The sequence below is a fragment of the Dendrobium catenatum genome, unplaced genomic scaffold (genome assembly GCF_001605985.2).
Source record: "Dendrobium catenatum unplaced genomic scaffold, ASM160598v2 original_scaffold_260866, whole genome shotgun sequence".
Taxonomy (NCBI): Eukaryota; Viridiplantae; Streptophyta; class Magnoliopsida; order Asparagales; family Orchidaceae; genus Dendrobium; species Dendrobium catenatum.
In genome coordinates, this window is record NW_021579265.1 from 152,855 (window position 1) to 209,349 (window position 56,495).

At 36.9% G+C, this 56,495-nt stretch overlaps 1 protein-coding gene and 1 long non-coding RNA gene across 2 annotated transcripts; both read right to left on the reverse strand.

Moving 5' to 3' along the window:
* Positions 1 to 3,148: 3,148 nt before the first annotated feature.
* Positions 3,149 to 9,588, reverse strand: LOC114579045. The gene is made up of 3 exons (XR_003699917.1): positions 9,290 to 9,588; positions 3,474 to 3,825; positions 3,149 to 3,383 (listed from the first exon to the last, which is right to left on the reverse strand). It is a non-coding gene; the product is annotated as an uncharacterized LOC114579045 (long non-coding RNA).
* Positions 9,589 to 12,229: 2,641 nt separating this feature from the next.
* Positions 12,230 to 43,689, reverse strand: LOC110102042 (squamosa promoter-binding-like protein 1). Its single transcript, XM_020830189.2, has 10 exons — positions 42,366 to 43,689; positions 20,101 to 20,285; positions 18,272 to 18,933; positions 14,739 to 14,813; positions 14,519 to 14,626; positions 14,321 to 14,438; positions 14,106 to 14,247; positions 13,823 to 13,982; positions 13,159 to 13,746; positions 12,230 to 12,929 (listed from the first exon to the last, which is right to left on the reverse strand). Exons 1-10 carry the CDS (start codon positions 42,938 to 42,940, stop codon positions 12,465 to 12,467), a joined length of 3,078 nt encoding a protein of 1,025 aa, XP_020685848.1. The 5' UTR covers positions 42,941 to 43,689; the 3' UTR covers positions 12,230 to 12,464.
* Positions 43,690 to 56,495: the final 12,806 nt, after the last annotated feature.

The window sequence follows — 56,495 nt, forward strand, 5'->3', positions numbered from 1 at the left end:
AAATTTGAAATCTAACTATCAAACACTTAAAGCAAACTTCATCCACCCTCCGCAACAGTTTGTCGGGGCGGACAAATTGAAATTTACTTCAGCTCACATAGAGATAATGCTGGTCGAGAATATCACTATGATCCATTCTCAAACAATCTCTTGCCAGTAAAAGACGTGGGTACGTGTCCTCTAACCGGCAGTTTCGCCGCCAAATTGCACTGCATGTAAATGGTTATGACCCGGGGCCCTTTGAACCGAGTGGTTTTGCCTCCAAATGGCACCACAGATAGCGGTTATGGCCAGAGCCAATACGCTCCTTTTAGTGGCGTTAAATCCTTGAGATATGATCAATAGGATATGATCGATAGGGCACAAAGCCCTCTGTTAGCTAAGGTGGATTTAAATTTGTCCCCTTAGATAAACATTCATCCCAAGTGTCTACAAGGTACCCTTTGACGAAGCAACCCATGGCTACCGACAAGGATCCTCTGTCAGGTTGGGTCGACTACCTCCTCCTGACTAAGTAGAACCAGGGACCACGATGGCCCGGGACGACGGAACCATGGGATCTTGATCGGGTCTACCATCCATTCCCCCACCATCCGCTTTAAGTGCTAGGTGGTGAAATTTCCTATTTTAAATATCACTTTTCAAATCTTTCCAAATTCCCAAATCCAAACCCAATTCCCAAATCCAATTTCTACAAATATCCTAAGTCCATTGCTGCTACTAGATACCAGATAATATGTATATTCTACGTATCTGATCGACGACTAGCCTTAATCGAAAGTTCTCTCTCGTTATCGGGAGGGGTAATTAACTATAGGGGCTTGTGCCTATAGGAAACCAGAACTCAGATCATAAAGTCCTCAACAAATGAGGGCGAAATCTCTGGGTAGTGTCTTATCTACAAACCCATCTGTCTTCCAAAATTTACCCCGGAACCTATCAGTTAAAACTCTCTCGCCGAATAAAAAGAAAAAGCGGGCGGAGGCCGGGGCCGAATTTTCGAAGCCCACAAGAACAACATTCAATTGGCTCGATTTCCAAAATTTACCCCGGAACCTATCAGTTAAAACTCTCTCGCCGAATAAAAAGAAAAAGCGGGCGGAGGCCGGGGCCGAATTTTCGAAGCCCACAAGAACAACATTCAATTGGCTCGATGGCTCGGGGATCTACCAAGAATGAGATTTAAAGGCTCGGGGATAAACTGAATTAGCAACCTTGAAAGAATACATGAAAGCTACCCTCTCAACTCATAAGAATCTTAAAGTTCATATTGATGAGAAAATAGATACCATGGGAAGACGCAAAACTCATAGCTTTAGAGACTCGAAAGCAACTAGAAATGGCCAATGGCATTTAGAGACTATTGTAAGGGGTGTAATCTACAAGAATATTTGAACCCTACAACATCCAAGGAAGGAGAATCTAGAGTTAGAGTTAGTGCACAAGAAAGAATTCTAGACTTCTGTGGAAGATGGAGCAGAAAGAAAGAAGCCTCCACTTGAAGTTAAATATGTTGCATCATATAGCCTGAATTGGAGCAATTGAGAGCTGCACTTGAAACAATTGAGACAAGCCCCTAGAAAGAACAAATTCTAACCATTATGCAAATTCAATCAGCATTTGAGATGCCTGAGTATGTGAAGGTTGATGTAGGGCTCATGAAATTGGAACTCGGGCCAACCTTATAGAAAACAAAGGCAGAACTTTTGGAATTGAAAGCACACAGTCTTAGTACATGAAAGGGGGATTCATAGGAATATCGCTAGTACATGAAAAGGGAATTCATAGGAATATGGCAAGTACAAAGGAGCTGAAAAATGAAATGGATAAGGCAAATGTGAGCCAATTTGACTCTGAGATGAGGCTGACAATACTATAGATGTTACACTAAAACCAAACCTCTTGGATAAAGAGACAAAAGCTGTAAAGCAATGTAAGGGAATGAACAGCTGAAATCAGACAACATTTTCGAAAGTTGACCTCCACAAATTTGAACTCGCTGTGAACTTCCCCGCGCAGTGCCACACTGTGCCACACCACATAAGTACCCATACGTATCTATTTTGATGTGGCTGGAAATTTTTCATTTGCAAATTTCTTGTGCATGTGATCACCCATACCCGCCTTTTCCCTGGTGCAAGAAGAGAAGACCCATATGCATCTTTCTTGGCACGATCGGGAAACATGATTCAAGTTGCTTAAATAAATAAAATAACAACAACAATAAGCCTTTATCCCATTATATGGTGTCAGCCACTTAAATAAATAAATAAATATAATAAATAAGTACTAATACGTGTCTTTCTTGGAGTGATGGGGAAATTTCGTATTAAACATTTTTTATGCGAGCAGAAAGACTTATATGGGCCTTTCTTGGTGCGATGGGAGCAGTAGTCCCAATCATGGTGTTTACACCACCCATACATGTCTTTTTTGACATGGTGAGCAGGCCCAACATTCCAAAATTACCCCTACACAACAGGTGACGTCGGAATGCTAACAAAATTTGAATTGATAAAACCTGGAGAGAACCATTAGAATGGGCATCTTAAATCATAAACTTGAAATAAAAGGAACAAATGCAAAAATACAAAACCATCAAATGAAAATAAAATTGCTAAACAAAATTGAAGCTGCAAGCATAAAACAAAAAGAAAAAAAATCGAACTCGAACAACACTAATAGGGGATCTGCAATGAACACAATAGCTCGTATGTAAGCAAGAACCGTCATCCTTGCACACTCAGAACACTCTTGAGCTCTCCTAAGAGAATGAGAAAACACAAGGACATGATGAAATGAATACAACACACCTGACCTATTTATGAGACAGATAAGTTATATGAGGCCCACAAAACTAAAAAACCAACTATGTAAAGCAAGGTTTTTAAAACCGGACTGGTCCATAAACCGGAAGAACAAGAGGTTAGTGGTTCGATGGTTCGACCGGGATCGAACTGGATGACGTAATAAATATTTATTATATTTAAATATTATAATAATGACACAACTATTTATAAATATATAACAAAAATTGAACATAATTATAATATGAAGTATAAAAAATAAAACAATATATATAGTAAATAAAAAAAAACATAATAGTATATTTTATTTGAAGACAACCAATCATAGAAAGATGCGAAAATACTTTATACCAACTGATAACAAAAAGAAAACATATTCACTTTCTCATTTCAATAGTTTCAAATTTTCAATAATTTCACAAGAGCAAAATCAAAGATCTTCTAAATTAGCATCATCAAATCTATCCAAATAAGTTGAGTCTCCAGGTCTGGCTTCAAAAAAATGTTCAAACCCAAATGCATCTGATTGATCAAGCCCGATTATGTCGCATACATCTCCTTCATTCTCTAAGGCACCTTCACCAACAAATAAGAAATATAAAATAAGATATTATCAACTTTTTGCTTTCATTTAAATGATATACTCAAATTTTATTATCAACTTACAATGTCCTGAATGATTAAATGATATATTTTGTTCTTCAACAACTGGCATTGCATCCTCTTTGTATATTAACTAGTAGTTGAAGTATGATTAGTAGGAGCTTCCATTCTAATTTGGTTAACTAAATAAAATCACACATAAATTAAAACCCAAGGTAGAAAACTACAACGTAGAAAACTATAAGATAGAAAAATATGCAAGGTAAAAAACTATGCAATGTAGAAAACTGTGCAATAGAATTGCAATGTCTGAAACGATACACAATGCATACATCAATCCGTCGTAGAGAAGAATTTCACCACTGCCTAAAGTCTCCAACCTTTCAGTACTAGAGATGAGTTCCCTAAAGAAAACCTGTAATATAATTGACATGATTTCAAATGTTGAAGGGAAGCATTTACACGCCATGTGAAAGAGAAAAGCTACAAGCTAAGCTATCTTTTTAGTAGCTATTAAATTCGGATAAATATTTTACATCTGAATTTAAGCAGTAAGTGATGGTAGACAAGGCAATGCAAGAATGTAGAACTATCCAAAAGCTACAACAACTTTATAAGAAATCTATAAAGATTAAAGACTTCAGATTCTGAAACAAACCAGGACAAGGCAACGTTCGGCCTTGACTCGTGGCTTCATGAATGACTAAGCCTATAGGAGGAGATCGGGTTGGCTTCTTGCTTCGCGAACGAGAAGAACAAAGACGGTAAGTCGATAGCTTCGAATGAGATTTTTTTTTCCTCTGTTGAAGCTCGAAGCCAAAGAGTCGAGAGCGAACGTCCGATGCGAATGAGAGGTTTTTTTCCCTATTATAAGCATTCCCTCCCGAAATCTCTGCCATTGGATCTAGCTAATCAACAAGGTATCCGAACCGACTGGTTATCGGAAACCAGAACCGGGTTGGCGGTTCAACAGTCGAACCGCCGGTTCGAGCGGGTTTATCCCGATTTTCTGCAAAACAGGTTCTCATTTGAACCGTAACCGGCCGGCCGGCCGGTTCGCGGTTCAACTGATTGAACCGACCGATTCGGTCCAATTTTAAAAGCCTTGATGTAAAGACAATAAAAAGGACATCATGAGATTTCAATTCATCTCTATGTTGCAAAATTCATAAAATAAAACAAGCAAGCAGACATAAGACGAATTTTTAAAATTCAAAATGAAACATTACATGCCTTCGAATGACCAAACATTCGTGCAAATTACAAAGTATGGATATTTGCAAATCATAATCATGCATTACATGATAATTTTTAACTTAATTGTAATGCATTGAAAAGCATACAAGTACACCATATAAATGTATTAAAAAACATGCAAGTGTACAACAAAAAGGAACAAAAAAATATGCAACTACCCTGAGAAATGTGCAATTGCTCAAAGAAACATGCAATTGCCCCGAGAAATGTGCAAGTACACTGCAAATGGAATAAAAAGGATGTAAGTATACCATACAAATGCACTAAAAAGCATACAACTGCATAAAAGAGCATGCATATATATTGTATACATGCACAAAAAATCATGCAGGTGCATTATAAAGCCCACCAAAAATTATGTGCAACAAACATAAAATTATCTGCATATGCCCCTACAAATGTAATAAATGCTTGAACTAAAAGTCTACAAAAAAGTTGCATATATTAAAAATGAAAAAAAAAAAGATCCCCCATTTTGAGAATCGTGCAACCATTTTTGAAATTTATAAGATCGTTTTTCTATTTTAATCATATTTCACGTAGACCATCGAGCGAGCAACCTTGCCTATACAATATAATCATAAGTCTCACGTTTCAAGCATGATCCACCTCGCACTAAGATTTGTACCCTGTGAAGGATGTTCGAATAACAAACTGCAAATAGCTCATGATAAAAGAATCATTTTTAAATCCTATTAGAATAATAAACTGCTCATTATAGATGTAAGGTAGATGTTTATTCAAAGGGGATTTGACAACTTTTAGTTTCCAACAAGGATCCTTCGTTTAGGTTAGGATGATTACTTCCACTGACTGAGCAGACAAGGGTTCATGAAAATCAAGAATAATGAAATCATGGGATCTTGAACGAGTTCATCATGATCTCCCACACCACCCGCTTTCAGCTAAAGATGATAAATGTTCTCTATCATAAATCCAAAAATCATTGATACTATACGATAAACATTTAATGTCTGTCTAATAACTAGTCTTAATCAAAAGTTCTCTCTTGTCACTAGAATGACCAATATCAAAGGTGTTTGCTCCTATGAAAAATCTAAAACTAGCTAAAAAAAATCTAGCAAAATCAAAGCGAAATCTCCATATAATATCCTATATACAATCAAATCCGTCACAAAAGAGCTAGTCACAATTTTTCGGAGCCCACATTTTTTCAGGAAAGTCATAACAAAAATTATGCTTTATTATTTTAATTGAGGGGAAAAGAGGGAGAGTGTGAGATAAAAAGAGAGGGCAAAATGTTCGAAGAAAACCAAAATTAGCTCCTAGCATATAGCTTAGGAAGAGATGGAGGATTTAAAAAGTAAAAGGATACTTAAAAGCAATATGTTCAGAGTCAGCCACATCAACACCTAGCATATAATTAAAAGGGGGGTGCTAACTAAGATGTGCATGGATGCTCAAATGCAAAATGTTTGTGTAATAATTTTCTAAATTCCTCGTAATACTACTAATGTAGGAACATTGATGTTCACATATGGCACACTTACCGACCTTATTGACTACTCATGTTAGCCAAGTGAACCAATCCATGCATACACTAAATTTGGGTTTAAAAAACAATTGTTCGTCATTGTTTGCCCAGATAATCATAAAAATAACAAGCTTTTATCTCACTATGTGGGGTTCGGCTACATAAATCTTTTTTATCCATTGTGTACTATTAAGAGTCAAATTTTCATTTAAATCTAATAAAGAAATATCATTTCCTATGTTGCACCGATATGGATACGGCGACACGGATACGACACAACACGGATACGGGACAAGTCAATTCTTAAAAATACAGGATATGAGTACAGCATGGACAGTGGACATGACATTTATAATTTATGTCATACATAAAAATTAAGAAAACAATAAAATCATAGCATTTGAAATGACAAAAAAAATTAAAACAACATCATTTGTAGTCTTGTAGCTTATAATATCAAAATAAAAGTAAGTATTAACTGTCTAGTATAACAACAAAAATATAAATATAAATTGTCTAGCACATGAAGTTTCAACTATTCAATAGAAGGAATGATAGGATTAGCTTGTTCAATGGTTTGTCTTTAAACTTCTATTGAACATAAACCCAAGATGCACACTCACGCTCACGGGTTCGGAAGTGAGAGAAACTTGCTCGCAACCATGGAAGAAAATGTGAAATACGCATCATTTTTTCCAATTTTTTTTGTTTTTCAAGGTACACGCGTATCCGATACGTGTGTCCTTTTGAAATTAAACATTATTTTAATTGGATACGGCTTTGGCATATCGGTGCCGTATCGAATGAGTATCCATGTCGGACACGTATCCGATACAGCACACCTTCATAAATAGGTGTATAGGTGCAACATAGATCATTTCTAAAACATTGTAACCAAGTCTTCTTAGTTTTACCTCTACATTTCTTAGCAAAGATCAAATCTAATACATCTACTCTCCTAATCAAGATATCAGAAGGCTGACGTTTTACGTGACCATATCATCTAAGGCGACGCTCTCCAATCTTATATGCCATTGAATCCACTCCAACCTTTTCATGCATACACTCGTTTCGTATTTTGTTTCTAAAAGTGAAGCCACTCAAACATCTGAGCATTCTCATCCCTACAATACTTAACTTAATTTTAGTCTTCTCTTTTAATGGCCAAAATTCTGCGCCATAAAGCATTGTAAGTTTCACTACCATGTTATAGAATTTTTCCTTAAGTTTAAAAAGTACTTTTCAATCACACAACAGGCTCAATGTATTCCTCCACTTCAACCATCCAACTTGAAATATACTAATAATATCCCCATCTATTTCACCATCACTTTGAACAATAGACCCAAGATATCTAAAACATGTACTCTTTTTAATGACTTGATCACCCAAAGTCACAATCCCCTCACTAGATATATTACTACTAAAATTACACTCTAACTATTCGATTATAGATCTACTCAAACAAAAAACCTTTAGACTTTAAGGTTCACCTCCATAATTCAAGTTTTCCTTCAACTCCCTCACTAGTCTTATAAAAAAAAAATCATCTGTAAAAAGCATGCACCTTCGTTCATCCTCTTGCAGATGTTCAGTAAGAGCATCCATGACTAAAGAAAAAAGATATGGGTTTAAAGTTGATCCTTGATATAACTCTTACTTTCATAACTACCTCGATGGGAGCAGTATCATCTTTGAACATATTCTCAATAACTACCTCTCATAATTTTTATGTATGACACATTAACATAATTCCTCTATAATTTACACTCTTATGCATCACCTTTTTTCTTAAAAATATGAACTAACACACTCTTCCACTTATCTGGCATATTTTTATTCTTCGAAATAGTATTAAATTTTTCGTAAGCCAAGAAATTCTTTTATCTCCTAAGCATTTACACACCTGTATTGGAATATCATTAGGTCCAACAATTTTTTCATATTTTATTTTCTTTAAAGTCTCTCTAACTTCAGTTTTATTGATACAACGATAAAAACAAATAACTTTATTGTAATTTAGGGTACTAAAGTCACTAAAGTCGATCATATTCTCGCAATCAACAACAAAAATTTATCGAAATATCTCATCCACCTATGTTGAATATCCTCTTCTAACAAAAAAATTTTTTATTTTCATCCTTAATGCACTTCACTTAAACTTAAACTAAATTCTTACTTTCATATCTCTTTGTTTGACTAATTTATACATATATTTTACGTCCTCATTAGCATATAATCTATTATACAAATTACTAAAAGTTAATTACTTGCATGACATATTGCTTTGTTAAACTCCTTCCAATTCGGCCCATTTATAAATTTCTCAATTTTTCAAGCTTTACATTTAATCCAATATTAACAACAAATTTTATTATTTTTATCTTTTCTTGCACATTTTGATTGTATCACCAACTATTTTAATATTAAGAGATTTTTCTTTAGATACCAAACACAAACTTTGCAATATTTTTAATATCACTAGTTTTTATTTCCCACATAACAATACAACATCAAAATTTTAAGATTTTAAATCTTACTCTAAAAAATATTTTTGTTTGTGTTTTTTAAATACCCTCATCTAATCCTAGAACAATATTTTACTCCATTTTTTAAATTTTGCACATTTATCTGAAAGTCTTAAACTAATAAGCGATACTAAGTACATAAACTTTAACTTGAACTCTCTACGCCCTCGCATAATTGAGAGTTCAGTTCCATTATCTCTATTAAATTATCTCTCCTAAAATATGTCACAAACAAAAGAAGCAATCTAACAAAATTCAAAAGAAGGAAGAACATTACTCACATCCATCAGATTACACCAATTTGGCCTCAAAGCTGAAATCCATAAGGTTTCCCAATTCATTATATCTTCCTCATAATATCCCCACCCACTTATCCGAGCAAAATCAATCCAACCACTTCCCCAATACCAATCATCCAATGCCAAAACAACCCCTCCCCCTTCCACAATCCCAACAAAAAAATAAAAAACCCTAAAAATTGAGCCCTGCTCCCAAAACTGTAATATCCCCGATGGGGGTCCCGTCGCGTGAAGAAGTCGAAGGTGGCGAGGAATACGGAGAAGGTAAATCGGACGGAAGAGCTTGTTTTGGTCACTTACAGCCGTGAAGTCGAAGAGGACGAAGCAAAAGAAGTAATTGGAAAGCCGCTTGCTTCATTCGCGCCGGTTCTGTTACCTAAAATCGTGAAAGCCAACGAACTCGAAGTCCGAATCAGGTGAGGTGGAAGAAGACGAAGAGCTCGACGTCGGTTGACGAATTGAATATTTAGGGGAGGCGTCGTTTCGCTCCCTATACAACGAGAGTGAGAGGGTAAAGCATCAGCTTGTGGCGAATCGAGAGGGAAAGAGAGAGCCGAGGGAGACCGAGAGAGTGAGAACGGAAGCGAGGGAAATATCGAGCAAGCTTGCTGGGGCATTAACAATTTTTATTTGAGTTTGCAGGTACATTTTTTATTTTTGTTAAATTTTATTTAGAAAATGATGGGAATGTATAAGTGAGAAATTTTAGATTAAAATGATTTGAGTTAATAAATTTTATTTAAAAAAATTATGAGCATATTTTTTATATGCTCATAATTTTTTCAAATGAAATTAATTTTAATTGAGTATAATATATTTTTTATTATTTTGATAAAATGTATCCTAGAGAGAAAAAGAGTGCGTAAATATTATGAGAGATTTTATTTAATTAAATTAAAAATTTTTTTAGTAAAAAATTATAATTTTAAAAATAATTTAATATGTACTAGAAATTTTAGAAAAATATAATCAAAATTAGAAAGATTATTGAATATGAGAAAATAAACTTTATAAAAAAGAGATCTTTACAATAGTAGATTAATTGGCTAGAGATAAAGTGAGCAATTTATAATTAATTAAATGAATAAAATGATTATATAAAAATGCTTGAATGTGCATGTTGACTGATGGATCACATATCTTTATGATATTGATTCGTGATGCAATATATTCATGCACGTAAATGAAAAATGTTATGAAAAAAGAAAATGAAATTAAAAATTTATACCTTCATTGGTACTATTGTAGACGGTGGCTCCTATGACGGTCATATTATTTATAAGAAAGCATAATGATATAGATAAATATATGACATGTATAACATTGATGATCATGTTCGAAATGAATTTAAATGAAATTATTTTATATTTTGAAATGATCATGCATATTATTGTTAATGCCTTGAGTTACTGTAATTTAGAGATATGAATTACTCACTGAGTTATGTTATGACTCGCTCTTCCTATTGAAAAATATTTCAGGAATAATTTAGTAAATTAAAATGAGCATAAGAGAAGAAAATATGTATCGTAGGTGTTACGCTTTAAAAGAAAAATATTTATAAATATTTTTAAGATTTTAGTGGCTCTTTATGCTTATTAGAAATAGTTAATTATTAAATGAAAATTTAATCAACAGTCCGTCCGTCTATTTCCACATCATTAATTTGAGTCTCTGGGTTGGGTCATGACAAGAACCCTGTCCTAAATTCTATAAGGCTTGATTCAAGTTGGGAGATTAAGAGCATGTGTGAAGATCATACGAGTCCAGTGGAGAGAAAGGCAACATGATGCAACTAATATAACGGTCCATATTATTCAAGCAAGAGAAAGGGAAAATTGAGGCTTCAAGACAACAAGTCGTTATTTTTTTAAACTTTCTATAATTTAAAGAGCAACAGTAGAGATTAAAGCCAGGTGGTAATGAAATAATTAAATCTTAGGAAGAATATTACATGTGTAATCGCCTTTTAGAAATGAGATAGCATACTTTTAGTATCTTTCTTGAATCTGAAAAGACCCTTAAACAATATTCCATCAACTACTTGACCAATCCTTATAAACCAACGCAAAAAATTAAGCATAATACCCAAGTCTAAAACTAATTAATCAATAATCAAATACACCCATTATTTTTAATCAACTATCCATCTTTGTTGCAAGCATTATATATCATGAACCTATCTTAACATATGATTCCATCAATCCTTAAACTCACAAACTCAATATTAAACAAGTCTCCATCAACCTTATTTTCCCATTTCCTATAAGGCAGCTAGAATGATAATTTGGTGAGCAACGATTCCCATAACGATATAAAATTCTATTACAATAATCAGTGTAAGAAGGGATTATTAACGTATGCATTGGGCAGATAATTCAATGAGTGCTAAAAGAATATATGTAAAAAACTCAAGGCTATAACAATAGTAATGATGAATATATGAGTAGATAGTAATAACTGTAATAAAGAATATACTAGGCATGGTAACATATAAACTACAACATGATAGAACTATGTTCAGTTGAATCTCTCATATATTCAACTTCATGTTATATAATTATGGATAAGATCACTATGCGCCAAATTCGATTGTGTAGGATATGTAAATTGCACCATCATTTTAATTTTTGAGTTTTATAAATAAATTAATTTTATAATAAAACTTCTTCATTTTAATTTCATGACCAACATATTTTCATGGCCAACTATGTTTACCAGTAAAAACTTTTCTTTTTGATATTCCGAGCACATACTATTTTCCCTGGTTACTTTGTTTTCCTCACACTTGAAAATCGTTATAGCTGATATTAAGTTTTGGTTATGATTGATGAAGAGCTTATGTTGAGTTGATTTTGGCTTCATTTGAGACGGCTTTCTTATTGCTTCTTAAAACAGCTTTTTTAGTACAAAATTTTTAATATTTAAACTAAAAAGTCGCTTTAAGAAGCAGTAAAAAAACCGCCCCAAACGAAGCCGTTGTCCCTGACTCGGGATCAGCTCAAAACAATTGTGGTAGATCTTAGCCGAACAAATCTAGTTGCAATTTGGTTTGATACGATGACAATTACAGTAAATTTAAGCCAAAAAACCGCTTGTACGTTTAATCAATTTTCAATCCTCCAAGACAGCTTTATCCAGCCAAGAATCAATTCATGCGCATCAAAATAAGTCTAACATTTTTTTTCTTAAATTCACCATGATGATTTTTTTTCTCCATAAAATGATAGCATTCTCGACTAAAACAACATTACCATCTCCAATATTGACAGCAGCAATACAAAGACACTGGAACTGCACTTGAGAAGCAAAAGTGCTTATTCTCTAACTTAATACAAGGAAGAATTCCAATGTTTAAATAGTAAAATAATGTACAGTCATTAAATAGATATAGTCACATAAGGCATTCAATTGATGAACTTAAAGCATCCTTCCAACAAACCGTTAACGGTTAGTGTTAAAAACCACACTAAGCTCATATATATCCAGTCTCTAATAATTCCCACCTGAAGGGAGGATATACAAACATAACTTCCGGCGGGCCTTTGAAGAGTAATCCTACACAAACGCAAACTGCAGCAATGCCTACCATAGATAACAACATTGGACGATACAGCAGAGACCTTCCCACCGAGCTTCGGCAAGCCAAATGCTGCTCGCATAGCTTGCAGAACCGAGGCTGTGATTGTTCTGATTTTGTCTTATCAATTTCAAGGCTATATAGTTTGCCGGATTTCAATCCTTGTGTTTGTGTATAGATTGCATCTGCTGGCAATGATAATTTACAAGGCATGTTAACAACCACATCGCATTTTTCGGCGATTTTCTTCATCTTCTTCTGCATCAGAAGTATGTAGGATTCATGGCCTCGAGCTCGCGCATAGTCTTCAGGAGTGAAACCAGTGGCGTCGCGGGCGTTAGTCCATGCTTTCACTCCAAACTACCATTTGTAAAAACAATTAAGATTCCAAGATAAATAATAGGTTTTAATTTTAAAAGAGAAGTAAAATATATCTATCTTTCACAATTGATTTGTTTAGATTGTCAATTTTTTATAATATTTATTTAAAATTTATTATTTTAAAGATGAGACTGAAGCGGAATTTCATTTCCATAAGCATAGTTAATCGAGTAGTAAAATAATGATGGAAAAAAATTGAAAAACATACCTGTCCTGGATCTTCAGTCAATATATTCAACATGTTCTCAGCAAAACTACTAGTTGCTGCAACATGAAGAGGAGTAATACCAGAAGGTCCAGGCATGTCTGGTCTAAACAAATTATATAAGCCTCCATCTGAATTTTTGTCTGGTTTGTATCTTAAGAGGAGCTTAACGGTTGAGTTGGAATTCCTCTGTACAGCATAGTGGAGCAGATCTTCTGACAAGGCAACCTCATTAGGAGAACGCCCATCTGTTTCAATATTTCCCTCAAAAAAAATGTCTAGGAACTTTTTGACAACAGCAGACCAATCACGATCAATGGCGAATCTCAAAATCCATCGAAAACGTAAAAGAGAAAAAGTTTCCAAACAGCTATTCTCTGATTCTGAACTAAATCTTAACTGACTCCTACGGAGAAGCCATCCCATTTCATGTAAGAAATTCATGGTTAGGGTTCTTGCAGTCTCCACTTTTTCCTCTGAAAGGTCCTCATATGAGGCTATTGAACTCTCCAGCATTTTTATCTCAGCACATATGTCTTCTTCTGCCACTATGAAGGGAAAGAAACCACTGCTAAGACCATTATCTTCAATCTGAAAAAAGATCAGAAATTGAAGTAAGATTTAATGAAAAAGAAGCAGTGAGCTTTCATCATTGCAAGAACAGGACCTCGATGAAACCTCGACCAATTCCATCAGGAACGTGGCAGGAGACGCTGATAGACTGGAGCTGTTCATTCCTGTTTCCATTGCTTCTGTTGTCAGAACATTGGACTTTGGGTTGGTTTACTTCTTGAATTAGATATTTCCCTTCATATGCACAGAGTAACCTGACATTGCAATGGACAATAAGAAAGCATAGGTGGTGGAAAAAAGATAACAAAACTAAGCTGTCAAGGACCAATGAAGATTCTATGCTAGAAGACTTCTAAACGAAAAATGGGATTATAAACCTTGTACTCGATCGAACAAGATTGGAACCTTTCACTTTAAAGGTAACCCTTGAAGAAGGAGGAACAGCAACTGGTGCGATGCTAACAATCTTACTGCAAGTAGGTCTCTCCATGATCAAGGATTTGTTCAAAACAACCTGACCTGCAGAATTGCAAGAAAATGAGAACCATTTGCATCAACATGAGCTTTTCTAGTATTCAAGAAAACAACGCACCATTGTAAATAAAGGCTATGTGATGTTGCACTCTAGCAAAAATCCATCCCATTTTCCAAAAGTCATCATCAGCTACGAGGAGTAGCCTTTTCAGGCTAGAGCCTAGATCATGGCACAGCTGCAAATGAGGATGTATTAGAAACATTGAGCAACATGTTATTAATGATAGAGTATTACCATTCAAAAGAAACTGCAGACCTCATCCCACATAGATGCCTCAAGACGAAGATAAACTGTAAGAATGATACAACCAGGTCTGATATAGCTCTCCATGTCCGTCGGGCTATTAGATAACCAGTCAAAGATCTGTAATTCGAGTACAAGGAATAATTTGAACATTTTGGGATTATCATTATATGGCCTTATTTTCTAAAATCCACTCTTATAAAAATAAGACAGCTTCAAAATTAGCAATTACCTGTGCCCTTAAAACAAGAGGAAAATCATTAGGGTCCTTTCCAAATAGTTTGAATACTATTCTATCTGTACGACTCTGGAAGGAGGAAAAACAGTTTATCAACCAATAGATCTTGATCAATACAGTTTTTCTATAATAGAAAATTGATCCAACAAGCAACAAACTTATTTCCTGCTCAAATATCTACCTTGATTTTTTTCTAGCATCTTCATAAGACAAAACAAACATTAAACAAACAAAAGATAATAAAAAATAAAAAATAAAAACAAACAAAAGATAAACATCTACATTTTGTTGAGAAAGGTGTTTTAAGGTATGAGAGAGAAAATAATCATAGGAAAAATCTTCATTAGTACATTATGCCCTACAACTTTAGATTGCTAAACTTCTAAAAAGCTTGTGCTCGTCACAACATGGATTTGGAAATAATTCTACCTTATTGAATTATTTTTTAACTTCAAATCACATTAACTTGAAAGATTTCTTTGAAGGTTACATTCTAATTCCTAATCAGTTCAATTTGGTAAAATAAGATAGGGCATGTTCAATATTGCTGAAGCTGCTACAAAATTTATATTAACTGAAATGAACCATAAACTTAAAAAGAAAATTAATCACTAGATGAATATAGAGAACAATTGTATGATCAATCCAAGAATTACAAACAAGATGACTAGACATGTTTGAATATTACAAAACGTTTAAAAATCTTCTAACCAAATATTTTTGTATCTCTAGACTATTGTGTATTATTATCTGTTTCCAAGGATGAATGAAGCTACAATTTACGAAAAAAAATAGAATGAAGCTTTATTCAAATTGCGCATATTCTCTTGTTAGTACTACATCACCTACAATTAACATTTAGAAATAAAATCACCAGCATCTCCTTTTCAGCCATCAAACCCATACCAATGCAAGAAATATAAATACTTAAGTTTTAAAATACTGAAGAAACTGTAGTCCAAGAATATACTTTTAACAATGAATAATACCGAAGAAGATTTACAATTACAATATAAATCTCTACTTGATTTTGTTGAATCCAAATCTAAACCATATATATATATATATATATATATATATATATATGTGTGTGTGTGTGTGTGTGTGTGTGAGATTTTAAGTACCACAGACTTTTGCGTTTACTTTTGGTGTAAATTGAATTCCTACTTCTTCTAGTGTAGCCCATTGTTGCAGTATTTTCCATGGCTTGTGGCTTTTCTGTAGGGATTTGTGATTATAAAAAGAGATGTATGAGTTAAGTTTAATAAAACCCTTTAATATTTCACATTAAGAATATTTTTCTCTTTCCATGAATATTGATTGGATGTAATTCTTTCTATCATCGTGAAACTGGAAATTAGATTGTACCGTGAAACCTGAATTTAGTTAGATTGCATCAATATTTCAAAAGAAATTGTTAATAAAAATGTTTCAAGTGAAACATGAATTTTAAAATTCCATCCATCTAGTCCAAATTAGAGATACATGGTTCATCAAAACTCATATTTAAGCCATTTAAGTTGGTCATCTTTGAAGAGGTTGTTTATCCGTATAAAGAAATCATAATTAATCAACTTTTAGGTTATTCATCATACCACTTTTTAAGAATAATTTATAGAACATTATTAGTAATCCTTATAACACATAAATTTAGTAACATTTTCATTATTTCTCTCACATTAGTTGCATTATTTATCTAAATTGCATAGGTATATTTATAGAATATTAAGTGTTAATTATAGAAATTATATATATGAACAAGTATATTGAGTTTAAATACTACAACAAAAACACCAAGCCTTTATCCCACTACATGGGGTAGGCTATGTGAATCCTTTTTCTCTATTGTGTCATATTAAGAGTCAAAATTTTATTTAAATTTAATTAAAAAAGGATCATTTCTAATATTTTCTAGCCAAGCCTTTTTAGGTCTATCTCAACCTTTCTTAATATAGGTCAAATCCAATACATCTACTCTCCTAACCAGGTCATCGAAAGGAGAAATTATTACGTCCGGTCAAAAACCGAACGGTCCGAATGTATACCGAGTAATACCGAGTTTTTGGTGACGTGGCGCGTGGGTATTGGCCTCTGAACGCGTTCGGTTTACTGGATGTAATAATTGCTCCATCGAAAGGCTGACGTTTTATTTGACCAAACCAAGTATATTGAGTTTAAATCTACTGATAAAATAAATTTGTTTTGAATATAAAAACGCTTTTACAAAAATATTTAAGTAATTATATGTGTGAAAGACAAAGCCAATTAAATCTTGTTGCCTATTAGAACTAGAGATAAATTAGATATTCCAAGAAATAATGGCATTAATCTATTTTTAAAGTGTTTGATTTGATCTTATTCCATGATTCTGCTGTCAATTGCTTAGATTCTTCTCCTTTCTCCTATACTTGTGAATTTTTATTCAATACTCTAGCAGACAAATGAGTACAACCGGTTCCTGGAAGTATTCTGGATGATAAATTGGGTCCACTATTGATCCTGGATTATAGAGATATCTAAAGCATCCTGACAAACCTATTTGTGATGATCATTTGATTATATAATTAGAAGAGCAAATTTGTTATTGGATTTGTTTGATTACTCTTAAAAGCTTTATTTGTCCAAGTCTAATTTTTTAGAGCCGTGTAAATTTATATTAGATTGTATCAGACATCTTACGGGTATCATTTAGTACAGTTTCTCATATGTCAGATCAAGTTCCTAAGTCATATCTGATTCTTATGCTACGCAAGTTCCAAAAAATCTATGAGCAGCTTCCTTAGTGCCTAGTATTATCTCGCAATATAGTAGCCCATCTCTTACTCCTCCTTTGACTTTGTGTTGCAATTGCTTATTTGATTCATGTTTCCGCCAACTTATTTGAATTGTTGTCTCATCCAATTTTTTAAAATTTTTGGGTTTATACCCATGATCGAAATAATGTACAGCCATCTGAAATTTTTATCAATAGATAGTCCAAGTGATGTGATAGATAGCTTTTTATTCAATGAAACTGACTCCAATTTCAATCTTGCATTTATATTGGATGTATGATTCTTTTGAGGGTAGTACAAGTGAGATTACTTAATTCCAAAGAAAATCAAGGTGGGCTTGAATTTCCTCCACTAATAATTTCATATATATATTTTCTGCTAAATAATTGTGTTATAGATTGCTGAAGTTATTTTGATGATAGCATACTCACCTTTTTTGGGTTTCAATATAGTGTAGATAGTATAATGTTAAAATCATGTCTAAGTACTAATGCTATTGTTGGTGTGTTGTTGGAAATTAAAGAAGATGGCACAAATTTAATTCCCTATAAGCCTGCTAAATGGCGCAGATTATAACATCATCATGAAAAAGGATTCTTTTAAGTTAACCACAAAGCTCCCATTGCACAAAATATGTTTAAACACTTCAGATAATGATACCAGATGCCATGCGATACATTCATGCACGTCATATGGTGCGACTAAGAAAACTTAAATGTACCATGGAAGCATAGAAGAATAATTTTTGACTACCTGAGCATCCCCATTGGAACTTGAAGGTGATCGGTTTGATGTTGAATCCGTATTACCACTTGTCTGAGGTGGACTTGACTGGTGAGAATCTTGTAATATCCATGAAGGACAATTATTAGAACCAATATCCAGCGTTGCTTGGTTTGCTGGTTGCCCACATCCTAGTGCACTATCTTCTCCTTCATAATACACAGTATTCAAGTCAAATTCCTTTTTCCTCACACCGGCAACTGTACAAGCAGTAGGAAGCATGTGCTGCGATGAGCATAAAGTCAGTGATTTATCTGGCAAGAAATTTTTCTCTGCCACTAATCTTTCAGAACATGTTGCTTGCACAGTCGTGCCAAAAGAGGATACACTAAGATTTTGATGACCATGCATCTCTCTTAGAGCAACCCCAGGAGATGCACAATGATTAGTAGCAGCAGGATGATCACAGACTGTTTTAGGAGGAGAAGATAATGACTTGTTCTCTTTTGGCAGAACAGCACCTAAAATTAGAGCATTTGCAGCTTCGACTGATGTCCCAGCCTTCTGAAGATCTTGAGATGCTTGGAGGAGACCAGCACTATTGTTACCATCAGATGAACCAGCGAGAGAGGCAACATTTCGCAAAAGGTTTGACAAAAACTCCTGATCTTTTGACTGTTCAGATCTATCAGCTGTAATTAGATTAACCATTAAACTTTGAAAAATAAAAAATTTCAGTATAGCATGTTAATCTCAAAGATTTTTCTAGTTGATGAAGAAATCAGATCATATCATCACGCAAATAACAAATAAATGCAGAGGACACCACATACAAGGCATCCGACTATGATTTACACAAGATTTAAACTACCTAAATCAAATTTATGATCAACTACAAATGCCTAAAAACATCCTTGACAGTTGCTATGGGAGATGAAAAGACATTGATAGGGTGAATTTCTTCATTACAAATATAAATAACAGCAACAATAACATGAAGACAACAAGACTTACACCACATGAAAGAAGATTATGCATGGACTACAATTTGTGAAGTTTATAAGAACAAAAGAAAGTTTGACATCTAATCAAGCTCAAGTTGTACGTTTAGTGTTCTAGTATGCCGTATCCATGCCCAAACCATGACTAAAAGCATGCAAAATATTGCAAGAGTAAGGCAAGATTCTTATCTTTTCCAAATGAGGCATCGATGTTTCTCTCCTTTCCTCGTCACTTAGGCCATTTTATCTTTTCATCTCCTAATTATATTTTGTCCCTATTATTACTTGCCTAGAGTAAAGTAGCTTATAGTCAGAGGGGAGAAAAGGTGCAGAGAAAAAAGGGGAACGAAGAAAATAAATGTAGGACAGAAAGAGGAATAAACAAATGTTTAAAAAAGGGAAAGTAGCTATCGCACCATAATTCAAAAGGCAGACATTAAAAAAAATATAGCCCACAGAAGCAGAAAAAATAAATCTAATGCATCCATGACAACAGACTTTGTTCATTTTAATCGTTAGATTCCTACACTTGGACCTGGCCAGCTCCGAAACAGCTAGATGTATATCCTCCTCTCTTATTTCAACTTTCCCGCTCAATCAGCATCCATCCTAAGCTTTCTTCGTATTTGTTGGGTGAAGCAAGCCATGTATTATCATAATTGTCCCTGTTATAAATAAAAATAAATACATCTCACATGCCTCTACACTTGTAATTTTGTCTGTACACTGCGTTTGGTCAAGTTATAACCCATTTTATAATGAAGGTCAAGTTCATCAAGTTTGAAATATTCAGATTGTAAAATCTAATGGCCAAGTACCGTAACAGATATTATATAAAGTTGATGAAAAGGAAATTACAGTTCAAATTGGCAAGAATTCTCAGTAAACTTATCAATAGATAGCCCGCTGACTGATCACCAGCTGCAGAACTCTCACTGGGGGTAGTAGCACCAGAAAATGTTTTCCTTCTCCTTTTATTATGTCCTGCCAAACGGCGGCGACAGCTTCTCTTCCCCTCATCGAACTCTTGAAGGAGGTGAAATCTATAATGGAAAACGAAAGCATCAAGATATAAGCAACTAGTGATGTTTTTACAAAGATAAATTTCTTACTGGCAGCATAAATGAGGATTATCCTAGTATCTATATATATATATATATATATATATATAGTGTGTATGCACCAAGTAGCACATGCTTGTGACCAACCTGGACATTAACTAAAGAAACCTTCATTACATATATCAATCTGCAGATTTATTAAAATGAAGCAACATGAAAAATAAGAGCTTTTCAGTGGGGCATGTAAAAGTTTCACCAATTAATATAGCCTACATGTTTCAAAACCAACAAAAAACGATGTTTCATCATTGAACTTGCATTAAATTGCATAAATTTCCCCCGTTCCTCTGACTCCAAACCTTTCATTATGGCATGGAATAGAAAAAACAGAAAAAAAAAATCCCAGAATTGTGCATTTAGGGGCTTAATGGCTCCCCTTTCTGCACAGACACAAAGAAAGCCACACCATAAGCTGACGCACTAACTCCTAGGATCTAGGTTTGACTAATGTAAATATAGGATGTGATGCATAAATAATCACATAAAAATTGCAGCCGCGAACTCTGAGTTTAGGTAAAGTTTAGTATATTTTGATGAAAAGCAGAAAATAAGTGAAACATTAGCCCCACCTGATAATTTAAAGATCATTTAAAATCTAAACTTTTGGAAACAAATCTGAGAGCGATATAAAACCATACATTCACATTACACAAAAAAACAAAAAAAAAATTAAATTGTAGCGAGCTTAACAAAATCTCAATCGCATGCAAAAGCTAATAACTAAACATAGAGATGAGAAAAGATACAAAACTATACACGTTGTCATCAAGATTTACACCACACTCGAATAATTGGCATCCAATAAGGCATACAAGTTTTAAGAGGAAATCTAGAATTATATTAAAACAAGCATCAATTTTACAGACTTAAAGGCCTCCTTGTAATTTTTAACAGTAGCGGGGTTGGGAACCAAAAGGGAAGGCAAATCTGGTAATTTTTACGACATGATTTACAGGAGATATACAGGGAAAGTGATGAAACTAAATAGGAAATCTTAGGAGATTACTTCCACCTAAAAAGACAAACAGAGAAGCCGATAGAGAATCACCAAACACTATAACTCGGAGCCAACATCACCAAACAACAAACTAGCGGTTGAGCCAGCAACTCAAAGCACCACAATGGATCAAATGAATGCAACACAGATTTTAGAGAACAGTACCCATTCTAAATAGAATTATTACCTCAGACACATTTTATTGAAATAAACTAGAAAGCATAAACAACAATATAGAGACAACTAAATCAATTTCAAAATACACGATTTGTATAAAAGATGAGTATAAACTTTCAAATTTGCTAAATAAAGTAAAGCCAATTCAAAAGAAATTACTAAATAAAGTTAGCAGCATGTGAATGACCTATTTGATGTGACATCCAAGAAAATAAGCATAAGCTTTATTTGAACTATTTAGGGTTTGAACTCGCCACCAATGAAAACATGCATCTTCTGTCATGGCCATAGTTGTTGCATCAAGGCGTATGTGTTTTATTTAGAGTGGTCATGATTTAGTTATCATACGTTCTAATTATGCCATGCCCATTGTCATCTTTATGTCTATTAAAAATGTTCAAATTAATTTTATTTTATTAGGACTAAGATATGTTGTTTCATTAAAGCCTTAGGATTTATCTTATTTTCCTCTTTTTTTCAAACAATAACAACAACAAGCCTTTATCCCACTAAGTGGGTCAACTACATTGAATCCTTTTTTCCAGTTCAACTAATTGAAATAAGATAGTTTTAATTAATACGAGAAATACACATTTAAAAAAATTTAACATTTTGCACATGCCTTTCATAGACTGAGTGACGACACAATTATGAGACAATATGATGATTGTGTACAACAAAAGGACATCATAAATAAAAGTGTACCAAATGGAGCCTTGTTGTAATTATTACCTAAATTATCTTAATATAAGTAGGGTTGTATATTAGATGGGTAAATAAAATGGAAAAATGAGATGATTCTCTATCATGCTTCTCTCATTGTACCCACAATAATCCCCTTGATTTCGGGATCTTAATATGGGCCTAAAATAATAAGTTTAGATATGGTTTTCATATAAAACAACAAGAAAGTCAAAATTAGAGTTTATTTCAAGTTTAGGATAATCAAAACAAATTACACCATTGAAGTCATACAAATAGGACTTCCAACCACAAATTACGCTAAAATAAGGCAAAATTCAAGCCAAATCTGATGAGGACATCGTCAGAGATTTCGACACATGTACCATCAGGAGATGCCAGAGAGCGACGGCCACGATCATGAGTTGTATTTTATCATTTTTTGTAGTAGTTTATTTTATTTTATGTTTTTCCGCTTTTGCCCTTGTGGGTATTTAGTCGCTATTGTAGCCCAAGGGGCATTTTAGTCTTTTGTTTTCTTTGTCATTTGGTGGCCTATATATATGGTCATTTTCTCATGTAATAGTAGTTTTGATGAAATGAAAATTTTATTTTGAGTTTTCTTTGTGAGTTCACCCTCCTCGATCTCTTAATGAGTTCGTAGGAGAAGCTATATCTGTTTGTGAGTTCTAGGTTTCCTTTTCTATTATTTTCCTTTTAGTTCTCTTTTTTTATCCCTTCATTGGCTCGGAAATTTGGGTTGAAGTATTTGTAGAAGATTGGATTTCATTCCTCGGATCCTTAAAATTTTCTCTACCCGTGCCCTTCACCTGCTCTCTGCCGCGGCCCCCTGCTGGCTTGCCCAGGTCGCCGGTCCGAAGCCCAAGCCGCCGACCAGCCCCAACCCGCCGGCCATGATTCCCTCATGCCGCCGCCTCCTTTCCCCCCCCCCCCCCTTTGAATTTCAAATCTGAAATTCTGGGGCTTCTTGAGCCATTAATTACTTCCTAAATGGTTTCCCTAAATCATGCCCTCAATTTAATTGGATTTTAAATTTCGAATTTGAAATTTGAAATCAATCTAATTGAATGTGTTTAATTTAGGAATCTCTTCCCAAATAAAAACTGAAGTTTTAATTTCAGATTTTATTAAAAATCCTGAAATTAAGACTAGTGGTCCCCACCTACTTAAAACCTCAACGCCACCCCACCTCCTACATGGCCAGCCCCTTAATGGCCGCCTCTCTCTCCTAATCACCTTAATAGCTCCACAAATTCAGCCCAAACCTTCTCCCCATTGCCGCCCCTCTCTCCCTCCTTGGATTAATTTGAAATTCAAATTAAATCCCTCTCCAAAACCATTAAAATCTGAATTTTATTCAGATTTCCTGCATTTGCCTCTTAGCCCCCACCATAGCCGACTTCCACCCTCCTCTTTTGCTTCAACAAGTGGTCGGCTCAAGGGCTCAAGAAGAGAGTTCACCACATCCATGGACGGCCGATCCCGACATCAACCACGGCTCCGTCTTTGATGATCAAGGAAGAAAGGATAAGACGTTGGATGCTCTTTAATCATCCCATGGACTACCCGCCACCGGCTACCACTCCACGGACTACACTTTGTGCGCCATTTGTCTCCTAGTGGCATCGCTCGGTTGCTCTCAATCTTCCTCCATTAAAAGTGCCACCAACAAGAGAGTGAGTGAGAGACCCAAGGTGAAAAGTTCTATTTGTTAATTGTGGAATATTGTTTCTCTCCATAACATTACTATCTAATTCTATGTTGTCAATTTGATATTGTCCCATTAATCTAGTTGTAACCACATGCCTTACTTAATTTCGACTTGATAATTCTGAGAACTTAATTTGGGTAAGCATTAATTCTATAACTAGCAAAGCTTTAACAATCTTATATTAAAATCCCCAAGCAGTTCTTGTTTCCATGCATTACGTTTCACATCAAAATCTCTTAAAGAAAAAGGCGACCAATGAAGGAGGAGTTTAAGGGGATCAACATAACTCTCCACATTTCACTCCACAATAAATTTCACCTCCTGGCTGCCCAAATGACTCAACAAAATATTAACTTAAATATTTTCAAATAATGTGGCTTTCCATGTATGAACTATCTTATAGTTCTTAGTTTTATGAAAATATTTTGATTATGTAGTATCTTGATTTCTTTATTAAAGAAATGGATGGCCAAAAATATAGCTTAAAATTATGATTAATTCAATTGAATACAAATTCAATTTATTTAACATTAGTTCCTCTATTTTATCATACCTATCTCCTTTGAATCCTGCCAGCTGCAAGTCCAATGAGTAAAAGTCGTATGCTTCTTATCCCCTCCCTAATTTTTGCATATAGGTATTCAGCCAAGAGCAAGAATTCAATAGACCTAAAATCATAGCTATTGATTGCACCCATTTAGAGAAGGAAGCTGATACTTATATTGGTGTTTGTTGTCTTTTTGCATTCAAAGGATCAAATTCTTCATCATAAAAAGGCTAAAACCAAAGAATATTAAACCTTGAGAGCGCTGAAAGAAATCCAAGAACAAGATAGATCAGCAAGATAAAGACCTAAGAGAATTCTAAGGTGACTCATCATTTAGCCTTATTATCATCTATCTTGGAAAGCTGATGTGATGTGAAACGTAATGCATGGAAACAAGAACTGCTTGGGGATTTTAATATAAGAGTATTAAAGCTTTGCTAGTTATAGAATTAATGCTTACCCAAGTTAGGTTTTCGGAATTATCAAGTCGAAATTAAGTAAGGCATATGGTTACAACTAGATTAATGGGACAATATCAAATTGACAACATAGAATTAGATAGTAATGTTATGGAGAGAAACAATAATCCACAATTAACAAATAGAACTTTTCACCTTGGGTCTCTCACTCGCTCTCTTGTTGGTGGCACTTTTAATGGAGGAAGATTGAGAGCAACCGAGCGATGCCACTAGGAGACAAATGGCGCACAAAGTGTAGTCCGTTGGAGTGGTAGCAGGTGGCGGGTAGTCCATGGGATGACTAGAGAGCATCCAACGTCTTATCCTTTCTTCATTAATCATCAAAGACGAAGCCATGGTCGATGTCGGGATCGGCCGTCCATGGATGTGGAGAACTCTCTTCTTGAGCCCTTGAGCCTACCACTTGTTGAAGCAAAAGAGGAGAAGAGGGGGGAAGTCCGCTATGGTGGGGGCTAAGAGGCAAATGCAGGAAATCTGAAATAAAATTCAGATTTTAGTGGTTTATGAGAGGGATTTAATTTGAATTTCAAATTAATCCAGGGGGAGGGAGGGGCGGCCATGGGGAGAAGATTTGGGCTGAATTTGTGGAGCTATTAAGGTGATTAGGAGAGAGAGAGAGGAGGCCATTAAGGGGTCGGCCACATGAGGAGGAAAGCACTAGTGGCTTCAAGCCAAATCTCCACAACACGAAGTGATCAAGAGAACTAAAGAAAAATAAAGGACAAGAAAACCTAGAACTCACAAAGAGATCTAGTTCTCCTACGAACTCACTAAGAGATCGAGGAGGGTGAACTCACAAAGAAAACTCAAAATAAAATTTTCATTTCATCAAAACTACTATTACATGAGAAAAGGGCCATATATATAGGCCACCAAATGACAAAGAAAACAAAAGACTAAAATGGCCCTTGGGCTACAATAGCGACCAAATACCCATAAGGGCAAAAACGGAAGAACTGAAAAATAAAATAAACTACTAAATAAAATGACTCAAAATAAAACTCATGATCGTGGCCGTCGATCTCCGGCGTCTCCTGATGGTACATGTGTCGAAATTGCTGACGATGTTCTCATCATTCTCCCCAAGCTGCGGCGAGTGGACCCCGACTTACTAGAGTAGTACGAGAGCTCTATAGATGATTACTCGACGGGTGGCACGATCAACCCATGTGTTCTCCGTCTCTGGTTTCCCTGCCCACTGAACTAGATACCTTTGTTGACCATCATCTCTAGCGGAAATTTGAGTTCATCACTATGTATTGTCTCAATCTTCTCTGTATTGGGTAAATTAGGCAATTTTGGGAGTGGAGTTAGGCTGGGGTTCTCACCAGGTGGGTTCACACAAGGCTCATTATTTCGTGGAATAGGAGGGTTACACTCTGGACCTTCGAAGGTTCACACAAGGTCTTCGATGTTAACATAGGATTAATGTTAAAACCTTCAAGAAGGTCTGCCACGTAAGCATTACTACTTAATTTTGCTGTTATTTGAAAGGTCTAATGCTTCTAGCATATAACTTTTATAACGGTCCCTTGTGGGAACCGCTCCGGACAAATCCGAACCATTACAAAATCTCTAATATCAAATTCTTTGAACCATCTCTTGAGATCGGTAGTAAGTTTATAACTATCATTGCTTTGGTTATTCTTTTTATTAATATCCTTACGCAATTCTTGAAGATGATATGCCAATGTGGATGCAAGAGAACCGGTGTGTATGATGAATGACAAGAATCATGAGCTTACAAACTAAAGTTTTAAACATAGACAAATTAGGAAGACAACAGACTACAACACACACACATGACATACTAACTCGCACGAACACGTAGCTATAACAGGTGGATGAGTCACAAAAAGAGGGGGTCTAAAGTGCTCGGTCTAATGGAACGGGTATAGGGGGAGCAATGAAGACATCCTTAGCTAAAAGGGCATCTCCATAGGGCGTCTCAGCTCGGGTCACAGACAGTCTCCTAGCGACGGTAGGGTAAAACTGATGTAGAACGGGTAGGAGGCTCTTGCAATTGGGGGAAGAACTCGTCTCCAAAATCTGAGAGCAAGTTCTTTAACACTCAGTAGACCTCTTGAGTGGTGGTAAAGAGAAAAAAGTTCTCTTGCCCTTGACGAGGAGACAACTCCAAACCTTGTTTTCTCCAAAATTTGAAAATTGTTCCAGATTTATGACTAAAATCTGAGACAAATTCTCAGCTTTTAGAAGACTCGGATGTGGAGAAAATTGAGAAAATTGAAGGAAAAGTCAGCAAAACAAAATCCTGAAGGGTGGAGGGAAAATCCAGTAATGTAGCTGGGTTTGGAAATGGTGTTTAACGGGAAAGGGTGGGAACGGGTAACAGGAAAGAATTTCTCCTAAATTCCTTTTCAAAATTCTGAAGATAACTTCAAATTTTGGAGCCAAAATAGAGAAAGCAATCCGAAACCAGATTTTTGGAATTATTGCTGGCGGGATTGAGGGGCTGAGATGGGATTTAATTCCTAATTCCCTTTATTGATTTAGGAATTAATTTAGGAAGTAAAGTTCTGGAGGAATTCGGCTAAGAGGGGGTGAGGTTTCAAATTGTTTCCAAAAGGGTGGGGTGGGGGTTTTAGGAATTAATTCCTTCAAGAATTATTTCCTAGGCCGGCAGCTAATGAAGCCAAGGAGGGATTTAATGCATTTAATTGGGGATGCTTGATTTGGGTTTAGAATTTAGGAAAGAAATAAATTGAATCCTTTTTGAATTTGAAATTCAAATTGGATTTAAAATGGAAACTTTCCAAAAATAGCTTTCATAAATTAGGAAAGATTTCAAATTTCAAAATACATGATTTTGAGTTTGAAAACTTTCCTTAATTGGATTTTACAAATAAGGAAAGTTTTTGAATTTCAAAATTTGAATTTCAAAATTTCCTAACTCCTTTCTTTAATGCAAGAGCCAATTTAGGGAGTCATTATGACGATTAAAATCATCATAATGATTTGAGGTGTGGGTGGGGCCGGCGGTCAAGAGGGAAGAGGCGGGTTTGGCTTTGGGTGGAGGTGGCTAGGAGTTTGTGGAGGGATTGGATGGTGGAGGCTAAGCACTTGGTGGTGGATGAAGAGGGGAAGAAAGGAGATGAAAGAAAAAACAAATAAGATAAAAGTAAAATAACGAACTCACAAAGAGATCGTAAGAACCGCGAATCTTGGACTCTTCCAAAGATTGACGGGTATTGCAAATCACCCTCCTCGGACTTCTCCCTCATGAACTCACTAAGAGATCACATAAACTCACTAAGAGATCAACAAGAACATAAAATTTTTCATTATGAATAATCATCCATTACAATAGCTTAAGACCCTTATTTATAGGCCCCAATATGAGAAAATTCGAAATTACAAAATTGCCCCTTAGGCCATAACACTCAAACAAACTATCCTAGGGGTAAAATAGGAAATACATTAATTTAGAACTAAAATTCAGAAAAATAAATCATAATAGAAGGTTTAAATGATAGCCGTCGATTTGCGACGCCTCCTGTGATAGATGCATCAAATCATCGTACCGATGTCCGCATCATGATGTATTTGATCTTAAAGGAAAAATCTAGATCTTTGCAAACGTATTAAAAGAACTCAAGAAAACGCTGCCAATTTCATGGCATTCCAGAACATTAGTTTTGAATCAATCTGATATCCCAATATGATTGTGCTGTGGTGTTGATTGTTTGCTTATCAGGTTGATATCAAATCACATTTGCTCTAATTGTAGGATTATTATGCCTATGATGTGTAATAAGTGAAGATGAAGATTAACTAAGATAGAGATGAGCTTGCTCAATTAGCCTTGGAAGAAAATTCTAGTAACTCCACCAAAGAAAAAAAATCTCCGAGTCATACAAGAGTCCAAAAAGGATATGTTGAGCACTCAGGAGGACCACAATGCAAGAACTCAAGAGGACCACAAACATAAGACCCAATGAGTACCCAACGATCTACTGGTGGCAATGGAAACTAATCAACCATAGAATAGAGAGGAGATGAAAATCCAATAAGAAACTAAAATAGATACAATTGAACAACAAAAATGAGATAATTGCTTAGGAGCAAAACAAAACGATATTATTTCTAGTCCACTTTTATAGGGATGAAAAACCTTGCAATAGGGAGATGAAGTTCACGAGGATTGTGACCAAAAAGCTCACGGAGAACTAAGGAGTGCCTAATGGCTACAAAATGAGAGGTAGAACTTCGCCATAATGGGTCATTCATACTAGTGGAGGATTACTAATTTACTATATACTGCTAGGCTGATATGTATCACCAGGCTATAATTTGAGCTGACCAAGTCTTCTTGGTTGACTTTTATGGGTCAGCCCCACCATAAGAGAGGCTATTCAAGAAATTTGAGCCAACATTTTTTAACAAGGGTGGCTATCACAACCAAAATATCATTTACAATACTAGAGATGCCTGCCACAAATTTGGTTAAACATACCAAATGGTATAACTACATTCTATGGGTCGATTACACCACTAGTAGAGCGATGTACAACATCCTTAAAGGTTTATTTAAAAATTTTATTTGCTCATTGAATAACGGTCATTTGTAGGTAAAAATGAACAATAAGGGAAGAACAATTACCAGGCAGGCTCTCAAAATCCTGATGTAGCCAGATTGGGGCTAAATAAAGTAAAAAAATAAATAAAATGGAGTTTAGCCATATCAAAGTCAAGGCTCAACACAAGCTTAAAACAAAGAAGGGGAACACTGAAAAATATCCATTGTTGTGTTTCTTTCCTGTGAACAGAACCACAATTTCTCTGTGCATGTACAACAATAATAATATCCACATATATTTGGTTTCAAATTTTCTTGGAATTAAACTGTTAATGATGAGGACATCCGCTCTACTTTGTTTTATGTTCATTTTATTATTTGATGTACTAGTTTATTTATGAATTTTATTTGTCTTTTCCACTTTTGCCCTTACTTAAGGGTTTAGACATGTGTAAACCCTATGGGCATTTTAATTTGTCACATTGTATTGGCTATTTAAAACCCTCCCAAACTTTGAGGGTTAATGATGATTAAGATGAAAAAAATTTCAGCTTGTGCTTATGGATCTCTTTGTGAGTTCTAAGTTTTCTCTCTTTGGGTGATCTATTAGTGAGTTCGTGGGAGGAGAGGCCCAAGTGGGGCAATCGCAATACCCGTCAACCTTTGGAAGAGTCCAAGGTTCGCGGTTCTACGATCTCTTTGTAAGTTCTTGGTTCTTTATTTTAGTCATCGTCTTCCTCTTCCCTCTTCCCCTATACCGACGGAAATCCCCTCCCTTTCTCCCCAAACCGACGGCCTTAACCCCTCCCCGTGATTCCCCATTACCCGCCGCCCCTCCACCTCTTTGTTGCTGGCCACCTTGGCTCCACCACCAACTCCACACTAATTCTCTCCAAGCTCCACCGCCGGACCCCATGTTCTCCCCCTCCTTGAATGATGAATTAACTCATCATAACTACTTACCTAAATAGCCTACATTATTTAGGAAATTAATCTAAACTATTTTGAAATTCAAATTTTGAATTTCAAATAGTTTCCTAAATTAGAAAGTTATTTTAGGAAAGTCTTGAATCTAATCCCAATTTAATTTTAAATTGGGTTGAAATGATTTATCTCATCCCAAACTCCACTTCCCTCCAGAACTCATTCCTTCCTAATTTGGATTGTTTTTAATTTAGAAAGAAATTTGAATTCAAATTAATTAAGTTTGAATTTCAAATCTCTCATAATTAATTACACCATATTTGAAAACTCCCCTTCATTCAATCAATTAATCAATTCTGAAATTAATTGATTAATTGCTCCATAACTCACATACATTGAACCTAGACACATACCCCCTCCCTCTCTTTGGCCGAACCTTCCCTATGCTTACCTCATTATTTCTTTCCCCCCTTTGGAAATAATTCTAAACCCAGCCCTTGCCTACCCGCCTCCTCCCTCATCCCATAACCTGCTTTAATTTATTTCCAAATCAAGAAATTTCAATTTGGAAATTGCTCTCTATTTGTTGGTCCGTGATTCCATAAAGAGTAACTTGCTTCCAGGTGATTCCATAGAACCGTTTATGATTGCCCAAGGCATCCTGCAGTGCCTAGCTGCGGCCCAACCTTCCCAGGACTCCGTTAAACTGCCGCCCAGCAGATTTCTATACTTCCACACCTGCTGTCCCACCCTGGAACTCACCCTATTGCTGTCCAGACTTTTCTTGGTTGCTGTTTGGAGTTTCCAGCACCTGAAACCTGCTACCCAGATTTTCAAAAGTTGTTTGGGTTGCGGTCCAGAAGTATTTCAAGTGCCGAATTGTTGTCCCAACCCTCATTGCTATTGTCTCGGCGTCCCTAGCCGCTGTCCAGTCATTTTTGGTGACCTCCTATGGAGGTCTCGCTGTCCGGAAGGTTCCCCATCGCCATCCGGAAGGCTCCCAAACCTGAAGTTGTTTACCCTTCCTCAAACGCATAAGTGACTACGCCGGAGCGTCGTTTTCGTCGTTCCCTTGGTAACTTTTCTTCTTAATCTCATATATTCTTAATTCACCTTCTAATTGTGGTTATAGTTTGATTCACAACGAGTCTTGTTGATCCCTCCGCTAAAGCATAGTAATTTATGGAGTTGACTAGTTGAGTGAGTAATGGATTCATCATAGTACTAGTCTTATTGTTAACATTGAGATTTATTGTTGAAAACCATTCATGTATGCAACGTTAAATTAAGTTGATTGTTTTACGATCTTAACTCCTACGCATGTGATTTAGCCTAAGCTTGTTTTATCTCGTCGTTAAAATCGTTATAAAGATATAATTATTGTGGTCTCTAAAATTAAGCGTGCAAATTCATTAAAGTAATTCATATTTGCATGTATTGTTTTACATCATCTTGGTATCAGAGCATGGCTAGCATGCATTACATGTGCTAGAAGTTCCTAGAAGTCTAGATTAACCTTTTCTTAAGCTTGTCTGTATGCATACCATCGCATAGTAATTTTTATTCACTGTTTTTCTTGTTGCCCTCTAAATTTCTGCATCGTTGTCATCACTTTAAGCAAGTCTTCTTCATTGTCTAAGTTTTGTCATATCACAACAACATCCCTAATTGCCTAGGTTGCTTAGACAAACATTTTAGCTTGTTGTCCCAGTTTTTCCAGCACCAATTAGTGGCATTTAGGTGAGTCTAAGCTTGTGTTTAAGTGCTGTCCACACTCTAGAAGCCCTCCAAAACACTTAGACAACTTAGATCTTTGTTGTAGTTTGCTGTCTTGTTCATTTCAGCATCATTTAGAAGCTTTAGGAGCATATTTCCTTAGCATTTAGGTGCTGCCCTTGACCCGGTACCCTTCCTAGTCACCTAGACTATTTTATCCACTAATGGGGTTTGCTGTCCACATCTTAAGTGCACCTTCTAGTGACAATTTGGAGAGTCTAGCTTCGCTTTAGGAGTTGTCCCCTATCTAGATTCATCCCTACGTGTTTCCAAGCGCTTTCCCAATGGACCCGATAAGATTTCAAAAGAAGTTAGATGACCTAGTTAGTCTTATAGGCTCTCTAACTAAAACCACAAAGGAGAAACATGTTGACTCTCCCCACTCTAAGTACGTGCCTCATTTGGTCAATCATGCTAGTCGGAAGATACCCCACTCTGCTTATCAACCTAGACCTGAGCCTAAGCCTCAACGACCTCATTTAGAGTCACCTTACCTTTTACCCACCTTTGATGGTTCCTCGGATCCATACTACTTTAGGGAATGGGTTAGGCAATTAGATGACTATTTTGAATCGCGTCATATCCCTGAGTCCCACAAATGTCCGACTCTTCAATTTTGGATGAGATTGGAAGATCATAAAGAGTCTCGCGGTGAGTACCCTACTTGGAAAGATATGAGGCGAGAACTTAATTTAAAATACCGACCCTCTACCAGTGAGCACCACCCTACATTTTTTGTTGGAACAAACCGTAGACATTACTGTGGTCGAGACCACCCATCTTTTAGTAACATCCGGGTTGCTGCCCCACCCGGTAGGTCTTCACCCAACCTTGATGGCCGACCCTTTATTGGGTCTTCTGTTGGATCGGTCCCTTATGACTCCCCACTTGGGCCGACTCCTAGCCATCCCAGTCAACCTTTAGCATCCCCAGTCCTTGACCCTACCAGTGTCATTTTAACCAAAAAATGCATTTCAATGAAAAAGTCTCCTGAACCCGAAACTGAGTACATCCATTTCGTGGATACTAAGGATATTATTGAGAACGAGGATTTCTTTGAGGATGAAACTGAACTGAGTGATTTAGACTCCATGTATGACTTAAACCCTGAGCTAGGAAAGTTGGAACCTTTAAACGTCAACACCTTAGCCCACCCTAATTCTAGTCTCCTCGAGGATAACTCTTTGGATAAGATTTACCTGGATGATATTAACTTGATCTCAAAAGGAGCTGATCTGGCTGTGAACACCACGAAATTAAATTCGAAAGTTTATGACTTAATCATACCTCCTACTGAGAAGATTCTGAGTAATTTTGATTCAATCTTGGATAATTCTGATGGCAACGTGGATAGTCTCGAGTTGGAAGTGAGTCAATTGAATTTACCACCTGAGTTAAACCCTGATCTAATTGAACCAGAACCCATTGATCTTAGGGTTATGACCATACCTGATCCTATTGAGAATATTAGTATGAATTTGGAAGATAGTGATCTGAGTATGAAAGTTTCTGAGCCTAATTTGAATAATGAGTCTCCTCTTACCTTATTAGAGTCTATTTTAGGAGTTGCTCGTCTAGATTTACATTTTAACAAGTGTGTCTTTCTTGATTGGACTTACCTCTCCATTCTTCGTACCGACATTAATGCTAGAGAGAGTGTTAGCCCATACTCTCATGACAGCTCTCTAACAGTTGTGCCCATATCTATTTTGGACACTCTACCCCTCCCTTTAAGTCCCATACCTGCTGGTGACTCGTTGGGCTATCCCCTTATGGTTGTGAGTCAGGACCCATCATCTTATCTTGTTCCTGATTCATTCCTTTTGCCCATTATGTTCTTGTCCTTCCCTATTAAGGACTATCTCTCTCCTAGTTGGATGAATTTGCTAGATTACCCTGTTGCCCCTAAGAGACTAACTACGACCCTAACTGAAACTTCCTATAGAAATGCCCTGGTAGCTAAGGATGTGTTCATTGCTCCCCTTACACCAGTTCCCTTAAACCCGAACACTTTAGATCCCCTCATTTCGTGATTCTTCCACCTTTACTCTAGCTATGTGTTCTTGTGAATTAATATGTTGTGTGTGTTTTTATAATCCGTTGTCTTCCAAAATTTTTCTATTTAAAATTTGTCTCAGAGTCTTCAATTCATTCATCATGCATATCAAGTCTCTTGCATCATTTTTCCCATATTATTTATCTTATCGAGTCTTGAATTTTAGACATATGAATTCGCATAACTCATGTCGCATTTACATCGCATCTGCATGACCTAGTTAAGGAAATTGCACGCCTAATTGAATAGAACGATAATAATTATAGACTTCATGCTGTATTTAAACGACAAGTTAAAACTTTTGAGGTGAGTGATTCATTGATGGTGCGGATTCGTCCGGCGCGGTTCTCACAAGAAACTGTAAAGAAATTACATGCTAGAAGTGCAGGATTAGTTAAAGTAGTCAATAAAATCAATGACAACGCTTACGTGGTGGATCTGCTTGCAGAGTTCAACATTCATTCATTTTTCTAACATAAAAGGTTTAGTAGCCTATGAAGGTCCAGAGTTTAAACCCCAATTCCACCTCAAATTAAGCCTTGTGTGACCCCACCTTGTGAGAACCCCAAAGCCTACCTCCACTCCCAAAATTATTCCCAAAATTCCTATAGCGGAGAAGGTTGGCATGATTCCTAGTGATGATATTATTTCCACAAAAGAGGGTGGACAAAGAAGATATATAATAAGGTGGAGAGGTAAATCAGGTCAGAGCATACATGGTTAAAGCGTGATGAGCAATGGCAGATCGACCCAGATGCACTAGAGTTCTACGAGGGCACCTATAGCGTTTACTCGACGGAGTCGAGTTTTTCTCCCACCCCGGGAGAATGATGAGGACATTCGCTCTACTTTGTTTTATGTTCATTTTATTATTTGATGTATAAGTTTATTTATGAATTTTATTTGTCTTTTCCACTTTTGCCCTTACTTAAGGGTTTAGACATGTGTAAACCCTATGGGCATTTTAGTACTTTTTTTATTTGTCATATTCTATTGGCTATTTAAAGCCCTCCCCTCCTTCTTTGAGGGTTAATGATGATTAAGATGAAAAAAATTTCAGCTTGTGCTTATGGATCTCTTTGTGAGTTCTAAGTTTTCTCACTTTGGGTGATCTCTTAGTGAGTTCGTGGGAGGAGAGGCCCAAGTGGGACAATCGCAATACCCGTCAACCTTTGCAAGAGTCCAAGGTTCGCGGTTCTACGATCTCTTTGTGAGTTCTTGGTTCTTTATTTTAGTCTTCGTCTTCCTCTTCCCTCTTCCCCTATACCGACGGAAATCCCCTCCCTTTCTCCCCAAACCGACGGCCTTAACCCCTCCCCGTGATTCCCCATTACCTGCCGCTGGCCACCTTGGCTCCACCACCAACTCCACACTAATTCTCTCCAAGCACCACCACCGGCCCCCACGTTCTCCCCCTCCTTGAATGATGAATTAACTCATCATTACTACTTACCTAAATAGCCAACATTATTTAGGAAATTAATCTCAACTATTTTGAAATTCAAATTTTGAATTTAAAATAGTTTCCTAAATTAGAAAGCTATTTTAGAAAAGTCTTGAATCTAATCCCAATTTAATTTTAAATTGGGTTGGAATGATTTATCTCATCTCAAACTCCACTTCCCTCCAGAACTCATTCCTTCCTAATTTGGATTGTTTTTAATTTAGAAAGAAATTCGAATTCAAATTAATTAAGTTTGAATTTCAAATCTCTCAAAATTAATTACACCATATTTGGAAATCCCCCTTCATTCAATCAATTAATCAATCCTGAAATTAATTGATTAATTGCTCCATAACTCACATATATTGAACCTAGACACACACCCCCTCCCTCTGTCTTGGCCGAACCTTCCCTGTGCTCACCTCATTCTTTCTTTCCCCCCTTAATTTGGAAATAATTCCAAACCCAGCCCTTGCCTACCCGCCTCCTCCCTCATCCCATAATCTGCTTTAATTTATTTCCAAATCAAGAAATTTCAATTTGGAAATTGCTCTCTATTTGCTAGTCCGTGATTCCAGAAAGAGTAACTTGCTTCCAGGTGATTCCATAGAACCGTTTATGATTTCCCAAGGCATCCTGAAGTGCCTAGCTGCGGTCCAACCTTCCCAGGACTCCGTTAAACTGCTGCCCAGCAGATTTCTATACTTCCACACCTGCTGTCCCACCCTGGAACTCACCCTATTGCTGTCCAGACTTTTCCTGGTTGCTGTTTGGAGTTTCCAGCACCTGAAACCTGCTGCCCAGGTTTTCATAAGCTATTTGGGTTGCTGTCCAGAAGTATTTCAAGTGCCGAATTGCTGTCCCAACCCTCATTGTTGTTGTCTCGGCGTCCCTAGCCGCTGTCCAGTCATTTTTGGTGACCTCCTATGGAGGTCTCACTGTCCGGAAGGTTCCCCATCGCCATCCGGAAGGCTCCCAAACCTGAAGTTGTTGTCTACCCTTCCTCAAACGCATAAGTGACTACGCCGGAGCGCCATTTTCGTTGTTCCCTTGGTAACTTTTCTTCTTAATCTCATATATTCTTAATTCACCTTCTAATTGTGGTTATAGTTTGATTCACAACGAGTCTTGTTGATCCCTCCGCTAAAGCATAGTAATTTAGGGAGTTGAGTGAGTAATGGATTCATTATAGTACCAATCTTATTGTTAACATTAGGATTTATTGTTGAAAACCATTCATGTATGCAACGTTAAATTAAGTTGATTGTTTTACTATCTTAACTCCTACGCATGTGATTTAGCCTAAGCTTGTTTTATCACTCTTTGTGTTTTATCTCGTCGTTAAAATCGTTATAAAGATATAATTATTGTGGTCTCTAAAATTAAGCGTGCAAATTCATTAAAGTAATTCATCTTTGCATGTATTGTTTTACATCAGTTTAATTTATAGTTAATGAGAGAGTAGGAAAATATCTATTTAATATGCATGTTGAATAGAAAGAATTATCTAAAGTAATCATGATTAGTTCTCAAATTAAGATGTTTTGGTCACTTACAACGCACAGAAATACAAAAAAAAAGTCTAGCTAGGAGCACCCAAAAAATAACCATCTACATAAGGTATTTGCTAACATTCTTACATAGGTGTTATCAAAAGCAGTCTTTTAGATATTATCAGGCAAGCTTAAATTAAATGGCAGCCATTCATTCGTATGAGGGTGAAATGTATACATAATATCAGCCAATTGGGTCCCACACTCACCAAGATTTTTGCCCTCTTTCCTACCTCTTCTGCTATCACTTCATCAATCTGTGAGATTCTTACTACCTACTCATCAATCCATGAACAATTGAAATAAATAGTATTTCTTGATTTCATGTTTCTCCAATTAGAAGCTTTCCAAAGATTGTACCAGTACATATTCAAATTAAAAACTCGAAACTAATTATCTTCAACATTTATCAGTTTTCAATCCAGGTTTTTTGTCAAGTACAGTAGAACTTGACCAATGTTAAGCTTGTCCACTAGCAAAATGTTTTTTTTATATAGTCAAGTCACATAGGTTTGAGAAAACCCTTTTGTCGCTAACATTTCATTATAGCATTTAATAGAATTATCCATCCGGTGTTTAACAGTGAAAACTCTGTTAGGAAATGCTTGAGTTTGCAAGCAAACCTAACCACAATTTGATGTAGGCGGGGGGGTCAAACCAAATCCTAAATTTTGAGTTTTGACTTCCCTTGGACTTGCTAGCTCATTAATATTTTGAGCTGAAAGTTAGCTCATTATGAGTTGTTTTTAGTTCATTTATTGAACTAAAAAGGTAACTCATTATTATTTGGAGTTGGCCCTTTCTCTTCCTCATATTTCCTCTTCGCTTTTGGTTTCCCGTGCCTTGCCTCTTCTCCTTTCCTTTGTCTATTCGTTTTCTTGTGCTGGCTGTTTTCCCGTGCCTTGTCCCTTGGTTTCCTGTGGCTGGCTGTTTTCCCGTGCCTTGTCTCTTTGGTTCCCGTGGCTTGCCCCTTTGGTTCCCTTGGTTGGCTGCTTGGTTCCACGGGCTGGCTGCTTGGCTTTTGCGATTTTTCTGCTTGGTTTCCGTGGCTTTTTTTCCCTGTTTTACTGAACCGTTTGGGGGCTGATGTTAGGTGGCTGTTGGCCTTTCATCTCCATAAATCTTATAGGTTTAATTAATATTTTTAGGGGATGTTTAGCTGCCTTCTTTTGCCTATATATAGAAGTTGTTTTGATTAAAAAAAGAGGTGAAAATGCAATTTTTGATTAGGAGACCCCTAATTTTTTTGCTAGAAAACGAGTTGTATAAACTTCAAAATCTAATGTTCTTATGTGATGAGAAATTCGAGAAAAGGAAGAAATATCTTCAAGACCAATTCGAGAAAGAAAAAGAAGAGATCCTGAAGAAATTCAAAGCAAGGATTTCTGATGTAGGCAAGGGGGGTCAAAACAATATGAGAATTTGTTTTTACCCTTGGGCTTCTTGTGTTCTTGGATGAGCCTTGGTTGCTTAGTATTGAGCTCAAAATGTTGGAATTTTACTTAGTTTTAGCTCATTAATGTTGAGCTGAAGTTTAGTTCATTAAATAGGAGATTTATTGCACTTCCTAGCTCATTAACTAAAAAGGTAACTCATTATTATTTGGAGTTGGCCCTTTCTCTTCCACATATTTCCTCTCAATTTCCTCTTGGCTTTTGTTTTCCCGTGCCTTGCCTCTTCTCCTTCCCTTTGTCTATTCATTTTCTTGTGCTGGCTATTTTCCCGTGCCTTGTCCCTTGGTTTCCCGTGGCTGCCTGTTTTCCCGTGCCTTGTCTCTTTGGTTCCCTTGGTTGACTGCTTGGTTCCCTTGGTTGGCTGCTTGGTTCCACGGGCTGGCTGCTTGGTTTTTGCGGTTTTTTTGCTTGGTTTCTGTGGCTTTTCTTCCCTGTTTTGCTGAACCGTTTGGGGGCTGATGTTAGGTGGCTGTTGGCCTTTCATCTCCATAAATCTTATAGATTTAATTAATATTTTTAGGGGTTGTTTAGCTGCCTTCTTTTGCCTATATATAGAAGTTGTTTTGATGAAAAAAAGAGGTGAAAATGCAATTTTTGGAGTAAGAAAACCTGAGGGTTTTTGTTGGAAAAGCTTGAGAGCTTTGTCCACTTCTTCTTCTTCTTCTACCCTTTGAGAAAGCTTGCGAGCTTGTCTCTATTCCGTCTCGGCTTCTAATCTCTTTCGTCTCTCCGCAAGTTCCCTTCCACATGTATACTTCTTCTCAAAGCAACAAATGGAAAGCAACTTTAGTTGTCTTTAATTTGTGATTGTGTCAAGTTTATAAGTGTCAAGAGTTGTAATAGTCTTTTATCTTAGAAAATTTTGTGTTATTTCTTATTTTTATCTATTTTGTATAATTTTCTTTATCCTAGTAAGATCATATTTTTCTAGCAAAAAAATTAGGGGTCTCCTAATTTTTTTGCTTACATCACAATTGATGAAAATAGTGAGTAAAACTGATGTTTACAGCAGGAAAAAAAAAGCAACAGTACAACAGGTTTCTTGGGAAAAACAGAAGAAAACTGATAGAAAACGAAGAATTCAACTACTAGATGCAAGAAAACAGCAAACAATACAAGTTTCTTCGATTCGAGAGGAAGAAACAGCTCTCCAAATCTCTAGCCAAGCCTAGAGCCCAAAAGAACCAACCCTAGATCCCAAATCTGATTTCAAATTCCAGATCCCCCCAAACCCTAACATGTTAGACTAATTAAAGTAAAAGTAAAAATTACATAATCCCTAAACAGCCCCTCATTCAAAATTTCCCTCCTAAACCATGTTTAATTCAATCCTTGTGCCCCACCAAGGTTGCCACCCCCCACCAAGCCTGTATCGAAGGAAAATTGCATGCTTTCTTTTTTGATAGCCCCCCAATCTATCATTATTGGTATTGAAATTTTTATCCCTTGAAGCTCTCCAATACACCTTGATAAAGCATTAGCTGTCTTATTTTTCACACCTAGCCTGTATTGGACGCTACTTTTGAATATATAATACGATGGCCATCAATTCCCATTCATAAACAGACTTCAGTCTAGCCCTAGTTGTCAACACCTGGCTGAAGTAGGCTATGGGCCTATGATTCTGCATCAGCACTGCCCCCAACCCATATCTGGATGCATCTGTCTCCACCACAAAAGTCTGACTGAAATCTGGTAAAGCCGAAACTGGTACTGTGGTCATTGCTTTCTTAAGTTTCTCAAAAGCCTAGGTAGCCGCATCCCCCTATAAGTTGTCCTTTAACTGGTCTGTCAAAGGACAAGCTATGTTGTTGTACCCATTCACAAACCTTCGATAATAACCATTCAATCCTAGAAAACCCCTTACCTCCCTCAAGTTCCTATGTAGAGGCCACTTCTGGATTGCTTCAATTTTTGCTTGATCGGCTGTCACCCCATCCTAAGAGACAACACGCCCCAAATACTCCACACTAGTTTGTGCAAAGCTGCACTTCAGGTTGGCCTAGAGCTGATGCTCCTGTAGAACTCCAAAGACCACCCTTACATGCTCCAGATGCTCCTCTTCGGTCCTATTATACACAAGTATATTGTCAAATAATACTAAGACAAACCTTCGGAGGTACGGCTTGAACACTCTATTCATCAATGACCGGAAAGTAGCAGGGGCTTTTATGAGCCCAAATGGCATCACCAAGAACTCGTAATGCCCCTCGTGCATCATAAACGATGTCTTATGAATATCCTCCTTCATCATGATTTGATGGTAGAATGGATTCAAGTTCATCTTGGAAAACACCACTACTCCATGCAACTCATCCATTAGTTCATCGATCACATGAATGGGGAACTTATCAGGCACAATCTCCTTATTCAATGCTCTGTAATCCACACAAAATCTCCAGCTCCCATCTTTTTTCTTGACCAGTAAGACTGGACTAGAGAGAGGACTCACACTTGACCTTATGATCCCTGCTTCCAACATCTCCCTAATCAACTTCTCAATCTCATCCTTCTAAATTTGATTGTAGCGGTATGATCGTACACTAATCAATGACACTCCATCCCTCAAAATGATAGTATGTTCCTACTCCCTGGGTGGAGGTAAACCCTGAGGCGGTTGGAAGACCTCACTGAATTGTTGTATAAGGAGTTGTACTGCAAGAGGGATGTCTCCTTCTTCCCCCACACTGATGCCCTCCAAGTGCTGCAGTTCCACCAAGTATCCTCCTCCCACTTCCTGTATGCTCATGATCATGGATTTGAGAGATAATCTAGCTCTAGACAATGAAGAAAAAGGATTCATGTAGCCAACCCCACATAGTGGGATAAAGGCTTGATGTTATTGTTGTTGTATTGCTCATTATTACAAAGATGTCGCTCTAGAAACATTGTTAAGTTCAACCACTACCTTCTTCATATTCATTTACAAACAAATTAGTATTTACTATGTACAAATTGTTCATTTACTGCTTGTGAATCAAGAATGACAAATTTTTCACATTGATAGCTCTGATTTTATTTTTTTTATTTTTAAAGTCATAAGATAAACTGCTGATCTTTCAGGGACAGAAGCCATACTTAAAAATCACTACACATGTTGATAGATTGGGAAAGATCTCGAACAATGTCTGCTTGCAAAATTTTAAAGCAGAGCAAGTAAATATGTAGAGCTTTGTTAAATGCTTGATAACAAGTTCTTTTAGCTCTTCCATCATCTTCTCCACTTATAATTGATTTGCTGATGTAAATTATTTAAAAAATTAGTTAGGATATGTTTGATTTTCTCAAGGTAAGCCTTTCTGATCTTTTAATATTGATTGAGTATATCTAAGCTTGTGTACATTGAAAATTTCTTTAGCAAGGTCCTTAGATTCTAGTCCCAAAGTAAACGAAACAAGTTTAGGAGTCAAGCTTTATTTTTTATTTTATTTTTTTCTTCTTTATGCATCAAAAAAATAAAACATTCAAGCAAGAGACTCATATGCTTGATAGACTAACCAATGAATATTGAGCATGTTTGAAAATTATGAAAGTGTTAAATATGAGAATATTCTATTGAATAAAGGACTTTAGCTACCTATGACATCATTTAATAGCAGCAATCTGGAAAAGGCGAGGAAGAAGTTCAACCAAAAAAGTACTAACCTACTGCATTGTTGACAGAAGCGCTGGATAACATTCCCAACAACTGCACTACTAGCCTTCGCATGCATCTCACACACTTTATGGCGCCTGTGGTAATCCTTGGTCTGACTCAAGTCAGCACCACAGTTCTCAACCTGGCATTTAGGATGGTTTGAATTGGTAGCCTGCACCAGTACCCTCTTACCATTTTTCATTCCACCGGGATTCAGATCTCCCTCCAGGACTGGATATGCATGAGCCCCAAGCTTTAAAGTAAGTGAACGAGTATCATCACAATGCTCATCATCCTCCACTGCTACAATACGTCTCCGCTTGTCTCCCTCGCCTAGCACTTTCCCAACAACTCCAAACTCAGCCTCATCCGAGCAACTAGACGAGCTGTTTGAAAGCACTATGTCAGGGAGCAACTGCTTATTCAAGCACTTCAAAGGACCAGGATTTACAGGAGTAGCCATAAAAAGGTCTCCATCCCATTTCCAATCATTTAAATCCCATTCCTGCGCTTTCTTCCCAAATCTCTTGGAAGATCCAGCAGCGAAGAATTGATGGTTCTCCCCTTCAAAGTTAGCCTCCATCTTTTCCAAAAGCAAGAGCGCCACTTGCCAATTTTAAACAGCCTGCTGCCCCTAAATCACCGGCCAAAAAGCAAACCCTAGCTGTAAGGAAATCTAATCCGCCTCGCTGCGTCCCCAAAAATCCAGAATCATCGCGCCCATACAGCCATGAATCCAAACAAAGAAAATCCACATGCCCGACAGTAAACCCGTGGGAATCAGACCAAAAATTCAAGAACGCGAAGTCAGTCAAAGGCGACCTTAGTCCACAGCAGCCAACTCCAGAGATTCTAAATCCTTGCAACCCTCTAGCAAGCATCCAAATAAAAATACTCAATATACTGTAAACGAATACCAAATACCTTCATCGATCAACTCCGGCCTCAATTATCTCACATTGTAGACCAACACAATCACTAATTGAGCAAGCCAGCAGCCCAAAACCTCAGTAACACGAAACCATAAACAAAAGCTAGCCTCGCATCACCGAAACCCTGATTTCCTACCACAAATTACAACACTCGGAGCAATAATTGAAATAAACTCACCATAACCAAGCCATACGCAAAGTAGAAACCACCACAAAAGATCAAACAGATACCCCACTCTTCCAGATTCTCTGATCCAATGACTACTTCATAAAGATCAAAATTCCAGCCGGAAACGATTCAACTTCGTAAGAGAAATCCGAAGCCTGAAAGTTGGAGTGGCAGATTATCGGGAGGGAGAGAGAGAAATTGTGCTTGCGAATTGGAAAAAAAAGCGTTCCAACGTACGAAATACTGTAGGTTATTTATCACGTCAGCATCGCTCACACATGTGCCATTTCACAACGTCCGTTGCTTCCACGCTCGTTTTGCACGGACGGTCGGATAGGAGTTTGTCGCTCCGCTGCCGCACGATGAGTTCGTGCGGGAGGTACAATTTAAGTGCTGTAAAACGTGTGGGACCCGCACAAATGCGATCTCAGTTGCTGGGTGCGATCCAGGGAAGGTGAGCATGATGGTTCCATCCTGACCGTCCATTTATCGAACCCGTTCAATCCCACGAACCATTTATGATCGGAAGATAATGGGATAACGTGTTCAGATTCGTGAATTAAGCTCTTCCTGCTAAACACCCCGACGCCCGCGTGCACATGGCGATCTATCAACATGTTTGCCCGCTTTTTTAAATGACAATTTTTTTATCCAAAATAAATTAATTTTTTATATTAAAATTTTATTAAATAATTCATATATTAGTATTTGATAATTGTTATGATTATTGTCAACTGCCTAACATAATCTTTCATTTTTTTTCATTCAAAATTTGAGATCTTGCAACTGAAGTATTGCAAAGATAAGGATGTTAAGATGGATGAGTGTAATGGCATTCATTTATATAATTAAATGTCTATTAATAACATATAAATGATCCGCAAAAAGAATTTTGCAATCACGAGATTTCTACTAAGAGCGTTGTGACGACGTGCTTTGCAAGCATAGTGGTGCCATGCTTTCGAATTTTCATAAATTTAGTGGAGCATTGCAGCATTAAGATATGGAGCTTGTAGTGCCATGCTCTTGAGTTTTACGTTGGTCGCTCTAATCATAAAAAGTATTATGAACGTAGTAGGTTATCTAAATCATTTTTTGTTTCAAATGATTTCTAGTTTTAAAGTTTTAACTCTCCCAAATTTGGTTAAAATATTTTATCCCCTTATTTAGTAAATTTTTATCACATAACTTTTGATATGTATTAGGTATCATTATTCAAAGCATTTTGGAATGATTATATTGAAATTTCACCAGTTAGATTTGCATGTATAGCATTTTTATTGAATTGATACTAATGAGAGCTCATATTATTAGATTTAGACTCTTACAATTATTCCATCAAGCCTATCATGACATGTATATGTATGATATAATTTACATGACAGGGTCTGCATGTTATAGCAAGCCAGTCTTGTAGAAAAGGTGCATTAATAGCTCGATGTTAAAATGATATACACATTAAATTGCATAAGATACATATATGTCATGATATATTTTGCATGTAAGACATAACATTAGTATGTGAATTGCAAGAAAAACTAGCTAGTTATAAACTGATTGACATTTGTTGGAGCAAGATATCATGTATAGGAGGGTATGTGAAAGGGCTTTCCATTAGATGATGGATTTGTGATAAAATCTCAATGCAAGATAAAAGATATAAGATAGAGAGTTATAAGTTTACAAGATACACCAACATGTAAAATTGATAGCTCTTACAAGATATCCATCTCACACACTAACACACAGTGTCATGCCCCAAGACTTAAATTGGAAGAATTGTATATTTTATAACTTCTTAATCAAAATCAAAGTTATTCTTTTAATAAATAGCAAAATAACTAATAAAACAAATTCTACTTATCAAAACATCCATATACAACTATATTCATTCAAAAAATTATTTACAATAACAAAAAGTTTAAATGAATTACAGAAACTGTCTGCCAAAACTTCTAGCTACAAAAAGAAAGCAGCATAAAGAAAACTAAACTTGTAAGTTGAGACTCTCATCAACCCCAAAACATTGGATCCTTGCCCCCAACATATAATCAATGAAATCCGCAAAAAAATGAGTTGCAAAACCCCAACATGTTGTCAAAACATATAAGTGCACTCAAAGCACGAAAATGATATAATATGCATGTAGTAATTCAAAATCATAATAGTAGCATTTATTATGGTCATAAAACTATGCAAAATAGTGATTCTGTTAATCGGGGGGGGTGCAGCTCCGTCGCGATCCAGCGCGGGACGGGATCCGTCTCGTCTCGGGTCGGGTCGTGACATCCCCCTTAAAAAAAAAATACTTATTAATAAGTTAAGCCCTAAGTCTACTCGGTCCAAGTATTTTTCCTCTCACCTGACTTATCTTTCGACCTCTCTTCTTTGTGTATCACGACATTCTACATCAATAGCTTTGCGACGTCCAAACAGCGGCCTTGGGAGGTCCAGACGGAGATCGGCAAGGTCCAGAAGGAAGCCCACTCTCCTTGTGACATCCAGACGGTGGTCGGAGAGGTCCAGATGGATGCCCTCTCAACTTGTGACATCCCGACGGCGTCCTTGTGAGGTCTAGATGGTGGTCGGCGGCATCGAATATGTCGATGATTTTTTGCACATTTTTTGGTTGGCGACTGAATTCTCTTCTGAGCATTCAGTCATTCGACCTGGAGAGGAAAGAGATAAAGTTTTTTTTTTCAGTTTACAGAAATTTAGTAATGTTAGTCTGCATATGTTAGCTATGTAATTTATATCTCATTTATAGAATTGTAGTCAACAAAATATAAGTTAAATCCTAAGTCTAATCGGTTCAAGTATTTTTCCTCTCACCCAACTCATCTTCTGACCTCTCTTCTACGTGTATCACGGCATTCTGCATCAATCGGTTTGTGATGTCCAGACAGCGGCCTTGTGAGGTCCAGACGGAGATCGGCAAGATCCAGAAGGAAGCCCACTCTCCTTGTGACATCCAGACGGTGGTCGGAGAGGTCCAAACGGATGCCCTCTCACCTTGCGACGTCCCGACGGAGTCCTTGCGAGGTCTAGATGGTGGCTGTCAGCATCAAATGTGTCGATGAGTTTTCATTCGTACATTTTTGGATGGCGACTGAATTCTCTTCTGAGCATTCAGTCATTTAACCCGGAGAGGCAAGAGATAGAGTTTTTTTCAGTTTATATAAATTTAGTAATGTTAGTCTGCATAAGTTAGTTATGTAATTTATGTCTCATTTATAGAATTGTAGTCAACAAAATACAAGTTAAGCCCTAAGTCTAATCGATTCAAGTATTTTTCCTCTCGTTCGACTCACTTCCGACCTCTCTTCTTCGTGTATCACGACATTCTGCATCAATCGCTTTGCGACGTCCAGACATCGGCCTTGCGAGGTCCAGACGGAGATCGACAAGGTCTAGAAGGAGGCCCACTCTCCTTGTGACATCCAGACGGTGGTTGGAGAAGTCCAGATGGATTCCCTCTCCCCTTGCGACGTCCCGACGACATCCTTGCAAGGTCCAGATGTTGGACGGTTGCATCGAATGTGTAGACGAGTTTTCTTTCACTCGTTTTTTTGATGGCGACCGAATTCTCTTATGAGCATTCAGTCATTCGACCCGGAGAGGCAAGAGATAAAGTTTTTTTTCAATTTACAAAAATTTAGTAATGTTAGTTTGCATATGTTAGTGTTGACCTCATTTTTATATGAGGTCAACTGGACCAGTCCTGACCCCATATCAATTTAATCTCTAGACCAATCCAAACTCTAGGATCCTCCTAGAATCCCGACCTTAGGATTTATTCTAGATCCTAGAATCAATCTAGACCTTATGATTCTCCCAAATCAATAATGACGTGTTCAATTTTAAAATTTAAAATTTAATATTCCCAAAGATAATTAAATATTTTTCAAAACTATATATATTTAAATATATTTTTCAATCAAACAGTTAGCTATGTAATTTATGTCTCATTTATAGAATTGTAGTCAACAAAATATAGTTTACCTGCATATAAGTTGTTTGAATGTGTTATCTTATTTTTTAAGTCTTAATTTTATATCCTGACAAAATAACAATAGACTAAAGATATATACTCTTAAGTTATCTTTGATTACAAGTTTGAATATCTTGATAAAATATTTCAAGCAATCTTCAAATTAAAAAATATCAAATAATATAGATGCGAATAACAATGAGATTGAAGAGCTGTTGACCTCATTTTGTATGAGGTCACTAGGACCAATTCAGTCCTTAGATCTATCCAAACATTAAGATTACCTCAAACCCTAGGATCTATCCAGACCTTATATCTACCTATACGCTATGATTAATCCATATCTTAAATCAATTCAACATTCAAACATATACTGACTTCAAACCTATACGGATCTTAATTACAACTTAAACTTTGATCCAGCCTCCAACCTAGCTTCAACCTTATCCAATCACTTCTGATTAACCAAATGATTATAAATGATTTGGATAATTCAATTCCAATAATTCAAACCCAAAACCTAGCTCAAGTCTAAAAATCCAGGCCAAAATCCAAGGGTAAAAGGCTATGTCTTGAAAGCCTTTTTAATGATTTTTTAAATACTTCAAACCCCGCTCAAATGACCCCTGATTCATGATCTATCAATTGCATATTGATTAGGCATGTGCCTAGGGTCTACCCGCCAAATTTGAGCTCAATATGAGGCCTCTTACCCCATATACTAAATTGAAACCCAAAGGCTATTAAACATTCAAATATTTACGGTCTATGTCACTAAACCTACCATCTAATGGATTTTGATCTTAGAGCATTTTCCGAAGCTTCTAACTATGTCCATACCCTTGATTATGATATGTTGAGCAGTAAACTATATTTTGGTAGACCCACTTTGACCCCAAAGTCCACCATGGGTCAAAATGACTAAAAGTCTAAAATGTTCCTTAAGGGCAAATTTGGAGTTTGCTATAGACTTCAACATGGCTTTTTAAAATTAAGCTCTAGAACCTATTCTAATGCATCCTAATCATCATTAGGAGTACATTGGACTTAAGCCCTTGACCCTGGTCAAACATGGTTGACTAAGTCAACCAATTTTGATCAAAATACCCCTTACGGGTTTGGATACTCATTTTAAACCAAATGCCCTTTTCTTTACATAAGACCACTTCTAGTAGATTTTAAACATAAAACCAAACTTCTTGGACCCAAACCCATGCCTTGGGACAACCTGGATGACCAAACATGCCCTTAAGGGTCCAAATAGTCATTTTGACTGAAATGGCCTCCATAGACCTATTAAACCCATACCTAGACCTTGGATCAACCTGGTTGACCCAAATGTCCTTTAAGAATCAAATTTCCCATTTCCACTCAAATAATCAAAAGGGGAAGGCATCCTCATAGGGGAGAGTCTTCTTTCATTTGGAAGATCGAGTTGGATGGCTTTAGATATCCAAAGAGAAAATGCAATGCTCCCTATCAAGGGAGAATTGTCTCTTTGTTTGGATATTCGAGTCGCAACAGATTCAAGGAGTCCAAAGAGGAGAAATCCAATGAGGCGAAATCTAAGGAGTCCAAAGAGGAGAGTTCCAAGGAGTCCAAGGAGAAGAAGACACACAAAAAATTGAAGAATTGAAGACTAATATCCCACTCAAAGTCATTTGCGTCTGTCATAGGTTTAGAAATCTGGGTTAATGGCAGTGGTGCCCGACCACTTTACTTTCTGCATATCTGGGTTGTAATAAGGGCAGTTTGCCTATGGACATTTAGTTGATTATTTTTATGAATTTATATTGATGTGTTTACCTGATTGTGTAGTAGAAATTACCTGCTTTTTCTATGTTTCTTTCTTGCATGCCGATTTTGTTTTAGCCTGAATTGCGTTAGGCTCTTTTAAGGATCATAAAATATTTTTTACTCATAAATAATCTTAAAAAATTTTAAGATTTAAATAACATAGAAATTTAACGAACCTATGAAACTATTGGAATCGTCTGGGATCGCATGCATATTACTGCATATTTCTTTCCTTGCTATAAGATATCTTCCTGCCTGCGGGTAGAGTCCGAATAATCTGGCCTATGAGGACAAAGTGCCGGACCTAGAGAGACCCAGTCTTTTCTAAAAATCTATTTTCTAATAAGACTGTTTTTAAAACTGTATAGCATTCATGATTTGCCCTTTCAACTAGCATGCATTGCATTAGAAACTAATTTAATTAAAATTTAATTGCATTATCTAGGAGCATATACCACACATAAGTTCATGACCAATTATGAAACTCTCTAGATGTCGGCCCTATTTTCAAATAACTGTACCACCCACCCATCTTTCATAACTAACTTGACATTATGGTTTTAAAGCGATTAGGTGGTTAGCTGGCTCCCCAATCTAGGCCGGGGTAAGTCCAGATTTTGCAGTGCATTAGCTAGGACACTGGTGTCAGTGTATGTAGAACACTAAACCCAACCTAGTCTTAGGGTTCGAGGCTAATACATTCGGTCTCGTAATATGCCTTAAATAGTAGGTAGGTCCCTTCCTTTTAGGGATTACAAATTCTACTTATCTGCATCACAGGATGACGCCACATCCATTTTTCTCTCACGCATGTGATTGATTGTCTGACTTTCTTTTATCTAGTTTATCTTTAGTGCCATAAAGCCTCCAAATGCTGGTATGAGCCACGCATGCTGACTGAGCCTTTTTTGGACCTTTCTTCCTTTTGAATAAGACTTCCTAGTCTACACCCCTATGTCAATCCCATTTTAGGAAGGGATAATATATTATCCTTAATCGAGAGTTTTCTCGGGCTCCGGTCTGGGATGTAATTAACTACAGGGGCTTGCGCCCATGGGAAACTCGGTCCCACATCTACTAAACCCCACTCGAGCTGTCGTATCGGGTGGGGGAAACTCATGATTAGGTCGTGAATATTACTACCCATCGGGGTGTATTGGTGACAGCCTCTATCCTCAATGGTTAATCGTATGGGATAGTGGAGTCGTACCCTCTACGTTCATACCCCACGAACGGTGTGAAAGTGCTCGGATGACACTAGAAAGTGCTCTGATACCACTTGAAAGATTGTTAGGGATGTTAGGTCCGATGAACTGGCCTAAAGCTAATTAAGAGAGAGAGGTGATTTGGTAAAAAATATCTTTCAATCAAAACATAAATCAAAACCAATATCACCACAAAGAAAACCAAATGCGAAAATTAAATGCGGAAGTAATAAAGGAAAGAACACACCAGATTTATAGTGGTTCAGTCAAACCTTGACCTACGTCCACTCCTTGGAGGCACCCTCCAAGTATTGCACTAAACTAAGTGTCTCTCCTTTATCCCCCACAGCTAGGCGGAGAAGCCCTTACAAAATCACTTCCACCTTCCCTGGTGCGGCGGAGTCGCCGGGTCCTTTGACACTAAAGAGATCTTCTTCTTTGGTGAACTTCCCTCGAGACAAGCCTTGAATCCGATGGTATTCAGGTGCGAGCTTGCCGGAGCAACTTTGTGGAACCCCCTCCTCACTCCCTTGAGTCCCCCCTCACAGGATTTTCTCCCTCTCTCAAACTCCACCCTTTCCTCACTCCATTTCAAGCTCTCTCTTCAAGTTTTCCCCAAAAGAACGAAGCTACAATGGCTGCCAAAGACACTTACAAAGTGTCATGCATATCTTAAATAGAAGATCTCAAAACGAGCTCATTAATACAAGTTGCCGACATTATCGTCCAGAACGATACTAATATCGTCATGTACGATCGGTGCAAAATAAGCCCAATCAGCCGAGACAACTTGAGACGATCAGAAGAAGTTTGTCATATCGTCCTGGACGATCAATACAAATTATGGAATATCATCCTCGACATCGCCCTGAAAAAGAGTTGTCCGATGACCAATCGTCCAGCATATCGGCTAGGACGATCTAGCGATCGTCCAGACCGATTTGATCGTGAAATTAAGTCATAATTGCTTTCCTTAAATTCTAGAGAAAATTGAGAAAAATTGGCCTGGATCGTCCTGGACGATATTTTATAGTCCTGGACGATCCACCTGGACGATATCCAAAAATATGTTATTTCTAAATAAATCTGGCAGTAGATTCTTTCTATTTTGAGCCTATCGTCCTAGCCGATACAAAATCGTCTAGGATGATGTGTTTTGCATAATGACGCCTGCTTTAATGATGATGCCTTAATTAGGATTTCTGCTTTTGAACTAATCATCCAGGCCAATATAAAATCATCCCGAATAATGTTACAAAAAATAGTAAACTCTAGGGAACAGTCAGAAATCTCCAAGTTACAAAGCATCGGGAGCCACACCAAATACAATAGACTCAAGAAATGAAAAATGGTACAAACTGACTCAGACCTAGTCTACCCAATCTTGAGCTGGTTCCAAACTGCAGTCTGATCGTGTCGACCTGAAATATCATTAGATAAGACCGTTGGTGAGGCTGAGCATTGGTGGGTTGGCCAGCAGAAGGCCAAGTTTCAGAACAGATTGTACTCTATGATTACCTGGGAAGAGTTCACTGAGGTGTTCCGAGACTGGTTCGTTCCCCCTTCTGCACGACAGCAGATGCAGGAAACCTTTCTGAGGCTTGTTCAGGGGAGCAAGACGGTGATGCAGTACGAGGCTGAGTTTACTGCTTGAATTTTAAAAGTCTTTTCATTTAAAATGTTTTAGTTTATATTTTTTCTCTTGATTTATCTCATATTTTTCAATTTTGATTTTGTTGAAAGATGATTAATACATTAATTAGATTTAGTTCAGGTATATGCTCCAATCTTACCTTTTAGTGATCATGCATATAAGTTGCGATTTGATTGATAAAAATTAAAGATTTAAATATATTTCATTTAGATTACATATAGTAGGAAATATCAATTATTAATTAATTGCTACCTATGATTAATTAAGCTTAGATAATAATATACTAATCCTATGGTAGAATGTCATGAAGTTTTTTATGTTTAGTGCTTCTACCCTAAATGGTATATGTATCATAAGTCTAAGTTTACTAAGACTCGTCCTAAATTTTTATCCTTAAATGTCACTAGTGTTACATGTGACATACACATGTGCGTAAATGAGTTTAGGAATCTAAAAGAAATAAAAGCATCTTAGTTAAAAAAAATAAATAAAGTTTCTACATGATTTTAAGGCTGGGGCGCACACATCAAAAGGCTCTCTATGGGCTCTAAGTTTTGAAAAAACTTACAACACCGTGGGCTATGACCCGATGGCTCCCCCCTAGCATTCACACCGAAATGAATGAGGGCGATTGAAGAACGTATCCATTTGTCCAAGCTCCTTTATTTAGGTAACTCCAATCGCTCCTTACTTTTCCAAAATTTGATCGCAAAATACAGAAAAGATGGAAGATTGTGTTAGAGCAGGGTAATATTTAATACGCAAATAATTAAAAATAAATGCAATTTAAATATACACATACATTTTTTCAGGCTTACACTCCAGTTTGATTGTTTGCCTTTGGGATTTTGATTTTTGGAAACATTATGCAAGTCGAGAGTAGTAGTAGAAAAATATGGGAGAGATGTAGACAAAAAATGAGAGAAAGAGAGCTATTGCTCACTTTTCAAAACTCCAATTTCCAGTAATCACCCGATAAGAATCACTTTCCAACATACACTTTAGTGAACCAAAATTTATGAGAAGCACTTCAAATAACCACTCCTTTTTACTCATATCAAAACACATTACAACTCCGTTCTTTCTCAAAACACAACACAAAGATAATGCAAAATTATCCTTCTCCAAAAACTCATAATCGTTAAGTAAATGAAGAAGTATAAAAAAGATGCTTTTGAGGATAATAAATGAAGCTTTTAAACACAAGCCAAAACACCTTCTATTCTTCACAAAGTTAATAAAATAAAACCCAACAAAATTTAAGAAATGAAATTACCACTACACTTCTTCATACCAAACAACAAATGATAAAAAACCATGCAATCCTATAGCATGACCACAAATCATATGGCATGGTTACAAAATATTTAGAAAATAATCACAAAATATTCATAAAAATATGTACAATATACGTATAAGATATACACAATATACCCACAAGATACACATAAAATACGCACAAGATACGCACAAGATACACGCAAAATACACACAAGATACTCATAAAATATGCACAAGATACACAAAAGATACGCATAAGACGCGTACAAGATACTCATAAAATACTCACACGATACTCACAAGCACAAAGTACTAACAAGATACTCATACAATACTCCAAAGTACTCACAAGCATAGAATACTCACAAAATCCGGACGGTGCTCACCTTCCCGACTCCGCACGTAATGATTTCTTGTGAGTACTAAAGTGTTTGGAATGGGGTATAATAATAATAAGAGAGATACATGCACACATGTGGAAGGAGAAAATGAGATTAGGTGATGGAAGACGAGTACTTGCGAATAAAAACTTGTTATCGATGGGATGAGCGACTTCAAAACAGTTCAGGATCTACGATCATACACCCGATGGCGGATTGAAGGCTATTTGATATGAAGTAAGGAAGAGATTGTGAGAGAGAAGGAGAGGGGTCCGAAAAATAGGAAGGTTGTGAATCGGGTCACCGAGAGAGGCGCACGACCTCTTATTGCTTTGCCCGAGGATAATGTGAAGTTCTGTTTCTGCTCCAGGATCGTCTAGGACGATCTGGGATCGACCTGGGACGATCAGTTGAAGATTTGCTCCAGAATTTGCCCAGATTGCTCCAGGTGATTTTTCTCCCAGGATCGGCCAGGCCGATAGGGGCATCGTCCCAGGCCGATCAGTTCAGTGCAAAAGACAGAGAGCATGACTTTTTCAGAATTAATTATCATCCTGAGGATCGTCCAGGAAATCGGCCAGGACGATGGGTTTTTGGTCTGATCGTCCAGGACGATCAAGGTATCGTCCCGGGACGATCAGTGGATGGAACAAGTCAAAGAGCAAGGGGTTTTTGAAAATTAATTATCGTCCTGAATCGTCCTGCGAAATCGTCCCAAGACGATGTAAAATTGGTCTGATCGTCCAGGACGATCGTGCGATCGGCCAGGACGATCTGAGTGTTTTAAAGCTGAAATCAAGTCATTTTGAAGAAAGAGAAAATCAAAATAAATATCTAAAATCAGTCGAGGAGAGAGAAGGTCGAGAGCTAAATTGGAAAAGTTGATTTTCGGGTGACGACGGGCCGTTTTTGTTCGTCGTGACAGTTCAGTAAAGTGTTGTACGCAAGATAAGGCACATTCCGCCTTTCTCAATTTTCAGAACGGTGCAATTTGAACGAATTTTATGTCCGGATTTCGTTTTTGTTAACTAATTTTGTCCGTATTTTCCGATTGGTTCAATTTTTACCGCATAAGTTTCTGTATGTTGTTGACGTGCCGAGTGTGCACATTTTGGTTATTTTCTGGAGATTTTTGTCCGGGTATTTTGAATTCGACAGTGTTTTATTTCACCTGTATTTTTCTATGATGAGATTAAATATTGTGGCAGTAGAATTAAAGTCTTGCAATGTTGTTATCTATATTCTGTGTGAATTTGGTATTCTGTGATGTTTCAAGAAAAATTGTGTAAATTCTGTATACAGCCGTTGTGCTGCCCGATTTTTGTCTGATTTCTGAATTCGTCCAGATTTCTTCTGAATTGATATGCTATCTGTATATGCTATATAAAGGGAGTTATAAGGGGCCTGGATCCTAAGAGATTCAGTTAGTATCTGAGAAATCTGAAATGAGCTTAATCTTAAATCTAATATCTGTTATGTTCCGGATCCGATGAAATCTGTTCTGGTGCTATAAGCACATCTGTTCTGGTGCTATAAGCACAGCTTTTCTGGTGCCGTGAGCACAAAGGGAGGCATAAGGGGCCGGAATCCATAGAGATTCTGTCAGTGTCATGGTATTTAGCTATTAATTACAATATTATCTGATATCTGATTTGATATGACTTCTGTTTCCGTACAGTTCTGTTTGATCTGTTCCGTATCTGTTCTGATTTGATTTGTTTTGTTCTGATCTGCACGATTTTGATACATGTCTGATTCTGTTCTGATTTTTGTACGGATTTTGTTTGGAGTGTTTGGTTTTGGATTATGGAAGTTTTGATTGGAGGTTTGTTGCTTTGCTGAGCTGTTGAGCTCACCCTTATTTTTTTCTGTGTGTGTTTTTTAGGCTCTGGGAAAGGGAAGGAGGTCTTGGACTAGAGTTCAGAGTCTGATCAGATCAGTTATAGGTATTTTGTACTTTTTAATTTTTGTACAGTCATGACTTTTCTTTTGTGTTCTTTCTGTCAGCCATGTACTGTATTTGTAGATGATTGTTTTGAGGAAAAGAAAAATATAGATGAATTGTTTCGTTGCATTTGATGTTTCATAGTAGCTCTATGTTGTCTGTTTTGAGTTGAAATATTTGGAAGAATCAGTTCCGAAGCAAATTCCAAAGCAATATCCTGGTCTGTCTTTTCGTTAAGCTGGTCGCGGCCCGGTGCGGGCGGGATCCGTCTCGGGTCGGGTCGTGACAAGCTTTTGGTGGTATCAGAGCAATGGTTTTTGAAATTGGATTGTGTAAGACAGAGCTATAGGCAGTGATCTGTTAGTGAGTCTGTTTGGGATAGTTTTAGTTTGTTTGGCTTTTTATTGTGTTGTTTTTGTGATAGTTTTTCAAATTTTTTTGGATTTTCTGTATGGATCAGCCAGACCCAGACATGACAGCCGGACAGAGTGCCAGTCAGGCAGCACCAGTGGGAAGTACAGCCCCAGTGGCCGGTGATGATACACTGTCTCAGTTTGCGACACTTGTTGCTCAGATGATGAACGAGACTCAGAGCAGAGCTTCTACCGTCAGATCTGATGATATTGATAGACATCTCCAGATGTTTTTGAGGTTGAAACCTCTGAGGTTTGAGGGCGCTGTTGAGCCCAGAGCAGCTGAGGAGTGGTTGAGGAGGATAGAGAATACCTTCGACGGCATGCAGTGTCCGTTAGACAGGAAGGTACCTTTGGCAGTATTTCTGTTG

Bases quoted from the DNA above. Each gene is read 5' to 3' on its own strand.
- LOC110102042 (XM_020830189.2), bottom strand. From the start codon at position 42,940: ATGGAGGCTAACTTTGAAGGGGAGAACCATCAATTCTTCGCTGCTGGA. The intron at 14,814-18,271 runs GTAGTCAAAAAT...TCCTCCTTCCAG, and splicing joins GTTCCAATGGGGATGCTCAG to AGTCGTACAGATAGAATAGT. The intron at 13,747-13,822 runs GTCCTGTTCTTG...ATCTTTTTTCAG, and splicing joins TTGGTCGAGGTTTCATCGAG to ATTGAAGATAATGGTCTTAG.